General features: G+C 43.4%; 1 protein-coding gene across 2 annotated transcripts; it reads right to left on the reverse strand.

The window, feature by feature from the left end:
• Positions 1-3,773: 3,773 nt before the first annotated feature.
• ANXA5 (annexin A5) lies at positions 3,774-34,704 on the reverse strand. 2 transcript variants are annotated; one of them, XM_040966571.1, is made up of 13 exons: positions 34,586-34,704; positions 34,370-34,411; positions 21,073-21,157; positions 19,777-19,871; positions 18,156-18,269; positions 15,911-16,001; positions 12,809-12,888; positions 12,318-12,374; positions 8,385-8,478; positions 7,461-7,556; positions 5,731-5,789; positions 5,452-5,574; positions 3,774-4,244 (listed from the first exon to the last, which is right to left on the reverse strand). In XM_040966571.1, exons 2-13 carry the CDS (start codon positions 34,376-34,378, stop codon positions 4,182-4,184), a joined length of 966 nt encoding a protein of 321 aa, XP_040822505.1. In that variant the 5' UTR covers positions 34,379-34,411; positions 34,586-34,704; the 3' UTR covers positions 3,774-4,181. The 2 variants fall into 2 exon arrangements, with proteins under 2 accessions (XP_040822505.1, XP_040822504.1); XM_040966570.1 differs by having other exon boundaries at positions 34,580-34,704.
• Between the last annotated feature and the right edge of the window lie 37,385 nt (positions 34,705-72,089).

Raw genomic sequence — 72,089 nt, forward strand, 5'->3', positions numbered from 1 at the left:
ATGGCGCGCTCTCCTTCTCTCTCTCTCTCTCTATCTCTCTCTCTCTCTCTCTCTCTCTCTCTCACACACACACACACACACACACACACACACACACACAACACACACACACACACTGACAGATACCAAATGGCTCCATATTAGAAAATCATTTACCAATTTCTTAAGAAGTTAGTGACTTACAAACTTACTGTAAAAGCCGCAAATCCCATTCTTGCTTAGCCAAGAAAAACAGAAACACTTGAGGCTATTATCAGCCTTCTTCACTAAACTGCTAAATGGAAAATTTTCCGTCACCAGGCAGATATTATTTTGCATTATTCTTATTATCAGACTAGACATCTTTCCATCTTTCCTGTCAACGTGGTGACAAAGCAAGCTAATCTCCACTCGCAGTGCCAGCATCCCACATGAGTGCCAGTTGGAGTCCCAGATGCTCCAATTCCAATCCAGCTCCCTGCTTATGACCTGAGAAAGTAGCAGAGAATGGCTCCCTGGTCCCCTGCATCCACATGGAAGACCCAGAAGAAGCTTCTGGCTCCTAGCCTCAGATTGCCACAGCTCCCACCACCACTGCAACCATTTAGGAAAACAACCTCTCTCCTCTCTGTAAATATGCCTTTTCAATAAAAAATAAATCTTTTTAAAAAATAAGATTCTAGGACCAGCACAGTGGCCTAGTGGCAAAAGTCCTATCCCTGAACACCCCAGGATCCCATATGGGCGCCGGTTCTAATCCCAGCAGCTCCACTTCCCATCCAGCTCCCTGCTTGTGGCCTGAGAAAGCAGTCGAGGACGGCCCAAAGCCATGGGATCCTGCACCCACATGGGAGACATGAAGGAGGTTCCTGGCTCCTGGCTTTGGATCGGCGTAGCACCAGTAATTGCCGTCACTTGGGAAGTGAGTCATCAGATGAAAGATCTTCCTCTCTGTCTCTCCCCCTCTCTGTATATCTGATTTTCCAATAAAAACAAATAAATATTTAAAAATAAATAAATAAATGAATGAATAAATAAAAGTTTTTAAATAAAATTCTAGTTAAAGATAATTGGCATTTTGCTTGATAGCCTCTGGATGTTATCTACGGGAAGTGTTTTAATATGTGTGTGACTTCATCTTTTTTCCATGATAAATCATTGAGCATCATGAGATGGGAGTCACTCACACAGCTCAGTTCTTTGAGAAGCTGTGTAGAACAGGATCCCAGCACCAATTCTATGTTCTTATCTTAACCCCTGTTTCCATATACTAAGCCTGCTTTGGCATTTGTACTCTGTTTATCTATCTTGTATAGTACCATACAAGAACCACATTTCTGAGTATAGTCTTAAATCCTACCTTAATATCTGTTACGTCTAACCCCTAGCTCCCTGATTTTTTAAACAAATTGCCTTAGTATTTTACCTGTTTTCTCTAGTTGTTTCATTAGCACGTTACCAGTTCAGATGAATTTAATGAGAGTCACGTTTTTGTGATGGTGAGACTTTATCCAGTACCATGACATGCCTTTCCTTAGCTCAAGTATCTTTCCCCCTTAGGACACACACTGGGAGGACCTTAAGCACACCTCCAAGTATGGTTTCTTAGGCCTGCTGACATGGACAATGCTGCCCCTGCTGGAAGTTGAGTGTAAAGCACTTTTATAGAGCATACTAAATGATCAACCCCTTGGAAATACATCTAAGCCTATATATGTGCTAAAGAAAAATACACTTCCAAGGCTATGGATTATTTTCTTTCTCATAGAGTGCAGCTGATATGAATGTCCCACCCTCGTTTTTCTACTGAATTCCCTCTTTAGAATACAGGTAATGTATGGCATTTTAAACATGAAAACAATTTCATGATCCTATACATGGATAGTTGTACCATTGCCACATCTGTTGACTCCATTTCCTTAAGTTGCCTGACCAATAATTTGTGACTCCATAATTTATCATGGATAAAACTCTTTTGATCAATAAGTGATGCTACTTACAATTATTCACAATGGCAGGCACAAACAGCTTTGCTTTGGGCATTCTACAATTTATAATCTTCTTACCTATAGCTGTCTACTTTCATCATTGCCCTCACTTTCTTTCTAGTATAACTTCATATAAAAACAGGCTAATAGGAACATATGTCCTTAACCCCTATGTCCACAAACTAGTTAAGAAACTACATGTAAGAGTCACATTGTGGCATATACAGGTTAGGGAGTATCTGCACCCTTGTGGGCATCAGAGTCCCAGCTGCTCCACTTCTGATCCAGCTGCCTGCTGCTGCACCTGGGAGAGCAATGCTTGGGCCCCTGCACCCATGTGGGAGACCTGGAGAAAGCTCTTGGCTCCTGGTTTTTGCCTGGCCCAACCTGGCCTGCCCCCAGCCGTTGCAGCTGTTTGGGGAGTGAACCAGTAGATGGAGTGTCTCTCCCTCTGTCTCTCCCTTTCTCTCTGTAACCTTACCTTTCAAAGAAATAAAATATATTTTTTAAAGAAACTAGATAGACCACCATAGACCTTGCTATTTTCACAAGATGCTTAATTGATCTTTGCTTAAGATATGTAAAGGATAAAGGACTTCTTCATCTGTTCTATGTGGTCATAATATGCCATTATTTATACATATTATAGTTTAATTAGCCAGTTCTCTACTGATGAATACTTGGATTACTTCCAATCTTTTGCTAAACCAGCGTTGTAATATTAGCCTTATGCATACCTCATTTTAGAAGTATTTAGGTGATGGGTACTCCCAGAGTACTAAGCTGGGCAGGAAGACACATGTATTTAAGGTTTTAACAAATATTACTGAACTACCCTCCAGAGTATCATATCCCTGCTCACTCTTACTAGCCATCTTTGGGAGCTCCCAGTTCACCGTGGTTGGCCAAGAGAGGAATGCTGCCCAATCTATGGACTTTTCACAATCTAATTAGTGAAGAAAGAAATATCAGAGTGATTTGAATTAGTTTTCCTTATTAGGAATGAAGCTAATCATCTTTCCATGTTTAAAGATCGCTTGTGCAAATATTAGCGCTCTTCCATTGCTCTCTTAGAGTTTGATTAAAACCTTTCTCAATTCAAAAGGAAATTAAAATCCTCTTGTCTAGTTCCAAAAACTCTTACTGGGATTCAACTTCATATGCGCACACACATGATTCCTACAGTACCCCCGGAATTCTCCAATGAATCTCAAAGGTATAAAAAGGACTTTATCACTGCTTTAAAGTTTTGAAGGGCAAATAGTCCATTTTATAAAAATGCTATTCTTATGACTGCCAAAATTTGCTTTTAAAAAATGTTACCTAAACAGGTGTAAGCACATATAGAAAAACAACACTAAAGAGGCAGCTTGAAAACACAAACCTGAAACCAGTACTACAACAGATGAGGAAACTGCTCCTTTCTAAAATAGATTGCCCATCTTTTTATCTCAAAGAAGGTGGCAGTTGGTAAGCAGGAAAAACAAATTTAGAAAGAGCAAAGAGACAGGTAGTATTTTGAATTTTTAGATTAAGCTTTAAAATTAGCTTCTGTACTAAGCAAGTAACAGCACAAGTATTGTGTTCACTGATACCTAAATATATATTCTGCAGATAAATCAGACACTTTGCCACCTCACCCTTATTGCATGGTAGGAAGGAAATTCATAGTTTGTGCTGTTGCATTTCCAATTATTCAAAAAGACCAACTGTAAATTAAGATCTCAACTAATCAGCTGACTATCCTGAAAAAGGATATTATTAAACAGATACTTAAACGTTATAAATACACATCAGCATATAATATAAGGGGAATGAAATGTTTATTTTCCATTAATCCTTCGAGTACAATCAGTACCAGGCTTACTTTGATCAATAACACTTCCAGGAGTTCACAATTTCAAGGCTAAGTTTCTCATTATGGTTATTAATGTAATATAAATGTAGTATAAATGAAGCTTTTTATTTAAAAAAAAAAAGAGCTAAAAGCAGTCTGCGTTCTTAAAGGAAGCTATAAATGATGAAGACATTAGGCTGAGGAACATAAGTATGCTAATCAAAGAGGCCGATCGGAAGGCAGCATGGCTCTCGAACTGCGGTCCTTAGCACTCTAGTTCGTGTAAGGCAGGAGTCCAGCACTGGCATCTATGTGTGGCTGCATATGCAGAAGGCAGGCGGTGGTGGCATGGCAGGCATGGGCATGGGGGGCGCCCATCAGTCATCTTCTCCCCCACAGAGCAGCAGAAGAGCTTTCTTGTAGTCCCCAGATGTGTCACCCTGAAACCAAATGTACTCCATTAGCTTCCATGACTCATCCAAGCCACAGGCATCAAAGATCCAAGAACAAACTTTATCCCTGTGACTTTTTCCCCAAGTGAGTAATCTTCTGTGTGACTTTCACATCAGGAATGTTCCACAGAGCTTCCAACCAATGTAACTTGGTTTTAACTCCAGTTTTCACCCTTCAGGGCACACTTCTCTCAAAGACAGAAAAGTACATACACTCTGCCTTCTAGTAACATGGAAGTCAGGAGAAGTGTAACCACTGCACTAAAGCCAAGCTTGTTAAACAGACTCAACGTCTCTATCATGTGGTGTGTCTCTGGCTAAGAGATGGCAATAAAGAGGCCATTTACTGCTATGGTTTTGTCTCAAAGACCAAACACCAAAGCACACTTTGTGACTGCCTTTCTCACACACAGACATGCAGAATCTATTAGCATTTCCAATCTGCCTTCATGGCTCCACTTCATGGCTCCACTCTATTGCCCTTCAGCCTAATTACATTACACATAACAGAAATACTTCAAGAATTTTGAAGGAAATTGAATTAAAACACAGGTTGATTTTGGTAGAAATCCATTCACAGCTTCTTCATCATGCATATTTTCTGAAGTCCCCTTACATGATGAACAAATGACTTTGACTCAACTACGTTACTGCACTGTACGTAACCCACACCAGTCTCTACCAACACAGAGTCCAAAGATCTTAAGTCAAATTTAATTATAGGACCCAGAGTACGTTGCTTAAAAAGAACAAAGATGACAGTAATCCTGAGGCAGTTACTGATCCCAGTGATGGCCTGGTTGGCTCTCTTCTGAACTCTGAGCCAAAGCTGGAGCAAGGTGATAACAGACAAAATAAACACTGGCATGAAAGAAAATAAGAAGTAATAAAGACAGCTGGAGCTGATACAAGACAGAAAGAACACATTCATGTCATGGCAAGGGGTGGCATTTGTTGAGTCACCTGTCACCACTACTGAATAATGCTTCTAAATTCAACAACAGCCTCAGACACACCAATTCCCAGGCTTTCACTTGAAAGCCATTATCTCTACTTCAGGAAACACTGCACCAAACATTAATCCTATCACTAACACTCTCAACTTTATACAAGAATTGGGTTCTCCCATCCACATCTTGTACACTTGGTCGTTTTTTTAGATATCTACCCATAATTTAAAGAAGCATTCTACTACCTTAATCATGTCATAAAGAGAGGTGCCAAAATTCTTCCTGAACTCTTTCCTGATGTTATATAGGTCAATCTCACTCCTCGACACCATGACCCTGATGAGGGTATGATCATCGGTCCCAGCTCCCTAAAAAATGGTAAGAGAGAAGCACATTATTTAATAACTTCAAATATAGCTTACATGTTCTAAGAAAGAGAAAAACTCCAGAGGTCTATCATGTAAAACACAATCAGAGCTGCAGGAAGACAATTGTCAGAGAGAAGATTAGAGGGATGCACTGACCTTCATAGCATAGTAGAGGGTTTCCGCAAGGTAGGCGGGTATGCTTCGGATCGACTTCACTAAGAAAGGAAGGCACTGGTCAGATACTATTTTAGCATGAGAATAATCAAGTAACCAAAACTCAGATGCTGCCTCCTCCTCACAACTCTTCAGAAAAACTCACTGAAAAATTCACATTATAAAATATTATGCATAGATTGATTCCAATTTTTCCAAGACTTCCAAGCCCGTATTACAAGACTACTACTCTATCTGATGTTTGAGATAATTGGGACTAGCTTCCTATATTTTCCTCCTAGTTTTCCATATTCACAATTGACACAAGGAAGATGAAACAGACATTTCCATACACTCAGATCAAGTGCAATCAGGAGAGTCCGTCTCTGAACATCTACTTGTGCAATTTAAGTCAAGACTTCTCAGACTTCAGTTGGCTGAGCCTTAGAAAGCCTATCATTTGGAAGGCCCTTAATACACAAAGATAACAGCCCTGGAACTGTAGAGGTTTTTTTTAATTCTCACTTTCCCAATGCTGAAGAAAAACAGCTTCCAGCAAGTATAATTTTCATTCATTTATTCTAATTATGCAGGGAACTGTATAAAAGTTTTCCAGTCAAAGCTCAAATTCACTCTCAAGAGGCCAGTACAGTGGGTTAGCAGGCTAATCTTCAGCCTGTAAGTGCCAGCATCCCATGATTCATGTCCTGGCTGCTCCACTTTTAATCCAGCTGCAACTGGGAAAGCAGCAGCAGATGGTTCAAGGCCTTGAGCCCCTGCTTCTACAATGTGCAAAATCAAGAAGAAGCTCCTGGAGGCCAGCTTCAGATCACCTCAGCTCTCACCACTGCAGCCATCTGGGGACTGAATCAGTGGATGGAAGACCTCTCTGTCTCTCCTCTTCTCTGTGTAAAAGTATGCCTTTCAAATAAAAATGAATGAAAATATTTTAAAAATTAAAATCTATTTTTTAAAAGTTTGTATTTATTTGAAAGGCATCACAACTTCTGTTACACTGAAGGTACTCCTTTTCTAAACCAGATAATAATTTCCTAGTCTGCCTCAAGGCTGTGAGAATGGTGTTCAAAACAATTCTAAAATGTCCTTAACATTTCCAATTCTTTATGAAGCAATCATTTAAAAATTGCTTGATTCAGTTTCAACCTATTTGAAAGACAAACAGAAAGAGAAGGAGACACAGAAAAGTTTTCTAGTTACTGGCTACTCCTCAAACAGCCATAAGACCCAGCCTTGGGCCCAGCAGAAGCCATAAGTCTAGAAGCCAAATTCAGTCTGCCACAGGGATGGCAGGGGCCCAAGTACTTGAGCCCCAGGTACCTACTGCCTACCACAGTATGCATTAGCAGGAAGCTGCATGAGAAGCAGAGCCAGGACTTGAAACAGACACTGAAATATGGGTTTCAGCCCCCACCCCAGGAGCACAGTCAGTACTGAGCCAACCACTCACCCGCCAGAAATAACCCTTTCAACAACACAGCTTCCAAATGACTTTCAACAATTCTTTCCATGTCTCCTTGCAATTAAAGAAACTAAGCATATGAACACATATTTCCAATATCAATATAGATTTTTAAATTGGAAATTCAGCAGTCTGCTCTACTAAAATACTACGCAAGCTCTTCTCATAAAAAAAAAAATAGGTGGTTATTTTCAGGTACAAATCATCTTGATCTTACCACGATAAATACCACATATATTGCAAAAGCACCTACCAACAGCCAAAAGCAGTTGCTCCAAATTGCCAGAAGTCTCTCGGTCAATGGTTTCCTCAACCTGAAATCCCGATATAGTCATGTATTTGTCAAACACTAGGGAGAAAAACGAAAACAATTTCTGAATCCCATATGGATGACTTTTTCCAGAAAGAAGGTATTTACTCTGCACAGGCAATGTTCCTCCCATCAAAGACAGAAATCAGAGCCTGCAAGGACCATACCTCAAGCAACAGACTGCAAAGTGTTCCCAATTCACTGACTTGCCAGCCCTCCTTGCCACTAATAGCCAGTGAAACCTATGCGTATCTCTGCTTGAGGGCACTCTGAGGGATCTGTTTCCTTACAAAAATTAACAGAAAAAAAAAATTTTCTCCAGATATGAAAATGGTTTAGAGCCTCAGCAGCTGTCCTGTGATGACGAGGTAACAGGCATGAAAAAAGAAAACCAAAATGCTGAGAGTAGACTAGAAAACAAAAAAGGTCACAGTGTTGGCACATCAGTCATGCGCTTCTCCTTATAGAAATGATCCGAAGAAGTGCCTGCTAGGGAGATGTTCTGCCAGTTGCCACAGAACTTGTTCCCAACAGATACCACAGGTACTGATGAAAATCCCGAAATGAGGTCTTAACTGAACCACTACACAGTGACTTGTGATTGCCTGTGACTCTGAAAGGAACAATCTAGAGACTTGCCCTCCCTCGTCGCCCTCAGAGAGTGAAGGGTAGATGACAGATCTCTATTTTATATAAGTTCCAATGGTAGCAAAGAGAAGTAAGAGATTTCCCCAGGAAACAGAAAAGAAACACAAAAATGATCCACTCTGTAAGTGCCCATTTTCAGAGCGGGTACTTTAGCAAACAACTCATGTCGCTTCCAGAACAAACCAAAGTACCCCACCCCTGCAGCAATCCTTCACTCACCCCTCCTCAAATGAGACACACTGCGTGTTCCAAAGATGGTGATGAACTTCTCTTCATCCGTCCCCCACTTAAGTTCTCCAGCCTGAAACAAAGTCTGCAAACATTTCCACTTCAGTTAGTAATGTGTTCTTCCCCTCATTTCCGGGGTCTTCACCAAGCCTTGCTTTTTACTCCCTGAATATTCATTTGCCTGATTCATCACCTACACTTTCCATTTCAAATGTTTCCTACTCTGAAACTGACTGGGGCTACTGAGGAGCTTGCCAGTGCACTTTGACATAGAACAATGGGTCAGGGCCACATAACATAGCAAAGGTGCAAGGTTGAATGCTCCCAAAACTGTCTTCTGTCACTTCCAATCATCTCACTGTGATGGATCCACTGACAGAGTAGGATGCAACCAGCAGTTAAGCTGTCTGCAAGTTTTGGTTTTGCATATTCTGTAGCTATTTAGGAACACATGACAAAAAGTCAACTCTCTATTTTCTCTTCACGGTTTAACGAAGTCTAACTATAAAGTGTTGTCGATTTCCAAAGGGCCACAATAATATTTTTTATATGTTTTACTTGGAAGAAAGACCAAGATCTCCCATCTGCTGCCTCACTTAGCAAAACACCTACAACAGCCAGGACTGGATCAGGTTCAATCCAGGTCTCCCACACAGGTGGCAGGAATACCAGTGCATGACCCATCACTTGATGCCCCTCAGAGTATACATTGACAAGCAGCAGGAATGGGGACTGGTGCCTGGTCCCAAACCTAAGCACTGCCACTTGAGATACAAGGTATCTCCACCAGCGGCTTAGCCTGCTGTGCCAAACACCTGCCCCCACAATAATTTTTTTTTCAGAACTGTAGGCAGGTCCCAGTATATAATAAATACTAGTTGAATAGAACACTGAGTGATGTAATTTTTGACATGCAATGTATGCTTTCCATTGTTCATACAATTGCTTAAAAATGCTGGTGTGGAGGTGGGGGGAAAAGGTACCACACTCCACTGTTGGTGGGAGTGTAGCCTAGTGCAGTCACTATAGAAGTCAACATGTTGAGGGCTAAGACAATTGAAAACTTCTCATCCTCATCCTTGTGTCAGGTAAATAATAGCAGGTGTTCAATAAACACTCTCTTCTCCTTCCCTCAACACTTCAACTGTGGAGGGCCAGTGCTGTGGCCCAACAGATTAATCCTCCACCCTGCAGTGCCAGAATCCTACATGGGTGCCCATTCTAGTCCTGGCTACTCTACTTCTAATTCAGCAGCCTGTTATGGTCTGGAAGGCAATGGAGGATGGCCCAAGTCCTTGAGCCCCAACACCCATGTGGGAGACCCAAAGAAAGCTCCTAGTTCCTTACTTCAGATCAGCTCAGCCTCTGGCCAATGCAGCCATTTGAGGAACCAAACAGCAGATGCAAGATTCTCTCTATGTATCTCTCCTTCTATTTATAAGTCTGCCTTTTAAATGAAAAAAAAAAAAAGAATGAAACTTAAAAAAACAGAAGAAAAAGAATTAAGCTCTAGGGCTGCTGCTGTGACAAAGCCTGTAAAGTCACCACTGATAGCCCCAAGGATCCCGTTTGCACAATTAGAGTGCCAGCTTCTCCTCTTCACATCCAGCTCCCTGTGGATGCACCTGAGAAAGCAGTGGAAAACGGCCCAAAGTTTTGGGCCCCTGCACCCATACAGCAGGTCTGGAAGAAGCTCCTGGCTGCTAGTTTCAGGCTGGCCCAGCTCTGGTCATTGTGACTAATTGGGGAGTGAGCCAGAAGAAGGAAGATCTTCCTTGTCTCTCTCTCTCTCCTCTCTCTCTCTTTCCTTCTCTCCCGGTAACTCTTTCAAATTAATTAATTATATGCTTTTACTAAAAGAATTTAACTCTGCCTCCAAAGAAAGCACAATGCAAGGACTTAGCAGGTAAAATCAGTTTTAGCACAGTAAGAATGTTAGGTCAGCTTAACATTTACAATTAAAAAAAAAAAAAGAGTAAATTAGCTTCAAAATGTCCAATTCCCAAGTGAATGACTCACTTGGGTTTATCACCCCCGTGAAACAACAGGAATTCTCCCAATACCAGGTATCAACAGCGAAAAATGTAAAAGCTTACAAAAGGGCCCTCTAGCTGTATGAGCTTACTCCAAGTCAAGAACTCTTACATTCATATGAGTGCTAACAGCCCAGCTGCCCTTAATACCAGATATAAAGAAGTGTTCCTTCTTAGAATATTCCAAGGAGTGTTTTCAAAAGGTCGAATTAGCAACGAGACATTTTACCAAATCAGAAGCCAGTGGCCATTGCAGCTTGTTCTGTGCTGTCCTTGTTCACCAGAGAGGTAACAGAAGCCTGGATGCCCCACAAGGGATACTGTAAAGCAACTATATGTACAAGGTTCTGGTTTGGGAGTTCTGGATGATCACCCCACTACATGACAAAGAACACATGCACACCATCACCTGGGACTGTGTCAAGAAGGCAGACCCCACTCAATCCCAAAGCGTCAGAATCTAAACTGTAGCAGCCTGACAAGGTCCGCAGGCAATTCCCATGTCGGTGAGAGTTGGAGATCCAGGGAGAGCTAGGAGGAGGGACTCAATGCAAAGCAAGCTTTCAAATGCACCGCTTTCCCCTTGGGAGTCTCAGGCTGCAGCCAAGCTCTCATTGCATCACTGATTGTGTTGGGCACTCTGCCCAGGGCTTGTTAATGCAGGCCTCCCTACAGTCACCCGAGACTTGGCTTCTAACGCTGTGACCGCTGAAAAGTTTCCAAAACTCCTGGGAATAAGCGAATTGGCACTGCCTCCTCGCAACTCCACAAATAATTGGTGGTTGGAAAGTAGTAAGGTCATTCTCAGCAGGTAACAAAGTACATCCTTGGCTGCCCTTGCCCCTTTTTCTACAAGCTGGTACAGTTAAACTAGAGTTGAGCTGCCCATCTATATTTAATTAACCATGGAAGGGAGGGAGGAGCCATGAGTCAGGAGCACTGAGACTGGGGTTTGCAGGCAATCAGGCCTGGGTAGGAATTCAGTATGAATTCAGGAGGGGCCATGGGCTTGTTTTCCACCTTATACAAGGGAAACTGCCCCCTCTTCTCTAGAGTCCTGTACTAATTAATTCATCCCACAGTTATTCACTGAGAGAGTATCTACCAGATGCCAGAAGCTGAGGCTATAACTCAGTTGCTGCACGGCATGCTTGGGAAGGCAGACAAGTAAACAGACAGCTTCAATGGGAAGCACCAAGTGCTGGGACAAGAAGCTTGGCTGCTATACTTCTCCCTATATGAGCACCTGACTCACACCTTGAGGGGCAGACAAGCCTATCTTGAAAAGTCCCTGAGCTGAAGACTGAGCTTTGCAGAGAAATGAGTCAGGTGAGTGGGGAGAAGAAAGTGAAAGAGAGGGAGAAAGGATGAGAAGCTGAAAAGTTACATGGGTGAGGCACAGAAAATTAAAGACCTTCCTTACCACAGTTACGAGACTGGGCACGGCCTCAATGGGACCACTGGAGAGGTATAAAAATAGGAGCACAATGCACAGGCTAGCTTTTCTTTCTATTTTTTTTTTTCTTTCTTTGACAGAGTAGCTAACACAGAGAGCTCCATTCCACTGAGTCACTCCCCAGAGATTCATAATAGCTGGCAAAGGCAAGAAACTCAATGCTGGACTCCCATATGAGTTACAGATATTTGCAGATCCATCTCCTGCTGCCCCCTGCCTTTACAGGCCTGCGAAGGCAGGAAGCTGGAGTCGGGAGCCAGAGCCAGGGATCCAGCTCTGGTACTCTACCACGGGGCACAGGCATCATTACCAATCTCCTCACCACTTCACCAAGCACTGGCTCCCAGCTTACAGGCCACACACTACACAGACATTTGTCTGCAAAAGTTCATCTCCAGGTCAAAATAAAGTCACCTTATATTGGGCATCACTCACCTGGGCATCTTGTTCAATTTGAGCTGTATCAATGCCAGCATCAGGGTCTCTATTCGCCTATAAGAGATCATTTACCACGTTACTGAAGTGTAGGACATTTTCACTCAAAGGGAAAGGAATTCCACCGGACAGGATGCCTATGAAGCTTTTTCTCCTGGCAATAATAGGCTTTTGTAAGATGATATTATCCCTACAATACTTCATAGTATCACCCAGCACTGTACAAAACCAATCTGAGCCTCCTGATTTTCAACCCGATGAGAAAACAGAGGCTATGTACTGTTCTTTATGGCAGACTGAGAAAGTAGCTAGGGAAAGTTAGGGATTCGGAAACACAAACAAGCACAGACAACATACACCCAGAATCATCGCAGTTGGAAGCAGCAAATTACTAGACATTATTAAAAGAACTTTAATTGACCTGACTTCACTAAATTCAGGCCAGTCCCAGTTCAAACTTTTTAATCAAACTATTAGTCTCCACCCAATACCTGAAGGAGAACCACCAACATCCTCTGGTAGAACCCTGAGGTATCCCCCACCACGTCATCTTCCAGGCTTGAGCCATATTCTGCAACAGAATTATTTCACACTTATTTATAACTTTGCTCAACTGAAAGAATTTAGCGTGCTCCTTAGTCAAATCAGAGACATAGGGGAAGGAATATTGCATTTTAGTTACACAAATTCTCTTAGTGCACCAATGACTACAGGCAAATGCTGCCGAGAGGCTGTTTAGTGAAATCTTGTGAAAGCATTCAGTGTCAATCCCACAACAGAGGTTCTCTCAACCAACCTAGTTATGAATCTGCAGACACAGGGTGGGCCCAGAAAGCCTCTTAAACGCAATCAAACCCAAGTTGGAACTTTGGTTTGCTTTCTTTCAAATGTCCCACATGATTCATTTTGAATGTCTCCCATCCTTGAATATTCTGAGTTTTCTTCCTGTGTGTATGGCCTTGCCTTCTCTGAATGAGCTATCCCCCTCTCTGCACAAACGTAGTTAACCCTGCCACACAGCAGTGGCACTTCCATGTATGTCCCTTTCCACTCCTATTTCCAGCTGTCCAACCATAGGCCCTGGGAAAGGGGAGAACTGGGCTTGACAGAACTCTGCTCACTCTCTAATTGTCACTCAGCTATTAAATGAAAGGAAATCTTACTCTAAGCTATTTAAATATTGAGTCATTCTTTGAACACAGGCCAACTTTAAAAGTCTTTTGAAACTTCTATTTTACAGACTCAAGAGAGTTATATATTTATCTCAACCAGGAAACCAAATACAAAGCCTTTCAGATATCTTTGATTTCTTCGACACTGAGTGTTTATGCTATCAAATTCTATAAAATACCTCTCTTATTTGTCCGCCCATTAGCCTAAGTTTGGCTATAATTACAAAACTTCTAACTTACCTCCCCATACACAGAAACGTAATTAGCCTCAGAATTCCAACCTCCGCAAATGTTTCTTCAACACTCCAGCACCATTTTAGGATGTGTAATGCCTCTGAATCAAATTCCTCATCTAGTGATGTAAAATCACCTGTGACCATAATTTCACCCAGCTTTGCTTATCTGTGTCACTGCCGATGAAAGATGCATGCATACCCTTCATTATAGCTAGGCTCACACTGTTCTCCCCCTTAGCTCTCCTCAGCCTCGTCTCCATGCCACTGAATACAGTGCACACTGAGGATGGAAACACCAGCTTCACTTCCCCAAAACTCGTCTTTTCCCCCAGGCTTATGGAGTTAAGAGTCATGATTAAAAATTCTATATATTTAACATATACAACAAGATGTTTTGACATGTATATAACACACACACACATACCCTGGGAAATTACCACAATCTAATTAGAACACCATCCCCTCAGAGATGTGTGTACACAAAGAGAATACAAATCAGATGCACTTCCTTAGCAAATGTCAAGTATGCAATATAGTACTGTTAACAGGGTCACTGTGCCATGTACTAGACTTTCAGAACACACTCACCCCGCCTAACATACACTTTATTCCCTGTGACCAGTATTTCTCTATCACCTTCTTCCTTTCCCTTCTCCCCCATTTCCTTGCTGCACCCCTGGCAACTCCCATTCTACTCTCTGCTTCTAAGGAGTCTTGCTTTTTTAGATTCCATGTGTGTGAGATGATGCAGTGCTTGTCTTTCTGCGCCTGGCTTATCTTCCTTAGCATAATGGCTTCTGGGTTCAACCATGTTGTTAAAATTGGCAGACTTTCTTTCTTTCAGGGAGAACATTAGTCCATTGTGTTAGTGTATGTGTGTAGTTGACTATCTCCTACTTTCCTTGGTCATTTATGCATGCATGTACAATTCATAAGCCCATCTAGTCTTGAAATTCTTAGTGCCTCATTTGTGCTACAAAGCCTTCCCTAATAATGAAAACCATGATGGCCTTTCCCTGAGTGCTTTTGCACTAAACATTGTAGATATTTGGCTTCAGTGTAAATTTTACTATTATCCTGAATACAGGTAAACTCCTGGAGGACAGTAGCTGTGCTGTGCAGACCTGTGTGTCATTCATGCCAGTCAGTGGACTGTGGTCACATCGCCAGTGCTAAACAACACGGCTGGGAAGGATGGACTGCACAAAGTTATGATGTCCTCATGGTACAGCAACACAAGTCACACCTTGCTCATCAATGTTGACATCCTGAAAGTGACCTTGAAGTATTACCTCAAATAAAGCTCCACGTAGGATACAGAAATCAAAAAAATAATAATAATAAAGGAATCATGTCTTTCTTTAGTGATGTGATCTATCTGAACTTAAAAACAGAAGCAACAATGAGAGACCCTACACTTCCGAAGATCAGGATTCAGCTGCTTTAAAATGCAGATGGTTCTGATTTACTGGATTAAGACTGCAAAGATTAGAGCCACAGAGATCCACCTGCCTAGCCAAAGGCCCTAGTTTGGAATCTGCTGGCTGGGATGCGCTGGCCCTTCTCGTGCAGGTATGGGAAAGAGTCTTCGATAAGAAAACTAACAAGAACAGGTCTCTCTACCTTTACTTTTTATTTCATTTTCTTGATTCCTTCACAGAACATTCTCAGCCTGATACACAGATTTTGTTTTCAAAAGAAAAGTAAGGCACATCAAAAAGAAAAGTCAAAATGCACAGCGTTTTAGTCAAGCCTAGCCGCCAGCTGAAGCAGCATATGTTTACGCAAATGCTTTTAGCAACACTTATCTGCAAAATAGGTTGGTCTTTTTTTCCTAGGCTCCCAAAATGCCATCGAGGTAACTCCTAACTTCCACTAAGACAGCCGAGTTTATATCAAAGAAGAAAAACCTCTTGTATGCACCAAGACTGTCCAGTTGTGTAAAAATTGGAAAGCAAATATCTTCACAGGCAGCTTCATAAAAACTACAAAAATTGTTGTAAATAAACAGGGCTTTTTTTTCCCTCCCTTAGTGAAGAAAAAATGCTTGAATTGTAGCTCATTCATTCATTCATTCAACAATCATCTACTGCCTGCCTCCCTTGTCTATGATGAATTACATCCATGGTAAAGAAATAAAGATAGTGATGGTGGAAATAAATGAACAATAATTCAAAATATTTACCTTCTTCATATACTTGCTTTATGGCCGTTAGTTCTGCAGGTGTTCTTGAAGCAATAATTTCTGTCAGTACTTTTTCATTTGTCCCAGCACCCTATTTATTTTCAAAAAGGAAAAATTTAATATGATTAAAAGAAAATTACCTACGTAGAGTACTTTGTTACTCAAATTGCATAACATATATATGTATGTATATGTATGCACGTATATATTCATCAGAACAGATTTCTCCATATGGAAGCTCTATCATTTATAAAGGTAAGAAAATTAATTTTTTTAAAGATTTACTTCCTGATATTAAAGAGTTACTTTACGTATTTGGAAGGCAGAGATACAGAGAGGGAGAGAGAGACAGAGAGATATCTCCTGTCCACAAGTTCACTCCGCAAATGGCTGCAATGGCAGGGGCTGAGCCAGACCAAAGCCAGGAGCCAGGATCCCCCACATAGGTGGCAGGGGCCAAGAACTTGGGCCACCTTCCATTGCTTTTCCCACATAGATTGGCAGAGAGCTGGATTTTGTAGCACAGCAAGTTAAATCAGCAACTGACACCTATGTCCTGTATGAGAGCCAGTATGGGTCCCACCTGCTCTACTTCAACCCAGCTCCCTGCTAATGCACCTGGAAAAGCAGGGAAAAGGGATCCAGGTGGTAACATGGGAGATTCAGATGAAGGTTCTTGTTCCTGGCTTCAGACTGGCCCAACTCCATTGTTATAGCCATCTGGAGGGTGAACCGGCAGATGGAAGATTTTGCTCTCTCTCACCCTCTCTTTCTTTCTCTCTCTCTCTCCCTAACTCTGCCTTTCAAATAAATAAATAAATCTTGAGCCTAGCACGATAGCATAGCAGATAAAATCTTTGCCTTGAACGCACTAGGATCCCATATGGTGCCAGTTCTAATCCAAGCAGCCCCACTTCCCACCCAGTTCCTTGCTTGTGGCCTAGGAAGGCAGTCCAAGACGGCCCAAAGCCTTGGGACCCTGCACCTGCATGGGAAACCTGAAGGAGGCTCCAGGCTCCTGGCTTCGGATTGGCTCAGCTCTGACCATTGCAGCCACTTGCAGAGTGAACCATTGGACGGAGGATCTTCCTCTCTGTTTCTCCTCCTCTCTGTATATCTGCCTTTCCAATAAAAAGAAATCAATCTTTAATAAATATATAAATCTTTAAAAAGGAAAAATTTTAATCAATTGCCTCTCCAAAAACAGCCTTAGCCTTTTTTGCCTAATGAAAATTGTTTCCTATATGCACATGTTTTATATGAGCGTGTATATATGTGTGTGGGCACGTACTACAAGAAGATCTCAAAATTTTCACCAAAAAACAGGACTAAAAGACAAGCTGAGTTGGGCATTAAAAAATCTAAAATTCATCATCATGCATAGTTTTTTCAGAATACGGAGTTTCTACAAACTCCTTTAAGATCCTTGTAGGCCACAGGTTATATAAATATATAAATTTGTAATTTGATCAATTCAACGTAAAAGCAAATCATTTTAATGAAACAAAAAAATCACTTTAAATGGCTAAAATAGTAAAACTGAAAACTTCACATAAAAATATATGCAGGAGCACTGATACTTAAAAGAATTTCATCCCCAGTTGTTGGGAGTGAACCAGCAGATAAGATTCCTAGGTGTCTCTCTCCTTTCTCTCTGCCTTTCAAAAAAAATTAAGTCCTTTAAAAACAAACTTTTAAAACCTGCTAATACTGCCTATTCCATGAGCCTAAACAAATATTTTCAATACAATCATATTTATAAAATATTCCAAATACCATTCAAGAGAATACACACTTACTTTTGATTACAGTTCAAATTATAACAAGCCAATTCTAATTTTTACTTTTACGTGTTGTCATTAATCTTATTCATGATAATTTGCTAAAACTCCATTTCTTATCTATTTAATTATTTTATTTAATCGGGCAGCTTTCTGTTTTAACCTCAAAAATATCTCCTCTATGACACTTTTAAATACTTCTCGAAATTAGAAGGCAAACATGAACACAAAACATAAGAAGCTATTAAAAATAAAATTTTAAGTAATCAGTATCACTGAGGTCAAGCAAAGCATACAAAAAGATCAATTGCACACTTGTCATTTTCTCCTTCATTTACTTTTACTCCCTGCCGCCTTCTCATCTTCTAAGTAGCCCTGACTGAAACAAGTCAAAGGAAATGTTCAAACACAACTGGCGAGATAAATAACTATGCAGTGAGAGCTGCCTTGCTCGGCCTCTTTACCTTGAGAGCGTGCTTCAGCTCGTAGGCGTCGTAAAGCCGAGAAGGCTTCATCAGCGCCACAATCAACTTCTCGAATTTTCCAGTCAGTTCTGATTTCAGGTCATCCAGAAGATCCTACTCCACAGAAAACACAAACTTGTTCACCAGCCAGAAAGTGTAAGAGGAGCTTAAACACAAAAGGCAGGTTCTCCTAAATACTACATTGCGCTCTCCAAGTAGAAAGCCCACAGTTAAAAGACCCCAAAGCCCTGAATCATGTAGTTTTATTTAACTTTTTAAATGTTTAACACACATATAAAAATGGTATGCCACGTGATGTGCTGATACACATATAAACTATATGATGTTCAACTATGGTAAATATCTTCTCAAAGTTCAAGTTTTTATGATTTACTTTTGCTTTACATGTAAAGGCAAAGTCACTCATTCGTGAAGGTGTTTCTTTTTAAAAGATAGTTTTCTCAAGTTCAGGAGTCAAAAAAAAAAAAAAAAAAGCCTTGAAAAAAGTGGGTTTAAAATAGTTCATTTAAAAAAATCTTCTCCTGAGCCAGTACCATGACAAATGAGGCTGAGCCTCTCCCACAACACTGGTTCCCATGCAGCTCCCTGTAGCGGCCTGGGAAAGCAGCAGAGCACGGCTCAAGTCCTTGGGTCCTGCACACATGTGGCAACAGACCTGGAAGAAGCTCCTGGCTTCTGCCTTACGCCCGGCTCAGTTCAGGCCACTGTGACCATTTGGGTAACTAACAGCAGATGGTCTCTCCTTCTATCCATAACTCTGCATTTCCAATAAAATTAAATGAATGGTTTTTTTTTAATTTTTAAAATATTCTGAGAAATGTGCATCCATGTATCTTAAAGTCCAAAAAGCCTTCATAAATGCATTTTTACAAAGCATAAGATGTAGTCTGTCATTCCTAAACATGAAAATTCTTTTATCACTCAATGGCTACTCATCAGCTCTAACCTAACAGACATGGTTATTATTATGCTCCTGAATACTGAGAGACGTCTGTTACCAGGGGGACACTATGGATTATGAAATGAAAAGCAGTATTTCCTATCAGCTCAGTTCCCATCAGGCTACTAGAAATGGTGCTTGGCACACTGCCCCTTTTTTCCAGCTGCATTTGTTTCTTAATCAAATAACAGATACACATTTTCAGTTTAACAAGACTACATCTGGGAGTTTTTCATGCAGATACTAGTTCATTCACTAATAAATGTTAATTTTTTTACTTTGAATTATTAATCCAATAAGGGCATCTAAGTCAATCCATTAAAAACTCATCAAAATCCCTACAATAAAACCAGGGCTTTTGACTACCACAAGAGAGCCGACGCAACACAGATGGAGGCAGAGACAGTTGCAAAGAGAAACAACCTCACTGGGAAGCGGAGGGAGAGGGCAGGGGGGCCAGGAGGCCACACGGTGGGTGCAGCGAAAAACAAGCAAAAACAATTACTCCGGAGGCTGAGAGGGTGAGTACAGGACAGACGACAAGCAGCGACATCAGAATCACACAATAAATCCTGTTCACCCCAGAGTAGTAAGTGACTCAGAGAATTGGGAAAATGCAGTTGCTTGAGCATTCGCTCTCCGCTTCCAGGAGAGTCTTACCCTGCCAAAAAGAGTCTTAAAAGCATCGGCAATCTCCTGGCGCTGTGCATTGCTGCGGGCCGTCAGCAGGGTCAGGATGCTCTCCTCATCGGTGCCTGCAATTCACAGTGTGCAGTGAGCCCCCAACTGCCACACCCCCATACTCACACCCCATCCCATTCTCCGTGAACAGCTCAGATACACTTGATGTGTCTTACTGAGTAACGTATGAAGCACAGACACTGTGCAATACATCAGAAATGCTGTACTTCCGACGTGCATTGTGCAGTATGGTGGAAAAAATACTCCTGGATTTGGCAACCTGAACTGCACCTGGCATTTTTCATGTACTCAAATAAATAGCTACTCAAATAAATAGCAATTCACAAGGCACAATGTGCTGGGTTTTAAAGAGGACTGAGAGCAGAGAAAGAGATTCTGGCTTTGGATTACAATTTAAGCCAGGAAATGTCAAAACACACAAGTGACTATGAGCTGAGCCTCAGGAAAAGTCCAGGTCTTCCACAGGGTTCAAGGAGGGTCTCATAGCAGACAGGAAGAAAGGGCTTCCAGGGAAAGCTTGTAGAAGAAAGCAACACTGCACAGTCTTGGCAGGTCCCAAGGCTGAGCAAGGCCAGGTGAGAGGCAGGCAGCCAAGGCCTTCAGAAGGAGCTCAACATGGCAAACATCCAAGGCAGGTCTGCAGAGTTCACAGAGCCACACAGTTCAAAAATGTGGTCCTTTTACTGCAAACCATTTCTGCAACCCAGGCACAGCTTTGTCTTTCATTGTGAAGACCCCTCCCACGGGTCATTTGCGAGTAGAAGAAAACCCACCCCAGTTGCATCAGAGCACGGGTATCAAGCAGTAAGAGAGCTGGGGGCTAGGGATCCTGAGCACGACCCCCAGAAAGCTTAAAAGCACATGGCCAACAGTAAAGCAGAGGTTCAGGGACATGGGGGAGCCCTGGAGATAAGAGGCCAGAAGAGACACCAGTGGAACGCAACATACTGATGGAGGGAGAACTGGTACCCAACAGGGCAGAGGCAACACTGCAGCTCACACACTCCCTTGGCTGCCACATGTGTAAGGGTGACAAGCTCAACAGCACAGAGGCCGAATTCTACTTCCTGTCTTGTTCTAGAAACTGAATATGAGGGATGGCTGCAGTATTTTTTTTGTTTGTTTTCATGTTTGTTTTCTCCCATAACTTTCAGATCCAAATATGCTAAGATTCCTCCTACCCTAATCAAAGACCTTGTGTTTAGGAAAAATCAAATATCACATTTCTTTAGAACAAAAAGCAGGCTGAATTACCCAGGCCTTTCATGGCCTTCCGGAGAGTCTCTGCATCAGCCCGTGCATCGAATCCAGGGAAGGCAGTCACGGTTCCTCGGAGAGCCTGCAGGGGACAGAGCGGTATGACTCACGGCACTGCCAGCAGGACACAACACACAACATAGAAATAGCAAGTCCACTGTTGTGGACCACATTCTGCTTTTAAACATACACGTCACTTGATAACACTCCTGACCCCAATGGAAAGGAGAAGTGAACCCTCTACCATGTGGGCCAGCACATGTTGGCACTGCCACGTCCCACTTGGCAGCACCATTAGTGGGAAGACTGGCTTCCCCTTCCCTCAGGCATCACTCTTGTGATCATGTCCTTGCAACACCTCTCACTTGACACAGGCGCTTCCTTGCAGGTCTGCCTCCTGACTCCAGCCTAGCAGGAATGAACATCTGCAAAGCTGATGCTGCACCCCTGAGCATGCAAGGTCTAAGCAACACCCTCACCGTGCAGATGACCACCTGAGTCCTTGGCTTCTGGATGAGGCCAATTCATGAAGTTCAAGAAAAATGGAAATAAACAGTGAGTGTATCTTGATGCAAAGCAATTTCTGAAATCCAAGCATGTAAAGGGTCTTGAAAAAAGGTCATGAAATAGACCATAAAAAATCATGGATTCCAAAAATGTTCTGCACAAAAATAATCTTATCTTTCAATCACAAAACCACAATCTTTCAATCAGCAAAGTGTGAAAAGAGGTTTGATAGTTTATATGCCATAGGAATCTAAATCTTTTAAGTTAGGACTTCATAAACATATACTGCAAGATTTTTTAAGGCCTCCTGTCACATAGTATTCATTATGTATATAGTCAAAACAGTTTTTTAACACTAAGCCATCATTTTTTTTATCTTGTGAAAGAAGGCTCCCAGTATTTTCTTTTATTAATAAGTTCTTTTTTAATTCTTTCAAAACTCGTGTTAAGATACCATCTAAAACTGAACCAACAGCTTAAAGGATAGATGGGTTTAAAATGTGCAGCTCGCCCTACAGTCACGTGTTTTCTTATGCACCCATACAAACATAATCGCCTCTAAAGAGAAAAGTCACTTTTGGACATTGGCCTTCAATAGCATCATATATCAACCACATCATAACGCCAGTCAGGTTCTAAGAGAGAGAGCCATGGGGAACCATTTCCCCAGGACACAGCACGAAACCTCAGCTCAGTGAGCATCTCTCTGCAGGGGCTTCCTTGCACTCATGACTCCAGGAAAAAGTGACAGACCCCCTTCAGCCAAACTTGGGACAGGCTCCTTGGAACCCTCTTATCAAACAGCTCTCATCCTGGACCTGCTCTGTCAGCCTGGCCCAGTGATAGCAAGAATCCTGCTAGGTCAGTTAAGAGAACACACCACATATGCTTCACAGGGTGTCACACTCTAATACCGATTGAATGTTTGGCCACAATTCATATATTGAAACTCTGCCTCACAATATGACAGTATTAGGAAGTAAGGCCTCTGAGCAATCACTGGGGTAAGATGAGGTCAAGAGAGCAAGGCCCGTGACATAGTATCCTTGTAAGACTATTCAGGGGGTTGATTCTTGCTATTGTCCATCATCAACTGAAGACACCACAAGAAGGTAGCACTCCCAGGGAAGAGGCCCTCACCAGAACACAACTGGGCTGATGTTGTCTCTGTTACTTCTAGTCTGCAAAACTATAAGCAATAAATTTATGTTTTTATTTACATTACCCTTTCTGTTCTGACAGGAGCCCAAATGGCATACAGCCCCCATATGACATGTAACCACTGCCCTTATCCCCCATCCCAGACACATGATCACCATGCTTGCCTTCAGCAGGAATTCTGTTAACTCAGATTAGCAAGCATCATCTGCTCTTGATACTTCCCCTTGGTAATGTTCCCTCACATTAATCATCAGTGATAAATCCCCAGATATCCTGGCTATATTCACAGTCCAGTCTTATCCCTCTCTCCTGTTTGATAACCAGGACTTACAATAGTCACAAATAGGCTAGTAAGTGTCAGAATAGTTTTTTTTTTTTTCTTTAACAGTATCCTCTCTTCTTGCTCAAGGAGTAGAGATACTCTTCTTTCCCCCTCAACAGGCACCTAACAAAGTTAAATCTGACCTAACAAAGTTCCTCATGACCTCAACTAACATAGGTTATGTATTACAGTCATAAGCCAAATGGACACAATCCAAAAGCAGCAATGTTGCCCACATTAATGCCCCTGCCAAGACTATTGACTGGTAGCAACTTTCATTCCCTCTGTCCCTCAACTAAACAAAGAACCATGATCAAAGAAACATGATCAACTAGGGGGAAAAAAGGTGGAGAGGGGAGTATAAGGGCAAAGTAAAGAGCTTCTTCTCTACTTATCTCATGGAGAAATCATGAAATCAAACTGGAGCAGTTTGTTCTACCAAGTGGGAAATGCATCCACAGCCTGGCAAGCCTCTATTTTCACCCTTCTAAAGGAGCATAAAGTCCCTCCTATGAGTTCTAGACCTTGAGTCATATGAAACTGAATGGCTGAATGCTGCTTATTTCTTATGGTTCTCTCCTAGGATTAGGAGAGAAACTGATGATTTACTTTAGAAGAAGGTCCTTTAGACTCAGCATGAGTTAGGAATGTTATTTCTCTCATCCAACTGCAGTTTCTCTTTAGTGGGACTACTTCAAATCTATCATGAAGACAACATTGGAAGTGCCCACTGGAAAAGTGATAAATACCGTAAGTTCACTAAATACGATCACTTAGGAATGACTGTTCTGATAGTTCACCTATGTATTCATCCACTCAAGAACTTTTTCTCAATTTTTGTGTATTTGTGTGCATTTTATTTGGAACAGGGAGGAGAGACATAGACTCTCTGTATTCCATTTGTTGATTCACTCCTCAGGTTGAAGCCAGACTGCAGCCAGGAGCCTGGAACCCCAGCCAGGTCTCCCATATGGCTGACAAGGACCCGAGTACTTATCAAGCATCTGCTCCTTCCCAGGATGTACAATCACAGGAAGCTAGATCAGAAGTGAGGGAGCCAGGGCTTGAAGGGAGCACTCCAATGTGGAATGCAGGTATCCCAAGTGGCAACTTCATCACTGTGCCAAATGCCTGTCTTAACAACTATTTTAGAATGCCTTTCAACATGCCAAGCATTGTACTCAGCATTGGAAAAAATATTTTGATGCTTAAGTCAAAGAGGAAATGACAAGGATGTTCATAATCAAGTACAGTCAATATGCACTCAGGTTGAATCGGGGTCAGGTGAACACACAAAAGGGGTGTTGCGTTGAGAAAGCAATTGGAAAAACTTCCAAAAATCTTTAAAGTTGCCAGCAATTTTTTCAGGTGGTTCAGGAAAGCAGAGCCATGGAGTAGAGTACTGTTTTAGCATGCATAGAAGAACAAAACATGGGAGGGAAAAAAAGATCTGGCAATTTGGATAAAGGGTTAAGTAGTTCAACAAATGGGAAAAAGCAGTCAGGTTAGAAAGACAATTCAACAAGGGGAATCATGGTAAAGTGAGAGAAGGAGTACACAAGCCATGTTATGAAGTACAGACATCATCCAGCAGGCAACAGGAGACCCCTGGGAGGATATTCAGGGATGGAAGAATTGGGGACAACAGAGCAACCCTGCACTACACATGCCCCTGGCTGCAATGGACGGAAGAGGAAACAAGGGGCCTGCACTGTGGCATTGTGGACTAAGCCACCATCTGCAACGCTGGCATCTCATTTACTTCACTTCTGATCCAGCCCCCTGTTAATGTGCCTGGAAAAGTGGCAAAAGATGCCCTAAGAACTCTGGCCCCTACTCCCCACAACGGAGGCCCAGATGAAGTTTCTGACTCCTAGCTTCAACCTGCCTTCAACCTGGCCCAGCCCTGGCCTAGCTATTGCAGCCATGTGGCCACTCATCCAATAGATGAGGGATTGCTCTGTCTCTCCCTCTAACTCTGCCTTCCAACTAAAGTAAATATTTGTTAGAAAAGTGGAGGCAATCAGGGCTATTTAAAAATTACACAATGGAGAGAAAAAAAATACAAAGAAAGGCAGGGCAATCAAAATGGAAAGGCAAAACATGGAACTACCACTGAGGATGATCCCACTGCCAGATGAGGAAGGGGTGGCAGCTTGCACTTCCTCTCCGTCGGTACATGGGAAGAGAAGGCAGCCTGTGAGTTGCAAGCACACATTGGTGGAATCTGGTGTCACAGTAAGAAGCTACCACTCATTGTTAAAATGTTAAAGCAGAAAAGAAGGGAAAGGCCAGGAACTACAGCCACAAGATGGCCAATGTCTACTTAGTGTGGCAGTGAGCCGGATGCTGTGCTCAGAGCTTCCCATAGGTCATCTCAGTGAAACCCATTTTACAGATGAAGAAAATCTCTGGCTTAGAAAGGTTTGGTAAAGCATCTACATGACCATTAAGCAAACTAGCAGCCGAGCTGGGGCTAGGACTCAAGCCACCCAGGGCTATAGCGAATGGGCTCGTAACCATGATACTTCACTTCTTCCCAGGGACAAGAGGAAGATCCAAAGAAGGTGGTGCAGAGTGGGGCCCAGGGAAGAGGGGGGGATGTTTCTAGAAGAAAGGAAAAGGAAGCAACATCTAACATGATAGAGAAGTCCAGTAAGTTATAAGAATAAAAGGATCTCCTGGACACAGATGGAGCAGGTCTCTGGTAACAGTAAGAGCCTGGCTGTGGAATCCTTGAGAGTGACCCGAAAAGCGGGTCATCTCCATGGTACCCCACTTTACAAACAACTATTTGTAAAAACATACTTTTCAAAATCCACTTTAAAGGAGACCTTTACCTAGTTTTTAGGCTACAAAGAAACTGCTGGTATTGCAAAAGGTTAACAGCAGGGGAAGGTTAAAAATACAAAAGACAGGAGGGATCTACTGGAAAGCAAAGTGAATTTTCTGACCCTAAGAGACCAAAGGAAGCTAATAAAAGTTAACAGAACAGGCAAGTGCTGAAAAATTTAAACTCCTAGCTAGGAGGAAGAAATAACTGCTGGCTATACTTTTAGAGAGCTTTGCAGAAATTGTGAAACACTTTTGCTACATTCCCAGTCATCAGTCAGATGCCAAAGCTACGCAAGCCATGGGGCAGTGTCAAGGGACCAAACGAGACACACAGATGTGAGTCATAGGGCAGAACGCTTGCATGGGCGTCCTGCCCAAACCCCCTCTCCACCCACACACACTGTCTGCCCACGGGACTTGAAGTGACTCATTACAGAGGGCTTCCCCTGTTTCCTGAGTCCCCACATTTACTAGGCTAACCACACCCCAAGACACGCTCTGTCCCTTCACTCACCCTCACTCTATCCTCAATTCATCAGTGCTTTCCCAGGAGGATTATCATATATTCTTAGACAACACATGGCCAAGTCATCTAACTCACTCTTTCAACTCACACCCTCGAAAATATCCATTCTTTAATTCCATTGGCTTTTTTCTCCTCTCTATTAAAAAGTTCTTTATAACTAGTCATGCCAAAGCAAAATGAGTAAAATCAACCAAACCACAAGTGAAGGGTTACCGTTCTGGACACAGAATTTAAAGACACAGGACACTAATACATGAATAGCAAGTTCAGGTTTGAATGACAAAATACTCACACACCTGAAATACTTTACACAAAGCTTTCCCTGGAGGCCCAAGTGAGGACTGGACCCTTTTTAAAGTCTGTCTTCCAGTTCTATGTGATCAGTTTTTGCTCACAATCTATCTGACATCCACATGATGCTAAGCAGGAGCCAGAAAACATGGCACAAACTGCTACAGGTGAGCAAGTGCCATGCAGCTGGGTGGTGTTTTGCAAAGATGGTTGCTCAGCAGCTCAGCTTCCCAAAAACTTCAGAGAAGGGTCCCAGTGAATGATGAGCAGAGCAGGAGACCACATGGGCAAAATCTGCCTCCCTCACTAGACAGAGCAGTTCAGGGCTCACACACCTGATGCACACACCTGTTACTATTTCCTGTGATAATGGGTCCCACTAAAAAACTTAAGGACCCATATATGTACTGCTTATGACACCAGCAACCAATATTGGAGTGCTAGTTACAGTTACAACCCCAGCTGCTCAACTTCTGATCCAGCTCCCTGCGAAGGAGCCTAGAAAGGCAACGGAAGATGGCCCATATGTCTGGGCTCCTGCCACCCAGGATGGACTTCCAGGCACCATATTTCCAGCCTGGTCTACAACTGTTTGTCTCTCTGCCTTTCAAAGAAGTCTTTTTAAAAAGAAAAAAAAATTCACTATAGAAAAAGAGATTAAGTCAAGAAAGGGGATAGATTATATTTGTAGCTCCAAATTAAATTAAATATTGGAGAAAAAAAAGAACCACCCTGGAAGATTGAGCGGTACCAGCACATCAGAGCAGAAGATCTCTATGACCATCCCTAACTACCCTTGCTACAATCCCATCAGAAAAGATGAACATTACAGTTTAAAACCTTAATCTCAAATGGGCCTCTTGCTTATTTAAGCACTTTTTGTGCTGCTTCTTGTTTAGTTTTGCTCCCTTCCACTGTGTCTAAATGCAGCATTCCCAGGGCCCGTGCCATGGCTGAACAGGCTAATCCTCCAACCCATAGCACCTGTTCCAGCTGCTCCACTTCCAATCCAGCTCCCTGCTTATGGCTTGGGAAACCATCAGATGATGATCCAAGTCTTTGGGCCCCTGTACCCATATGGGAGATCAGGAAGACGTTCCAGGCTCCTGACTTCAGATGAGCTCAGCCCAACCCATTGCAGCCATTTGGAAAGTGAATCTGAAGGTGAAAGATCTTTCTCTCTGTCTCTTCTTCTCTCCGTAAATGTCCCTTTCAAAAATAAAAATAAATAAATAAATACAGCAATCCCCCTCTTCTAGAGGGATATGTTACAAGGCCCCCACTGGATACCTGAAATCACAGTGCTGAATCCCATACTATGTTTTGCCCTATTTGTACATGCCATAGCAAAGTTTAATCTAAAAATTAGGCACAGTAAGATTAACACTAACAATAAAACAGGACAATTGTAACAATATATTGTAATAACTTACATGAATGTTTTTTCTCTCTCTCTTTCTCAAAATATCTTTATTCCTCACTATACCATCATAATATTTATTGGATCATTGTTGATGTAATGGTAATCAAAACCAAAGAAAGAAAAAACCTTGGATAAGGCAGCAGGGAGACAACAGCAGCCCATTAACAGTAAGATACTTTATTTGCACACTAGTAGAAAGCAAGTAGTTGATAATCAATAAAAATTGGTAAGCATGATTTAAGTATTTGTTGTGTCTTGAATGCTGTGTGTTTAACATGTTGCTTCTTTAGATCTCCCTGCCAGTGTAAAAATGTCTGCTTCCCCAAGGAAACACCAACAAAACAGAAAGCTAAATCTGGGTGCCCTTAGAAGTTGCCCAAAAGCAGGGATGAGAAGGTGACACTGGGTGAGTTAAAGCAATCCACCAAGTAGGGGTGGCCACCCATGAATTCCCACTGAAGTCAAAGGAAAGGGGGCGCTTTGCTAAATGTTCATTGGTGAATTCTGGGAAGCTGTAACAGGCATTGATTCATTCACACAGTGCACCACAGAACAATCCAGTAACAGATTCCTCAAGGCAGAGAATAGTGTACAGAGTCACCACTGCATGTCCTTTTGCACTGGAAACAAGGAACATAAACCTAAGGAACCTGACTGACCCAAAGCCAATACAAGAAAAGTGAGCTTCAGATCCTCTGTGGTTGCAGGAAGAGACAAAGGACGCAGAAACAAATGGACATACAGATGAAAGGAGGACTCCAAGATCATACACTACCCAGCTGGCTACTACACAGTGCTAGCGCCACTGAAACGTTTCATAGAGAATGCAAACTCAGCACATCCTATCTGACTCTTCCCTGCCTCTAACCTGCATCCTCCAGGAAAACAGTCAGGCAAGCCAGTCATCTCAACCGTTGTCTGACCTTTCACCAGCACCACCACCCCATTTGTGCATTCACTTTGCTCGCTCTCTCTGTATTTTTTTTTCTCTTTCTCTCTCTTTTTCTCTCTCTCTCTCTGAAATCTCTCCTATCTATAAGCTCACAGTCATTATCTACTTTGAGCCCTTAGATTCACACTGGGATTACTGTAACACAATACTAATTGCTCTTTCAATATCCAGCTTCCCTCTCCTCATCTCCACAAACCTCCATCCTGCCACTCCTCTGAAGCCTCCAGAAAGGCAACTACCTCCTGGACCACAGGCTAATCTTTAGTCAAGCACAAATGTGAGCATGGCACACACACACACACACACCCCTTGCAACCCTCTGGTAACCACTCTCCATTATCGAGAAAATGACTCACCTTCTTTAGCTCTGGCTCCTGTCTACCCAGCCAGCATCCCTTTCCAAGCCAGGGCTCCATGGTCTCCTTTACCCAGCTTCACTGCAGCACTGCAACACTACCTTCAGGCTTGGACCACGCACCAACACCCCTCACAGTTGACATTTATTGCACCCTCTCAGTAAAATGCCTTCTCTCCTTTCTCCCCCCAACTCATGCCAGCCATCTAACCTCAATTCGATCTTCTAAGAAACAGAAATAGCAACACTTACCTCCAAGACTGTATTGTGTGCACTAAATAATGCATACAAAGGACTGCGCAATACATCTATTATATCAGTGAATACTAGTTCCATTTATTATTTCCTAGATAATGATACCTGACATAGTGCAGGAAGGCAAAATCTTCATCACTTAAGAGGAGCTTAACAAGTTCACAGAAAACAGATATAGAAAGTTGAGGGATGGGCACTTGGTCTAGTGATTTAAACACTCATGTTTTACACCAGGGTGCCTGGGCTCTGGCTCCTGATTCTAGCTTCCTGGTAAAGCAGACCCTGAGAAGTAGCAGAGATAGCCCAGCTAACTGGGATCTAGCCACCACAGGAGACCTGAATTGCATGAATTGTGTTCCCAGCCTCAGGCTCCCTTAGCTCAGTCCCAGTGTCACAGATGTCTGGAGAGTCAAGCAGTGGATGGGATGACTTTCTCTATCTCTCTCTCTCCCAAATAGACAAAAGTTTATAAAAATTAGATTATCTTTGGCAAAATGATTTTCAAATCCATAATATTGTGACAGATTTTCAAAAATATCATGGAAAATGCACATTATGAAAAAAAGTGACGGATTTCAAAATCTTCCACACCAAAACAAGCATTCTTTGATTACACTTTGCCTCCAAGTGCCGGAATTCAATATGGATTCTGGTTTGAGTGCTAACTGCTCCATTTCCCATCAAGCTCCCTGCTTGTAGCCTGAGAAAGCAGTGAAGGATGGCCCAAAGCGTTGGGGACTCTGCACCTGCATGGGAGACCCAGAAGAAACTCCTGACTCCTGATTTGAATCAGCTTAGCTCAGGCCAGAGTGGCCACGTGGGAAATAAGCCAGCGGACAAAAGATCTTTCTCTGTCTCTCCTCTCTATATATCTGCCTTTCCAGTTAAAAAAATTTAAAGTAATGAAACCAACTGGGATTGCATTCCTTCCTATTCATAAACTGCTTCTATGTTTACATGTTATAAAAAGACTAATTCAAAGGGCTGAGGTCTTAAAGCAAAAGTTTTTTGTACACTCATTAAAAAAAATAAAATCAATGGAGGCCTCTGTAAAATACCTGAACACCATAGCGCTTATATGGACAAAATTTACTTCAGAAATGGATCTCTACCTTGCTAAACTTCTAAGTTATTAGAAGAAAACCATAGGCTGCCCATCCCTAACTAGCTTCATTCACCTGTACAGCCTCAGGGCAACAGATACCAGACAGGGCAGCTGGTGTTTGATGAATCCCAAGGAATTGCTCAATGGCTAGCAAAGCAACCAATCAGTCCTGGGTCTGTTTTTATTCTCAGCATCCAACATGAACAGGAGTCAAAATGATTAAGTATCAAAAAAGACTGGGCCAGAGCAGCACAGGCTATGGGCAAACAGGTAATCCTGATTCAATATCCCAACTGTGAAACATTCAGATTTGACCAAGACTTAAAAGTGAAAAAGACGCAATCAATATCCAGTCAGCCCCCAATGAGCCTCATCTCACATTTACTCATGCTTCAATTCTGCTTATGCTACAGAGGGACTCTGTAATTTGCTGAAGCACAATAATTTCAAACTTACCAAAAAATTTCTAAGCATATTATGGACAGTTTAAACACATATTATGGAGATACTTCTGATATTTATGAGACTTTAAAAGTGAACAATTACATAATCCAACTGTTCCTTCATCCCACATCTAATGCCCTGACTATATTAACTTTTCATAAACAACCTGATAAACAAAAGCAATATAAATAAAAATCAGTTCACTTTACCAAAAATTTAATTTTTGAAAATCTCCCTTACAGAGAAACAGAATAAATCCTTAAATTAGATTAAAATGCATTAAAAGGATCATTTATCTATGAAATTCAACCAAGCAAATCAAACACTACACATCTGCATACTTCTAAATACTTAAATAAATACATAATGAAATTAGACTCAGGCTAAATAAGATGAAAAACCCAGCTTAGACATAAGCCAGCTAAGACATAAAAAAATTTTTTGAGAAATCCAATTCAAAATACGGTAAGCATGATTGAAGAAATGACCCAAAAACCTAAAGAAAAATTCACATTCATATGCAGTCAGCAAAATTTACTCATTTTTGCAAAACTGATGCTATCACCAGGGATGTTATTATTTTAAACTATATAAAGCCATTGGAATGAACACAGCAAATAAAAAGAAAGTATTGTCATTTTCATAGTTTCCAAGGATAAGTGATTACAAAACAGGAACAAAATGCAACACTATTTTTTAAACATTGCTTGTAACTTTCATGTGACTAAAAACTGGTTCTGACATAAAAATAGTACTGGTGTTATAGGGTGGTAGACATCAAATACCTAATCTTATAACTCAAGCCACTAATATCCCAGGTTTTGTATCTATACAGGCCTTTATGCTATCATCATTCTTTAAAATTATGAAAGTTGACACCCATAACTGAGAAACATGTTCATTTTTTTGCCATCCTGGGTAATATCTCCACATAATTAAAAGGAATTGACTGAAAAACTTCAGCTCTCACTAGGAAACATGCAAAGAAATCCAAGAAACAACCAAATGAGCAAAGACAAAGGGACTATTCGTTGATACTTGCTAAATCATCATGTACATCAGCACCTCAAGATAAGAAAGATATTCCTCTAGGAAGGAAAGTTAATTCCACACAAAGTATTTTTTCCATGGGAAGAACCTAAACCAAACTTTCCACTTGAAGTAATCTGAGAGCTGGTTTATGCTGACAGGCAAGCGTTAACAAAGGAAGAAAGAATGGGCCCACTGAATAAATATAATAAAGATGGCAAATTTGCTTCAATCGTCCCATTTTTTTCTTGGAAAAGGCCATTCTATTTTCAAAAACCAACCTGATGAAAAAAATGAAGTACAAGTGAGAAAGAGCATTGTTCGGGCAGTTAAAACATTTGTTTAAAAAAAAAAAACTTTGGGGGTGTAGGGTACAGATTGTAACCCAGAAAATTAAGGCCCAACTTGAAAACCCAAATCCCACATGAATGTTTCTGGGTCCACTCCCAGCTTCTTGATACTTCTATTCCAATTTCTGCCAATCCACCTGGGAGACAGCAGAGGATGATCTGCTTATCTGGATTCCTGCGAAATGCTTGGGAGATCCAACTGGAGTTGCTAGCTTCTGGATTCTGCCTAGCAGAGTCCTGGCTTTTGTAGCCATTTGGGGGAGGACAGAAGATAGGAATTCTCTCTCACTTCCACACTCCTGCTCTCTCCTCCACCCCCCCCATAACTTTTTCAAATAAGCAAAATAAAGATTTTTTTTTAATTACAGATAAATAGAGAAACAGAAAAAGATCTTCCATCTACTGGTTCACTACCCAAGTCAGGGCTGCACCAAGCAGAAACTAGAAGCCTGGAATTCCATGAGGATCTCCCAAATGAGTGCCAGGGGCCCAAGCACTAGGACAATCATCTGCTGCCTTCCAGGTGCATTAGCAAGATCAGAGGTGGAGCAGGCTCAGACTCAAGTCTCCCATAGGCGCTCATATGGTATACGGGGTAACAAAAATCGCAGATTAGCCTGCTGCACCACAAGGCTGTGGCTAGTAAAAAGAAAGAGAACGAAAAGAAGGGAGGGAGGGAAAGAGGGGAGGAAGGAAAGGAAAGGAAAGGAAAGGAAAGGAAAGGAAAGGAAAGGAAAGGAAAGGAAAGGAAAGGAAAGGAAAGGAAAGGAAAGGAAAGGAAAGGAAAGGAAAGGAAAGGAAAGGAAAGGAAAGGAAAGGAAAGGAAAGGAAAGAAGGAAGGAAATAAATAAATTAGGAAAGAAAGAAAGAAAATGAAATGTTATCTGCATCTGGCCTTTGACAACTTAGGACAATATGTGAAGTTAGGTTTGGAATGGCATTCTAGGAATTGATGGTCACAAAGGTTGTCTCACATGGTAAACTTTTAAAGACTACTACTTTTCTTTCCTACACCTTGGGTAAACATTAATGACAGGGCTGGGGGATCTGTATTCCTATCATCTGACCAACTCCTGAGAGATAATCTCAAGGCAAATTCAGAACCTGTTCCACAAGTCCACAACTTAAAAACAAAACAAAACAAAACAAAACAAAACAAAAAACAGCCCTTCCAACTTTTTTGCATTAAAAAAATCACTGCCAAACACCAACAGTTGCTTTAAGTAAATATTGGGCTGAGCACACGGAAAAAGAGCTCCACTGAAGCTCAACTGGAATAAATCTAGTGTCCACCCACAGATTAAAATACAGAAAACTTTGTGCGGGGAAGGGGGAGAGGGTGTGGATAGAGGAGCCAAGCAGGGGAGGGTGGGTGCACATCCGTCTCACGTGACCACGATGAGCTGTCCCAGCTCTAACTCTAATTTTAGCGACTCTCCAGATTTTGGGGAAGCTACCCTTTTACACATTCTCTTGCGAACTCAGAGCGCACGGAAATGCGGCCACGTCACGCTTCTCCGCGAAGGGGCAGGTTCCAGGGAGTCCTGGGCAGGAAGGAGAAGGGACAGGGGAAAGTGGCAGGCAGCAGGGGGGATGTCAGAAAGGGATGTGGGGTGGTCCAGGGACAGAGTTTCTTCTCTCTGGAACTTTTCTGGCTTCCAAGGCAAGTGCTAGGACTGTCTCGTTTCAGCTGACGGAGTTGGTAAATCCCAGAGCGGGTCCAGGGCGCACTGCCTTACCTGTGACATGGCGACTGCTCAAGCAAGGAGAAACGGGCGGGACTGCAAGAGAAGAGAGACCTCCAACTTAGCGAGCCATCCGCAAGCCCCCGGCCCTCCCCAGAGCGCACAGCTGTACAGGACTCAAGAACCCGCAATGTCCGCAACTCCAGGGGGTTAGCTGCGCGACCCCTCTCCCTGTAACAACACCCCGATGTGGCGCCCACTCACGCAAACCCAGGGCCTCCAAGTTCCGAGAGAGTTACGAAGCGATATCCGATGGCGGTGGCGTAAGGGCAGGGATACCGCGGCAGAGACGGATCTGGACAGCCGCTCCCAGCCCACTCCAAGCAACGGAAACGCCAGGGGCCCCGCCCCGGCCCTGCCCCACCCCGCCAGCCGACCCGCCCCTGCCGAGGACCCAGCCCCTGCGCCCGGCCCGCCCCGCTGGGGCCTCTGCGCGCTTGCGTCGGGCGCGGCTCGTCCCCGGTCCATTCTCGCGGATGGGTGGGATGCCCGGCGGGGTCCAGGGTCTGGGTGGGGCCCGACTGCGGCTCCTCTGCACCCAAGACCTGGCGCCGATCCGCTGAGGCCCGGAAAGCGCCCTGGGGAAGGGCGTGGGGAGCTATCCAGGACGTAGGGGTTTCAGGTCTTTGGGGCTTCCACCTCCCAGCGGCCGCAGCAGCTGTGGCCTCCCTGGGGTGCCCCGGCAGAGCCGGGCGTGGACGTAGCCGCTAAGTCCAAGGACAGCGTGACCTTGACCGTGGTGTAGAAACAGCGTGAGGTTTTGTGAGCCAAGTTGTTAAGTGTTTTTGAAGTGTTTTTCTTAGGCCATCTTTAAATAGTTAAGTTGGTAGGCTTTGTGAGCTCCTTTAAAGCCTGTGGCTGGAACTGCTTTGTATTTTCAGAACTTTCACATGATTTGGCCCTGTGGCCCTGCATGGTTCGACAGGAAATCCCTGCGCTACAGGGCGAGTTTTCAGCGCTGAGGGCCAGTCTACCGGGAATTGTGTTCCTCTGGTGATGGAAAGGCAGAAGTGTAGGAAGGCGCCCTCAGGCTTGCTGTGGCAGGGAAGGGCAAGCGACGAGATGAGACAAGAAAAGGAGCTTGCAACACTAGGCACCGTGGTCTAGACACAACGAGTCCAGGATGACACGTGCACAGTGCTATGGAGACACGGGATGAGAGATAAGGAGCTAGTCATCTTTTCAGAATGAGGAAGAATAAGTATAAATGTCAAAAGAATGTGGTGCTTTGGCTAGAATGCCACCATCTGCTTCCACATGTTAGCCACATTATTGGGGCCCTGACAAAGCCGCAGCAGAACACCAGCAGTCAGACAAGGGAGCACAAGCTGCAAAGCAACTGGAGCTGGCCACTGGTGCCTGCCGCGGAGGGCGCGGGGGAAACCTCTCCCCTTCCCAGTGGTCCTCTATATCAGCTCCATCTCCACCTAGCCCTGGGCTCCACCTGGCCCCGGGCTCCACCTGGCCCGAGTTCCACCTGGCCCGAGTTCCACCTGGCTCTAGGCTCCTGGTTTCAGCACTTGTCGCAGGTGCTTTTACAGGCCCATGCATCTCACAGCAGCCATTTCTTTGGCATCTTTCTCAGTCCCTCGTACTTTCCCAGCTTCTCTCTTTCACCTACAAACTTCTCCCGCGCCCCGCGCCTCTTATCTGCTTGAACTCCTTTCCTGCCTCTCTACTGCCACAGAAATGGGAAGCGCTATCCTGTGGCGCAAGGGCAGGGCAGGGATACCGCGGCAGGGAAGGACTGCCGCTCCCAGCCCACTGCAAGCAACGGAAACGCCAGCGATCCTATCCTATGAATACGATTGATTTCCTAGGAAAATTATGCCATCAGAGGTGAAACCTTTGCTCCATGGCCTGCAGTTGAATAGTCACAGGACAGATGAATTATTAGATCTTTGTGTTGCTAATAAAGAAACACAAAGCTACAGAATGGCAGACAGGGGAGCTCTGTTTTGCAAAAGCTGTCTGAAGGTATTTCTAGGAAGACTTGAGCAGAAACTAAAGGGATTTGATTCCATTGTATTGACAACTATGTACAGAGTCCCCTATGGAAAAGACATGCAGGAGAACACACACCTTCATGTTACACATCGGGTGTGTATGCATACACGAAAACTGAGGCACAGATGGTAAACGTGTAAGAGTTTGCTCCAGGGATCGACAAATCTGATGTATTCTTCAAATTAGCCTTTGAGGAAAGCTATTTGATAAGGTAACAATGGATAGGAAGTGTGGCCTGGTTAAGCACAGTGCAAAGCAAAAGAAGTGCCTGTTTGTGTATTGTGTGAGCTGACCTTTCCAAAGTGGCTGAGAGGGTACAGGTGCATAAACACAGAACGCCACATGGGGATGCTGTTCTGAATGCTGTCCCTCACTAATGCATTTGAACAACTGATGTTTTTAACTGCTGGGTGGTATAAATAATGGACACTTCGGAAGTCAGCTTTTATACCCGTTAAAAGCAAGTGTCTGATGTTCATCGCCCAAAGAGTCTAGTCAAAGCTAAGGTCACTTTCAGACTTGCACCAGATTCTCCAAGTAATTTTTATCCTCCCAATTCGTCTTTCTCTTCCCATGCATTTAAAATTTAAGGCCTTCTGATTCAGTGTATTGTCCTTCTGTGGATGTATAAATATTATGTACTAACTTGATTTGTTTTACTGATCTTTCATATAAATAATAGTTCCCACCTCTCTTCTATAAGATAACCAAATCATATCAACTCTCCTTTTATTGAGAAAATATCCCACATGTCAGACACACTTTGAAACTGTATTTACTGGTAAATTTGAAATAGCCTCTATTTTACACTCATTTGGCTCACTCAGGAACTAGCCAATTCATTCCAGATAAGCCAATGAACTGCACATGTTGCAATTCCTGCATGTTTCAATTCATTTGTATCTTATTTTCAGCACCATAGTCTCCTTGACTGTATTGATTCATACTGAATAAAATGTTTCCCCAATTTTTTAAGTGTTTGAGGTCTTGTTTTTAGGGGAAAAATGCATATATAGATATAATTTTCAATTAGTCTAATTTTAAATTTCACTATTTCATGAATATGCTTCTTGCAAATATGACAGGAAAATGAGTTGAGGGAGTAGGAGGATAAAGGAGAAAGGAGCTCAGAGTCAGACAGCTGGAAAGTCACCTTTTTGTATCAGAATTAGAGTCAGATCTACTCAGCCAGTTGATTAGTCATGTGACTTGAACAAAGTACATTATTTCTCTTCTTCATTTCTTTATCTGGAGTGATAATTCAAATAAAAAGTGCTCATTCTGGGTCTGGCACAATAGCCTAGTGCCTGGAGTCCTCACATTGCCTGTGCCAGAATCTCATGTGGTGCTGGTTCATTTCCTGGCAACCCTACATCCCATCCAGCTTCCTGTTTGTGACCTGGGAAAGCAGTGGTAGATGACCTAACACCTTGGGACCCTGCACCCACATGGGAGACCCAGAAGAAGCTCCTGGCTCCTGGCTTCGGATTGGCTCAGCTCTGGCCATTGCGGCCACGTGGGTAATAAATCAGCAGACAGGAGATCTTTCCATCTCTCATCCTCTCTGTATCTCTGACTTTTCAATAAAAATAAATAAATCTTAAAAAAAAAAAAGAGCTCATTTCTGAAAATACCTAACTGGCTATACAAAGATTGATCTCATTGCCCTGCCTCTCCTCCCATCTAAAACCTCGCTGCGGCCCTCAGGTTCCATGGGGAAGATTTCCCCTGCACATTCATTAAAAGCAAACTTGACCTCCGCTTCCCTCCCTACCACACTGCAGCACCTACCCTTTCCCATTACTAGCCAACCGCAGGACTGGCAGGCCCAACTCAGGGTGCCAAGCTAATACTTGCTGGTGCCATCCCCTTTCCTGCCCTTCTCTTCTTCCTCAGCCAGTCTTCCATTGATGGCTGCCATCAACACACAACTAGTCCAGACCTCAACCCTCTACACCCCTCTCCAAAGGCATCCCTGCTGGTCCCCACCTGCTGGCAGTAAGGACTCCAAAAGCTTCAGCTGGATTTAATTCAAGTCCTCCAACTGGCCTCGGAGTCCCATCATGAGAAGTGGAGTTCAGGCCGTGGACCTCTACATCCTAGCAGTGACACACGTATTAAGCTTTACTCCAGTGGCTCCCCAACCCTTCCTTTTAGATTTAGTACGGTTACAGTTTCCTATGAAGAAACAGGTGTCTTAGTCCATTCAAATTGTAATAACAAATTATCATGAACTCTGTGGCTTATAAGAAATAGATATTTGTCATAGTTTTGGAGGATTAGCAATCTAAGACCAAGAGTCAGCAAACTAAGGTCTGGTCCTCATATTCTCCCCCATAGAGAGCTGTATTCTCACTATGATATCACATGGCAGAAGGAATGGGTTAAATCTTCAAGATATTATTTTTTAATATTTATTTATTTTTATTGGAAAAGCAAATTTATAGAGAGGAGAGACTGAAAGAAAGATCTTCCATCTGCAGGCCCATTCCCCAGATGGCCTCAACAGCTGGAACTGAGCCAATCTGAAACCAAGAGCCAGGGCCTCCTCCAGGTCTCCCACATGGGTAAAGGGTTCCAATCCTTCACTGCTTTCCCAGGCTACAAAGAGAGAACTGGACTGGAAGTAGAGCAGCTAGGACATGAACCAGTGCCCATACAGAATCACCATGCTTGAAGGAAGAGGATTAGCCAATTGAGCCATTGCACTGAAGCCAACTGTCTCATTTCAAAAAGCATGAATCCCAACCATAAGGCCAAGCCTTCAAAACCCAGTCATCCTGCAAAGGCCCTACTTCATAGATGCATTTTCTTGGAGGATGGGACATGCATGTGGGAGGGACTTATTCAGCCTGCAGCAACAGACCCAGAAATACTTCCAGAAGCTCACCCTGAGCCAACAGTACTAACATCCCTGTTGAGCTCCGTCTACTCACCCAGAAGATGAAAGCACATGTTCCCCTCAGAACACATTTAACTTTAAATTTCCTTCCACTGTTTCTATTCAACATATTTGTATTTGTCTAGGAAGATACAAGTCCACTCTTCCTAATAAAAGTCATAGGTAAACAATTAGTGTATCCCATGGGGATCTTTCAGATAGAATAAATGTCTTACGGTTAGTTAAAAATCGCAAAATTGCTAGTAAAAGAAGCAATAAAAGTGCTGAGCCTGTTTATGAAAGGATAAACATCCTGTGTCATGTTTATTTCTAAACCCCCAACACTTCAGTAAGTGCTCATTAATCATTTTTAATGGGTGAGAGGATGGATAGATAGATGGATAGAGGGATGGATGGATCAATGGATGGTTGGATGGATGGATGGATGGATGGACGGACGGATGGATGGATGGGTGAGCCTGTTGTAGTAGAAGACTGTTTTTGTTTTAAAGATTTGCTATTAACTGCAAACTACTGATGTTTGAAATGACCATGAGATATGAGAAGAAGTTCAACAAAACCATGCAAGAGAGGATTTGGGGGCCTGGCATAATAGCCTAGTGGCTAAAGTCCTCAGCTTGCACACACAGAGATCCCATAGGGCACCGGTTCATATCCCAGCTGCTCCACTTCCCATCCAAGTGCCTGCCTGTGGCCTGGGAAAGCATCAAGGAAGTCCAAAGCTTTGGGACCCTGCACCTCTGCGGGAGACCTGGAAGAAGCCTCTGGCTCCTGGCTTCAGGTCAATTCATCTCCAACCACTGTGACCACTTAGGGAGTGAACCAGTGTAAGGAAGATCTTTGTCTCTCCTTCTCTCTGTATATCTGACTTTCCAATAAAAATAAATAAATCTTTTTAAGAGGGAGAAAGAGAGAGAGAGAGGATTTTGCTGGAGGAATAATTGCATACTTATAGACAATTTCTGAGTTTTGGAAAAGACTCATCCCCAGCTGGATAGCGCTTGGTTTTGTGATCACAATGATTTGATTTTTCCTTATTTGGGATGGCGGTTAGGATTAAGGGAGCTGACTTATTTAATACCTAAAAATAACAGGAAGAGCAGCTTCAATTTATCCCTTGTCTTTCTCTTTCCACAAAGTCTCACCGCAACTCCCCACCCTCTTTTCCATGGTCATGATTCAGCCTCCATCCATCCCACTCAGAAACCAAAATTATGTCCTTCTAAATCCACTCTCCTACTGTTGGAGACCTTGCATATATTCAGAGAGTTCTCAGCACCCCCTCACACACCCTTATAGCCCTCTGCTGCTCCTGCATCAGTTGAGTGTCCTCCTGAGCATCCTTGTTGATGCTGCAGGTTGAACTTCCCAGACCTTCATTCCCCAGCTTTCCTAGCAGTTTCTTAAGCCTCTCATATCTGATATTATAACTTTTCACAGCTGTACTGTACAAAGTGGTTTCTCTTGTGACTGAACCCTAAATTATTTGACTTGGCAAATAATAAGAAGACTACTCCATAAATCTTGGGGTTAGGAAAAAAAACAGTTTGAATGAGACATCATGGGGCTGGCATCATGGCACAGCAAGTTACTACCAATTTACCACACCAAAATCACATATTGGAACGCTGGTTCCAGAACTTGCTGCTCCACTTCCAATTCAGCTTCCTGCTAGTGCATCTGGGAAAGTAAAAGAAGATGACCGAACTCCTTGGGCCCTTGCCACACATGTGGGAGCCCAGAAGTATTTACAAGTTCCTGGCTTCAGCTTGGCTCCAGCTTGGTCATCACAGCCATTTGGGGAATGAAGCAATGAGTGAGATATCTCTTTCTTTCTGTCTCCATCACATTGTCGTCCCTCCCCTACCTATGCTCTACCAAATACACCACTCTATCAAATACATTTTTAAAAAGAGAGAGATCAATTTGGGAGTTGGCAGATGGAATAATTTATACCTACAAGTCGTGCCTCAGCTGGTGGAAATGGTATTCTGTCAATGAAGGGTCAGGTCAAGCAATGTTATTGTGAAACCAGTAACTGCACTATGAACTTCACAAACCTTGTGGATCTAACCTCCAGATCCTAACTATTTCTTTACCCCTCTGCTACTCTCATGAGCCTGTTCCTTTATCCTTTGCTGCCAGATGCACAATTGCTGTGAAATTATATACAATGTTTAGAACTCAGGAGTACAGAGAAAGGCAGGGCCTGGGTCAGCCCTGGCCAGGTTACCATCTCCTCACTGGTTCTGATTGTTGGAACTTCATCACAAGCCATCCCCAGCTCCAAGAAGGCCTGGGAGGTGAATTCTAGCTCGGACTCATAGAAGTAGAATCCTCTTTAGCATATTAAGCTCAAAAAATAAATAAATAAAAATTCCAATATATGGAAAGAATAACTGGTGCCATATTCAGAGCTCTCTTGTCTTGCAGTTCCTTTCTCATATACCAGCTCCCTGAACATGGCCACATCCATTTAATTCCCAAAAGCCTGCCCCAAGCTCCATTTGGAAAAGTTGGATTGGAGCAGCAGTCTCACAATCCCACTAGCACCCCACAAGAGACACCTAATCTGATGGAGCATTTCTTAAAAGAAAGGACCTTCCTGGTAAATCAAGGCTTCTCTACCACAGCACCATTGACACTGGAGTCTGGATAATTCTTTGTCATTGGGGGACCCAGGGAGCTGCCTTGTCCATTGTAGGGTGCTTAGCCACATCTCTGGCTTCTATGCATGACTCACCAGTAGCACCCTCCCTCTCCAGTTGACAAAGCAAATGGGCCTCCAGGCATTGCCAACTATCTTCTTCTGGGAAAAATCACCTGTGTGTGAACCTTGGTGGATACAAAGGACTCCTTTCAGCGCCGTGGTCCTATGATCCATTTCTTCCTGTGTGTGAACCATCCGCTCCTTGCCCAGACTACAGCAGGGCTGACCATAAATCATATTTCTAAATCCTCATCTCTATTTCAGACCTCTGTCCTGAGTTCTAAATTAATGCATTTACCTTTCTGCAATCTGTGTCTCCCATGATATCTCACAGCTAACTAAAAACAAATGTGCCTAAAGCTAACTCATCATTTTCCTCCAAAAGCTACCATTTTCTTCCACATTCCATGTCCTGGCAAAAAATGAACACAGTTGTCACTCAGACCAGAATCCTGGCAATGTTTCTGGGCACTTTACCTTCCTTCACCATCCCTTCCCTCAAATCCTAATAATCCCATTCTGATCTCACATTAGCTCTCAGCTATAGATTTGCTACTGCAAATGGTATGCTGTCAGCCACCTTTTATCTCAAACTTGCCATTCAGATTCTTTAAGATTTCACTTTGTTCTAAATGAAAAACTTACCATGTTACCCCATGATTAAAATTAATCAATTTTCAGCACATTGATATTACTTACGGAAGATAATCAGGGTCAGCCATTTAGAATAGTGGTTGGACACTGTTCGGGACACACATATACCACCACATTGAAGAACCTAGTTAATCCCAGTTCCATTCCTGCTCCCAGATGCCTGTTTATGTGCATTTTGGGAAGCAGCAGGTGATAGCTCAAGTCATTGGGCCCCAGATACCCATGTGAGAATCTGAGTCTGAACCAACCCCAACTGTTGTGAGTAGTGAATAAGTCTGTTCCCAACACTTGCTCACACATGACTTTAATACCCCTGGTTTGCATTTATTATTTTACCAGCCTGCTCAAGCACCTTCCCCTAATTTCTCTCAGTTCACCCAGCAAACTCCTTCTCCTGCTTCAAGAACCACTACAGATACCTTTTTCACTTTTTCTCTTAAGGCTCTTCATGACGATTTGTCCTGACATCTTGACTACAATCTCATGAGAAACCAGGACTCACAGCCACCCAGAATTGCCAAGCCACAGAAATTGCTTTTGGAAACCGCCAAATTTGGGAGCAATTTATTAAAGAGTAATAGATGTGACTAATGGTCATGGGTTACTTTTTCAGAAAAGCATGACTGAAAACACAAAAATTTCAGGTTTAGGAGATTCAGTTTTTCTAACCCAAACTTTTGTTTGTCTATTTTATTTGTGTCTTTGTTTTGAAAGGCTGAGTTGGGGCCAGTTAAATGGCAAGTAAGTAAAGCCACCACCTGTGATGCTGGCATTTAGGAGAGCGGGCTCATGTCCTGGCTGCTCCACTTTGATCTAGCTTTCTGCTAATTGTGTAGAAAAAGTTATCTCTCTCCCTCTCTCTCTCTCTAGCTCATTTTTCCCCTTATGATTTTTTTAAATCATTACAGAGATTCTTCACCCTCTGGTGCACTTCTCAGACGGCCACAACAGCCAGCACCTAATCCAGCAACCAGAAAATGTCATCCAGGCTTCCCATATGGGTGGCTGGGACCCAAGTACTTGAGCCACCTCCTGCTTTCCTGAGCCTTTAGCAGGCAGCTGGATCAGAAGTGGAGCAATCAGGACATAAACAAGTGCCCATATAGGATGCCAGCACTACAGGCAGAAGTTTTACTTGCTATGCTATAACATCAGCTTTTGGGTTTTAGATAATACCCATGACCCCATCTTTTATTTCTCCATATACATATATTCATGTATATACATATACATACATACATACATATGAACACATGTATACTATATACATATCCTTTTTGATGATGTTTACATAGTTGATCAGAATGGGAAGGGTCAAGGGTTAAGGAAAAATGGACGTCATCATTGTCTTCAAATTTTCTATCTCTTCTTCTTGTACCTGGAAGTGCTGGGAGATAAGGGGAGAAGCAACACTCAGCCTCCCAACTGCCCCAGTACCCAGGGATGGGGAACGGCCATGTGACATCAACCTAGGGTCCCCAATGTGGTGGATGCTCCAAGTGTTGTGCTGATGTGGTTTCCATAGTTCCGAAATGCTATTGATCTCTCTGATCCAAGAATGAGGAAACACTTCCAATTTTCACTGGCTGACACAGTCAAATTTACAGTCTCCATTTGCCCAGATATTTGCTGTCCTCATTTGGCAGGGGTAGTTGTCCAATTTGTTCTGTCCGTCTTCCTCTGCTATGGTCCCAGATGTCCTCTACAGGCCCCAGAGGTCTGCTGCATCCTCTATGTCCATCTGGGCTTGCGATCCACTGCTCCACATTTTCCAGTGAGACTCAGCACTGATACATAAAATCCATGGTCAGACTACCAATCCTACATGTGAGACATCAGGTCCTCACATGCCCCAATCTGTGCCACCTCCGCTGAACCCTGGGAAACCCACACACCAAACCCCCACAAACATGCCCCTGAGCTCCCAGTGGGCTTCCCCCAGCACCATGGGCACCCCAGGCTGCCAGACCCAGGCCCCTCCATACCCAGGGCTCACAGACCTGGCACCCGCTACACGGGTAGGCTCAAGGATCCTGCTACATTTTAAAGCAATATAAAATTAACTACATTGAAGCATGCTTGAGTGGATTATCTAATCAAAACACACAAAGTAATATGCAAAAATATATATTCCAATTTCTATTATGATTTTTGATATTTTTTAAAATTTTTTAACATCCCTGCACTGTGCTGTGAAACACTAGAACCTATTACTATGTTTGGTGCCAGTTATCTAAACTCCCTCTACTTCTTCTCCCCAGTTATTGTTTGATGACTTTTAAAAAATATTTACTTCTGAAAAATCTTCCATCCACTTGTTCACTCCCCAAATGGCTGCAAAGGCCAGAGCTGAGCCAATCTGAAGCCAGCAGCTAGGGAACTTCTTTTGGGTCTCCCATACAGGTGAAGTGTCCCAAGATTATGGACCATCGTTCACTGCTTTCCCAGGCGACAAGCAGAAAATTGGATGGGAAGTGGAGCAGTTCAGACAGGAACTGGCATCCATATGGGATACTCACACTTGCAGTTTGAGTATTAGCCTGTTGAGTCATTGACTAGCTCCTTGAAGACTTTAAAGTCTCAGCATGAGAGCTTACTGCCAAGACCTGATCTTTGACATTCAAGTTTCTGACTTTGCAGACTCTAGAATTTATACGATGTGATAAGACTCTAATTCCACTTTTTTTTAGATAAACTACTAGTAAGCTGAACTCAGAAAAGCTCTGAATCTTTCTATACAATTATTTCTCATTTTACAATAAGAAATTTTTTAATTTTAATTTTAAATGAGTAAAATTTAGCTTGTAGGAACAACTGAAGTGTACTATGTAGAATACATAAATACATTATGATTTAGACATACGCTGGAGTGTTAGAAATTTTTAAAAATAGGGCCCTGCGCGGTGGCGCAAGTGGTTAAAGGTCCTCGCCTTGCATGCCCGGGATCCCATATGGGTGCCGGTTCTAATCCCAGCAGCCCCGCTTCCCTTCCAGCTCCCTGCCTGTGGCCCCGGAAAGCAGTCGAGGACGGCCCAAAGCTTTGGGACCCTGCACCCACGTGGGGGACCCAGAAGAGGCTCCTGGCTTGGGACCGGCATAGTATCGGCCTTTGCGCTCACTTGGGGAGTGAATCATCGGACGGAAGATCTTCCTCTCTGTCTCTCCTCTCTGTATATCCGCCTTTCCAATAAAAAAATAATAAAAATACATCTTTAAAAAAAAAAAAAGAAAGAAATTTTTAAAAATAGCATAAAACAATCTCAAAAACATCTGGAATAAAAGAGGAAAGACCCAAGAAAGATGTATTCCACTTGAGTCCACTTATACAAAATTCAGGAACAGGAAAAGTAAGGTGTAAATATCAGAACACATTGTTGGCTTTTTGGATTTTATATTTTGGAAGATGAATCAATCCTCCAAAAAAGAGGAAGTCAGGATCAATGAATCTGATGAATAGCAAAAACATCACCTTTTCTTGGGCCCAGGGAGGTTTAGGCTAGTGGCTAAATCCTCACCTTGTTTACACTAGGATCCTATATAGGCACCGGTTCATATCCCAGCAGCTCCACTTCCTTTCCAGCTCCCTGCTTGTGGCCTGGAAAAGCAGTAGAAGATGGGCCAAAGCCTTGGAACCCTGCACCCACATGGGAGACCTAAAAGAAGCTGCTGGCTTCAGATCAGCTCAGCTCCGGCTGTTGTGGCCATCTGGGGAGTGAATCGGCAGATGGAAGATTTTCCTGTCTCTCCTTCTCTCTGTAAATCTGACTCTTCAATAAAAATTAATAAATTTTTAAAAAAAATTTTCTGATGGTGATAAAAAGTGTAAAATCTTGAGCCAAATATATACTGTATTTTACAGAATACAGTAATCAGTACATTTATGTTCATTTCACTTTAGTTAAATTTTATCTCAATCTAAAAGAAATTACATTTAGAAAATAGTCTATCACTCCAAAAGGAGAATCATTCTTCTAAAAGACAGTATTCAGAATGCCAATAGAACTTCTGTATCACACAAATGAACAAAGTTGTTTCCAAATATTTTTCAGGTATTAACATCCAGAAAAGGAAAGCTCAGTTGCCAGAATCATGAAATACACTCAGTGATTCTTAATTATCAGCCCCTCTCTGTCCAAGCAGAGTTGACTGAACCCATCACCAGGCCACGCCCCTGGCTTCTGAGTCTGTGTACCCGGTGAGCCCTCACTGCACAGGAAGGGAGCCTTCCAGGCTGTGGAAAGGCGGAAGGGGAGGAGCCTGCTGGAACCAACTATGTGACTCAGAGCCCAGGAATCTCACGAGTCCAAAGGAGGAGGAGGATTTTGGCACTGAAGGGAGGCTCAAGGAGAAACAAAATATTGACAAGACCTTTCCCGTTGCCATCTGGGGCTGCCTGAGTGACTGATGTGAAATGCATCTGTAACAGAAAAGCAGCAATTGGTTGGTGCTCTTAGCCAAGACAGGGGAGGGGCAGGGACTTCATAGCTGAAGAGAAAAGCAGTTGGGAAATGGCACTCCAGTCAGCAAAGAGGAAGTCAGAGAAAGCAAAAGCAGTTGGCTCTGGGAAGCAGAAAGGCTTCAAGTAAGGGAAAGTCACTTTGTGCAGGATTTGAGCATCTAGCCATTAAATATGAGGGAACTGGAAAGAGTTTGCAGAAAAATCTGTGTTTATTTGGGTGCACAATGTTTTGGTGGAAAACTGTTCTCCATGATACATGGAAAACAAATGTCATGAAAAAAACTGCTTGGGTTTCAAAAACATTTGTTACTAACATACACTCATACTTTCAATGCATTCTTTTCTACAAACTTCTGAAAGGGCTCTGCTTGTGTGTGTGTGTGTGTGTGTGTGTGTGTGTAAACATATGCACTTTCCCCAGTTACTATCCTCATTTGAAGACTCAGAGTCTTAAATCTGGCAACCTGTCAGGGCCGGCAAACCAAGACTACCACTCAACTTGCCTGGCCAGTCTCTCCCTCTCCCAGATCCTCTGCTATCTTCATTTACTTCCCTGATTTGTGCAACCCATTCTCCAGTATTCATTTTTAAAAGAATGAAAGAGCAATAAAATTTGCAAGTCTGGTCTGACTTTATCCCACTTTTATTTATATTGGTTAGTGAATGGGGCAGGGAAAAAAAAATGAAGATCTGCAACAACTTTCCCTCTTAATTTTCAAAGGATGTTTCCACAAACTTCCAGCTTTCCCACTTGGCAGGTGGAAAGTCTGGCACCTCCATGACTGGGTCTTTCTCATCCCTAGAGGCTGGTAGATTTTCTTTATCTCTAATATTCTATAATTTCAAAGCAGCATGCCCAAGGGTGAGTTCGTGGAATTTTTTTCATATATTGTTTAAGATGCTGCATGCGCTCTCTCAATGTATACAGTCATTTTTTTCTGTTCTGGAAAATTATTTATTCCTATTTCCTTAAGACTATCTTAGCTTATCATTCTGTATTCTCATTCTAGAATATTTTCCTTCTAGAACTCCACTATTTCCATTTCCATCGTCTTTGTTTTTATTTTTGGTTGACTATTAAGAATTCCTCACATCTATCTCCAATCTTTCTTCTAAAATGTTTTATTATGTCAACCTTTAAAGACTGTTTTTTTGCTCCCTGAAGACTTTCTTTGTGGCTTCTCTTGTGGCTTCCAGTTATAGTATCTTTTCTTGCTCACATGAGAAATTTAACAGGGTTTCTTGGCTTGTTTTTTAAGTTGTCTTCTGCTTCAGGCCGGACATGGTTCTTTCTGCAGCAACATAAGCTTCTCTTGAGCATCTGAAGATCCTTGGCTCCCTATCCAACCTTAAAACTGACTGGCACAGACTGCTACACCTCCATGTATGGGGATGTGGCTACTCAACAGTTGTTTGTTTCCTTGTTTTTCGTTTGCTTCCAGTTAACTTCCCAAAGAGCACCCAACTGCATTCCCACCAAGGCAGCAAAGGTTTGGCCAGTTCCTGTCTCTCACAGACTTGCAGCTTAATCCTCCCACCATCCTGAACATTTCTGAAAACCTATGGTTGAGTCACTCTCCCTTGGCTTTCCTTACTCCAGCTATGGTGTCAACTTTCTTTGGCTTCAATCAGTTTTACCACTAGTCCATCTGCTTTCCAGATTGAAAATTCCACTTCTGCCATCCACTCTGCTTGGAAGTACCCCCTGCCAGTATTTTGTTTTTGTCTCATAGGTACATTTTGGCAGAGAGAGCTTGCTCAACCATGTGTTCACTCAGCCATGTTCAGCCAGTAGTCTTAAAGTTGCCGCTTTTCTTATATGCATATATTTCCTATTCCATCTGAACCTAACTGAGGTGAAATTTTTAACATTCATCATTAGATGTGTCTAGGGCAATGCCTGACACATAGTAGGGGCTCAACAAGCAAGGGCTTGTGGATTGATACATATAGAACACTGATACTTATTAAACATGAAGCAGTGTTTGAGTTTGCTATTCTCTCTGGTATTTCATTTTCTCCCTTTTCAATTTGGCTAATCTGATATTATTACTCTAAGGAATATGCAGGACAAGAAAAAATAACACTATTCCTGAATTTTAAATTTTAAAGGTTAAACCTTTAGGAATGCTGGAAGGACCTGTAATATAAACTAAATATTGGGGGCCAAACATGATGTTAACATTGTGACGCAAACCTACGTTCTTCCTGTAGAACCAGAAGGCAAAGCTGACAGAGTAAAAGCTGAGCTGCAGGAAAGCAGCAAAGTCTCACAGAAAAACAAATTGATTGTTTCTCCACAGATGGGACAATTTCCTTCCTCTCCCCTCCCCAAAATTAGCTCAGGAGCCACATAAAATTTTTTTTGCACTCTGGAAAAAAAAATACAATAAACAGAGTAAGGCAGGGTAGCTAAAGGGACCTTATAGCTAAGAATGAAAGTCAGGAAATGCCAGAATGACCCATTTGAGGGGAAGACAGGGATGGTGCCCATGTCAATGGCTGCATCACAGACAAATGACTTGCAGTAGCAGGTCCTTCCCCAGCCTTGACACTCTGGCACTGTACAACCCCTTGGTGCTTGAATACAGTCCTAGGATAATCTCCAAATTGACTGAAGTTAAGTTTCTCTCACCCAAATAAAGTGGAAACTCAAACAGATATCAAGAGCTGACATTATGGCTCCCAGGGTAAGAACCAGCATCCCAGTTCCGATTCTGGCTACTCTGCTTCTCATCCAACTCCCTTTCATGTGCCTGGGAAAGCGGTAGAAGACAGCAAATGCTCGGACTACGGCTATCCACTTGGGAAACCCAGGTGGAGTTCCTGCTCCTTACAGTCTGAAAGCCATCACAGCCATTTAGGGAGTAAACTAGTGGACGGAAAATATTTCTTTCTTTTTTGCTCTTTCCTTCTCTGTTACTCTGCCTTCCAAACAAATAAAATAAACCCTTTTAAAATATAAAATCAAATGTTTCTAAAATATATTATTTTATCCCAAAATCTATATCGGTTAGTTAGTTCAATTCCATACACTCTACACAATTTGGGAATTGATACAAAAATTTTTACTTAACAAATGATCAATAAGTTAATACATCAACCTGCTAAATTGAAGTACAGATTTATACCTGCAAATGATGGATCATACCTAAAAGCAAACATGTGGTACACGTGGTTAGCGGAGCAGGTAGATTTGGGGGCTAAAATTTTTCTACTATTTATTCATCTTGGTAGGCTAAGTACAGAAATACACAAACATCAGAGGGCCTCGGCTTTCAGCTGAGGAGAGACCATCACTCAAACGAGATGACAAGAGGACCAGTAACAGACGAAACATCATGCCTGTCTGAAGGTCCCGGTTGCTGCTAAGGACTCTCAGACTTGGGCAGCAAGATTCTGGAGAAGGAAGAAACTTGTAGATAAAAGTCGACATTTTGCAATGGAGTTTTCCTTTGGGGCGTTGGCTAATGAAGGAGTGGGTAAGAGGTCAGAACTGCAAGCAGGAGACTACTTTAGGTCTTATACAAAATTGGGCAGGGGACCTCTAAGGGGGAAAAAAGGCAGTCTAGGCTTTGGGAAGTTGGAAGAAACAGTGGATTCTAGAGATCAGGATCTCAGTGAGAAGGGCGAGCAGAAGGCTAAGGTTGACTCTTGACCTGGTCCACCCTGAAGACATTTGCCAAAATCTGATGTATCTATTTCAGTAGTTTTCATCTTAGTTTTAGTCATGTGGACAGGATAATAGTAAGCTGAGTATTTAGTAACAAGATATTAAGGGGTAACAAGAATGGCACTGGAAAGCAGAGGACAAAGGTCACAGTTTCCAAAGACACACCAGTAGGAAAGGGTTCCAGGGAACACCCAAGGACTCAGATGGAACCAGAAAAACAGGGATGAACCAGAGGCAGAAGAAAGCAACTGAAAAACAAGAGTGCTCCATAGGAAATTCTGGAAATGGCAAAATCAGAGACAAAGGACCAGTAGTTGCCTGCAGCTTGAGCTAGAAAAGTTTCAAAACTACTGAGAGGCAGTCTCCAGAGCCAAGCAAGCTTATGCAGGAAGAGCTTTGTAGCACGTGTGCCATCCTAAACTTTGGGTGTATTCCAAGAGGCTGGGCAAGGAGACTTCTTTAAGACAAAAATGAGAAGCCTTATTAAGCTTTTTGGATCCATTCTCCTCGTCTATGAGGATTAACAGCAGTAGTGGCATAAGTCCCAGGACAGATGGGCAATTTTTAAGCAGGCATCCTTCAGAAAAGCATTTTCTGGATTAGCATATGGCAGCCTTGGAGCAAGGCCGTGATTCTGGCAGACTCTTTTCTGATCATTCTTGTCACTCTGCATCTCATGCATGAGAGCCCCCCACCCCTGAATGGCCTCCCTGGCTTCCCAGCTCAACTTGGTCAGGGCTTGACCACAGTGACCACATTCTGGAAGGCAGCTATGCTCACCACTATACCACCAACGCCACTTGTGACCACATTCTGAATCTGGTAAGTTACACAGAGGGATGAATAGATTGGACACATCAGGTTTGGGGGCAACATAAGCTCTTATGAGACTATAATGGTGGGTACACATCCACACACACAAAACCCTCAGAGGGAACAAGGACAAAAGTGACCCCTGATGGACCCTGTAGACTCTTGGTGATAAGCATGTGTCACCTCAGATTCATCAGTCGTCATATCTATGCACCTCTGCTGCAGAATGTTGATAGTGGGGCAGGGGTGGCCATGGGGGCAGGGATGCATAAGAATTCTCTGCACTTTCTCTACTTTCTCCTCAGTTTTGCTATAAGCTTAAACCTTTCCTGAAAACAAGCTTAAACCTTTCCTGAAAACAAGGCCTCGGTGCCCCCTCCAAAAAAAAAAAAAAAGAAGAAGAAGCAGGGGAAAAAAAAGAAAGAAAGAAAATCCTGGAATGGAGCCTGGAATGGTTGTGTCTCTGATTGGCTTAAGGCAACCTGCTCCCTGAGAGAGAAAGGTGGCACTGCAAAGCTGCTATCATTTTTCAACTAAAGCTCTCTCGGGAAAAATTTGACAGGAATTCCAACAGAGACAATTACTAAAACCAAGAGGAAAATATCAAAATGTACACATTTTTCCAGGATATTTTTGTTAAAAAAAAAAAAAACATGATGGGTGAATGTTTAGTGAAGATACTCTTTGAGATACCTGCATCTCACACCAGTACCTGGGATCAATCCCTGCATCTGGCAGCTCAGCCCTGCTTTCTGTGTATGCAGACACTGGGAAGTAACAGTGATAGGCAAGGACTTGGGTTTCTGCCAACCCAAGGTTTCTCCACATGGATGGAGTTCCCAGATCCAGACTCTGGCCCTGACCCCAGATACTGCCAGCAGTTGAGGAGTGAACCAGTGGATAGAAGATTGCTCTGTCTCTGAGTCTTTCTGCTTCTTAAACAAATAAAGATAAATTAAGTATATGCAGGTAATTAATGTGTTCAGGAAAATAGATGAAAAGGATTAATATCATCCTCTAAACTAACAGTGATTATGAAGTGCCAAAGTACAACATAGACCAAAACATTGGAGCAGGCATCGTGGCACAATGGGCTAAGCCACCTGGGCGTGTCTGGGATTAAGTTGCACCTCCACTTATGATCCAGCCCCCTGCTAATGCACATCCTGAGAAGTAACAGATGATGGCTCAAGTACTTGGGTCCCTGCCACCAACGAGGGAGACCTCAACAGAATTCCTTGCTGCTGACTTGGCTGTTGTAGGCATTTGAGGAGTGGAATTGAGCATAGGAAATATCTCCCATGCTGTGATTGCACCTTTCAAATAAACGTTAAAAATAAGTAAACTCAGAAAAAGATTGATACATTTTTATGCTTCAATTTTTTAAAAAGTAATGAAATGTTTATTGACTGCTTATTTTACACCAGGAACTGTGCTAAATGAATCTTCAAATACTCATAACAATCCTATAAATAATAACCTGAGATGCAAGATAGCTAAGTAAGTATTAATGATCAAATGATTGATAAAGGAAAGAACTAGGATTTAAATTCCAACCTCACTTTAATTTAATTACAATGATACATAACATTTCAAAAATCACAGATATACACTCTTTTGGTTAAAGAGACATAGAAATACTGACAACTAAAATGTTCGTTCTCTCATGATCCCAAAACCCAAGAATGGGAAAGAAATACAAGTTAGCCTCAATTGCAAGATGTATTTTATAATTTATGCTGTCCAATAATGTTTGTCAAGGAATATGAAAGACTAAGAAGAAACATCTAATTTTAAGTAGACTTTTTTAAAAAAGATATAAAAACAAATATGTGGAAATAACCAAAAATAGTGCTCAGGATTAATCACCACGTATGTTACATGTGCAAACTGTCTTAGACGCTCTCTAATTATTATAATTGCCACTATGGAATCTGAGCTGCACAAACTACAGTTAGTCCATTTATCCTACCCACAGGGTAGGGAACTTAGAGAATTCCAGCACACATGCAGGTCGCTGCTATCCCTGGTAAGACTCTGTGAATAAACAATCTTCCTCTGAAACACACAGTTCTTGTTGACAGACTCACATACCTGGTCTGCCATGTCCCTGGGTAAACATTCCAGAAATGTGCTTGAAAGGACAGCGGACTCCATGTTCCCCCACCTCGGTCCCTCAACTCCCTGTTCCCAACAACGTATTTCCATTGCCAGAAAAATCTACCACTGGGTTTGATTCCTCTTTTATATAAATCATAAATCAATCCTTTGTCATCATTCTTGCACTAGTAGAAACCAACGAGTCTACTGGATCTCATGGTCAGAGACTCTACCTGTGGTAAGAGACATAAGAAGCTGGACTTCTGGCTGGGATGAAGTAATTAAAAGCCAATGCAGTATTTGAATACAAGTTTCAGGGTTTCTGGGGTATTTAAAAGGAACATATTATTTATTTGAAAGATGAAGTTACAGACATTAGGAGAAACAAAACCAAAAAGATCTTCAATTTACCATTTCATGCTCCAATTGGCCACAGTGGCCAGAGCTGAGCCAAGCTGAAGCCACAAGTTTAGAACTCCATCCAGATCTGTCATATAGGTGATAAAATAAATGGGCCATATTCAGCTCAATGTTTTCACAGGAGCATTAGCAAGAAGCCGACTAGAAAGTGAAGCTGTCAGGCATCCCAAGAGGCAGCTTTAATCACAATGCTGGCACCTTGTTTTGTTTTTAATCACAACAAAACAAAAATAATAGAAGTTGCCTTGAAAGACTACTGTGAGGATTGCTTGAGAGTAATGACTATTGAAAAAAAAATACTTAGGAAAGGCACTGTAGCCTAATGGCTAAAGTCCTCACCTTGCATGAACCAGGATCCCATACGGGCAATGGTTCTAATCCCAGCGGCCCCACTTCCCATCCAGCTCCCTGCTTTTAGCCTGAAAAGCAGTCGAGGACAGCCCAAAGCCTTGGGACCCTGCACCTACATGGGAGACCCAGAAGAAGCTCCTGGCTCCTGCCTTCCGATCGGCACAGTTCCGGCCGTTGCAGTCACTTGTGGAGTGAATCAACAGATGGAAGATCTTCCTCTCTGCTCTCCTCCTCTATATCTCTGACTTTGCAATAAAATAAATCTTTTTAAAAGTGCTTAGGAAAGTATTTAAGCACATTTATTTGGTCAATAATTTATGGCTTTTGTAATTCATTATAGTGACCTGGACAATGATAGAAAAATTATGTATATGTGTGTGTTTGTCAAAATTACACATATACATATATATTATGTATGTGTCAAAAGTATATATATATATATATTTTCTATATATCAAAAGAATCAGTAAGATGATATGGCATTAGTTCCAAATAAAAGAAAAATAATTCTTCAACTCAAAGTTGTTATTGTCCAATATTATTTTTGCTGATGTAAAACATCTTCCAAAAGACTTGGAAAACATCTAGTGATTCAGTTGGTTAGCACTCAATCCTAAAGAGTCATAGACATGCAAATCTGTTCAAGAAACATTGTGAAATCAGAATGCCAGGTTTCTCCATTCGTTGAGTGATCCATTCTCTCATCGTATCTCCTTACTTGTGAAAACAGCAATGCTGTCGCCTATGTTAAGACTCCCACACACAGGCGCAGTGTTGTTTTTCTGACATGAGAATTATCTGCTTGACACAGTAGTGACAGGATTTTGTCACTGATCTATTCTTCCAATCACAGAGTGGATTGTATATACTCAGACACCCCCAGTGTTTTCCCACTAAGTTCCTTTTGTGACTGGATGTAAGCCTTTCTAAGTTTGTAAAGAGATTTTATAATTGCAGTTTGACTACCAATCTAAAACAATTTGTCTCCTGAGATGCAAGAACTTGGAAGTTTGTTTCATGAACACTGTACTCCAACCAACCTAGAGAATGATTTCTCGGGGTTAGTTTTCTAGTTAGCTTGGTGAGTCAAACCAGTTTTTCTTGACATCCAAGAAGACTGTGCATCAATGAAATAGTGAAGCTGGAAAGAGAGATCCGAAAAGGTGGAACCCTGGCTTAACTGGATTATAGGGTGCCAGTCCTGGCTGTAGTCCTGAGCCACGATTTGACCTTGAATATCTCATTCATCAGCATCTCATTGTTTCTCACGAAATAAGCACTATTGTTCAAGTTCTCTTCCTCACCTTAATACGTTACTAATATTACCTCTGGAAGAGTATATAGAAGCTGAAGGTTTCTGTTTGTTTTATTAAGAGATAATAGTTCAAAGGCTAAGATGACAGCTCTATGCGTACAAGAAAAAAAAAGGCTTTAATACAATTAAATTGCACAAAAAAATGGCAATAAAATAAAACTTCATTAATCTCAGCAATCACCTTCAAAATCAAACGAAACAATCCCACACAGACTGCCAACTGATTTTTGACAAAGGCAATTCAACAAAGAGTATTCTTCCCAACAATAAAATTGGAACAATTGGAATACACAAAAAGAAACTAAACTAGCCTATATAATTTCACAGGATTTGATTCAAAACTGATCATACAAGATAAAACCTAACCCCTTATTCTGTAAGTGCAGGTTATATATAGTGATTTCCTTCTGAAGGATCCAGAGCAGATGGAAAGTTTCTCTATCAGGTCTCCTCCCAGTGGCAGATCTCACACACACTAGTAGATCCTTGGCTCACACTGACTTAGTCCACCTCCTGTCCTGACAGGAACACTGGCCTTGCCCAACAAGCCCACACTCATTCCAGTTCCCAGCCACACCTAGTCCATAGCAAGACCCAGCTCTCACTTGGTTCAGTGGGTGCCAAGACCTAGCCCAGCCTATCCTACACCTACCCTGACTCTCATGAACACCAATGGGTGCTGGAGTCTAACCCAGTCTGGCACACCCCAGACCCAGTCCATACCCATGCCAAGGGATACTGCAGTCATGCCCAGGCCAGATCACTGCCCCCATTCTCACACTCACCAGTGGGAACTACAACCTAACTGGAGCATCCCCTTAGCTCCCCAACCAGGCTGGCTCCCAGCCACAGATCTTGTACATGCCAGTGTTTGCTCTGACCCAGCCCAACATTTTCCATCACCAGCTTGGCCTCTGCCATCCATAAGATGCTGCAGCCTGGCTCGGCCCAGCCTAACCCCATCCCTAGCTTATGCAAACCAGTAGGTATGATAGCCCAGCCCAGCATGGTCCACATTCTAGCCTGGCTCCTGCACATGCCAGCGTATTAAGGCTTGGCCTGACCCTGCCCAATCCATCCTCATGTCTCTCTCCACCTTCCCCCATCCCACCTTCCCCCACCCCACCCTCCCCTGCAGAACCAACTCACACATTTGCTGATGTGTGGAGGTGCCTTGCCTGGCCTGGCCAACACCCAATACTGACTCACATGCTCACCAATAGGAGCCATGGTCCACCAGGAGAGTTTTCCAAGTTTCCCCACCAAGACTACTCCCAGACCCAGATCTCACATGTGCCAGCAGTTGCTAGGCCCTTACCCAGCATAGTCTGGCACCTGTCTTGGCTTCTGTGTGCGCTGGTGGATATTGTGGGCCAGCCCAACCTACACCCAATTCTTGGGTGCACCAGCAGGTATTACAGCCTGGACAGCCTGGCCTGTTCCCAATCCCAGTACCCATGAGTGTCAGAGATTTCCGCAGTCATGCCTAGTTCAGCCCTTCACTGCCCCAGCTCTGGAGCATACCAGCAGAAACTACAGTTCCATAGAGTTGAGCCCACAATCCCTCACAGAATCTTCCCCCAGACCTGGTTCTCTCATATACTGGTTAGTGTCATGGTACAGCCTAACATTACCCATCCCCTGATAAAACACTCACTGGCAGGTACTGTGACCTAGCTTTACCAGGCAGGTCCCCCAGCCCTAGCTTTAGAGTGCACTGGGTGGGTGGTGACTGGCAGTGATTGATGCTTGGCAGCAGTCTTTGCTAACTAACCCAGCTCAGGTCTCCCACATGGGTGGGTGTATCAATCTGACCCATAAAAGTCCTCCAGCTTCCCTACTCTAAACCACTCATTCTCAGCCCCCTCACTTTCCAATAAGCACAGTAACGTTGATGCAAGTCTCTCAGAAATCACTTCTTACCTGCAGCATACTCCCTCAGCTATCCGCCCTCCTTTATATCCCTTCAACCCCTCATCTGAGCAATCCACAGTCGCTGTGCCCAGGAGTGCATGGGTTCCACAGCTCAGTCTTGGGAAGCCCAGTCTTTCAGTACCCGCCTGGCGCTGGTCTGGAGCTCTGCCCATCCACCAGGTTTCCAAGCTCCTGGCATGTCTGCTAGCCTGGAACCTTACCCTTCCACACACCCAAGATCCAAGCCCATTCAAAATTCCTCACTCCTGACCCACTGGCACACCATGCCAGCATGCTAACCTGGGGCTCCACTCCCCCTATCTCACCCAGGACCAAGTACATGAGGAAATCCCCAGATTTATTGTGCCCAGGCCCCCACACACCCCTGCAGGGATACCACAAGCTCTCTGCAAGCCTACAACCCCAGGTCCCCACAAGCCCACTCTCTGCACTGGCACAAAGGCCACAGGCATTTACGCTCTCTTTTCTTTCTTTATAAATTATATTATGCACACCTATAAAAGTATGACATTCAATCTCCAATCTTTCCTCCAGATAGAAATGAGAAATGTACCAAGTTGGATGGAATTTCTTCCTGTTTCCTGGATGTAGACAGAGTAGCTTTTTCGCCACTTATTGAGACCATAATGTTGCAGGGAAATAGTAAAATGTGTCCAGGTTCAAGTCCTAATGACCATGACCATTGGTGAGAGCAGACAGAACAGTGCGAGTAGAAGAAACAAAGTTTTATTTAAGTAAGGAACAGAAAGGCTCCCCACAAAGAGGAGAGGCTTCTGGAAAAGAGACCAAACTGCTGAGGTCTCACAGTACAGGGGTAGTCATATGTCTTCAACATGTTAGCTCAAAAGAGCAATTGCAGTGTAATACATTAACAACAGTGAAGGCAGAGGCAGTCTTAGTGGGTTTTTTTTTAACTTAATTCTGTCAAAACCTAAAGTTTGTTGTTGGTTGGCAAATATAACAAGGAACTCCCATTCTATTCTGTTTAGTGTGTATGTGCTGGCAAGAGGCTGTGGAATGGTGTTAGTCTGACCTGAATCTAGTTTCGGCCCCCTTTTTCCCTCCTCCATTTATGGAAACCCTGCTGCTAACAGGAGTTAGGGCAATGACCACTCTAGCTTTTTCAGACCCCACACGGGCAAAGTAGAGGTCTGCACTCCAGCCAGGGTTCCAGCAGGAAGCAATGTTTGCAGGGACTGCAGTGCCCAGCTAGCAGAAACTCCATCTGAGTTTTTATGTGCACACCCATCTAGATTTTCACTTCAAGTCTGAAGAAACAGACTTAAGCATATTAAACACAGAGATCCAAAACAAAGGACAGGGACACTATTAGAAAACCCTGGAAAGACAGGCTCCAGGGCCCAGCACAGCAGGCTGGTGATTTATGTCCTTGCCTTGCACGCATCAGGATTCCATATGGACACAGGTTCATGTGCCCGCAGCCCCGCTTCCCATGCAGCTCCCTGCTTGTGGCCTAACTCCTGACTCCTGGCTTCAGATCAGCTCAGCTCTGGCCATTGAGGTCACTTTGGGAGTGAATCAGTAGATGGAAGATCTTCTCTTTCTCTCTGTCTCTCCTCCTCCTTGTATTTGATTTTCCAATCAAAATAAATAAATCTTTAAAAACAAAGCAAAAAAAGAGAGCGTCCAAACCAGGAGAAGGCCTTCCCATTGGGAAACAAATAGAAATGGACAGGAGGGGCTTGCTAGCAATCAGGTGGATGTTAAGACCTGGTCAGATACATGTGTGGTCCAGACCTGTCCATCTCTTCACACACAGTACTGCAAAGGACTAGCAAAGGCATCTCATTGCCTCTCCACTACCTGGAAGGCCTAAGAAAAGAGCTAGCCTGAAAAGGAGGTTAGAATAGGTGCATCTTTAAAAGGAAATGTGCAGTCCCGCCTAGAATGTTAGCGAGCTAGGCCATCCTTCACCAGTGGCACTTACTATGGAAGCTGGGCAGAATTAAGGGCTTTTAGGCTTAGAGCCAACTGGACATGCAATTCTGACCTGGGAGTCTTTCAATCTCGGGGCAGTTCTGTTTCCAGCAAGACGTGGCTCTTACAGGGCACACAGGGCTCTTTGAAATTTTGCTTCTGTCGTGATAGCTGTTGGCCCCGAGCCTTGGCTTTCACATTTGTGGGTGGTCTGGCCATGCAGGGTCTCACTGATGGCAGATCACTGTGTAAGGCTCATATTAACCAGCCTGCCACCTATCTTTCCTTACTCCTATTGTTTTGTTTGCTCTTTTTCTCCTGATCTTTGGTAAGCTAGACCATGGAGGCAGCCTTTAGGATGTCAGCCATAGGAGTGCTTAGTCCCATGCCCAATCTCTGATGGCCTGAACTAGAAATCTGTAGTAATAGGACTGGTGCTGTAGCAAAGGGAGTTAAGCCACTGTCTGTAGTGCTGGCATTTCATGTGAATACTAGTTCTTGCCCAGGCTGCTCCACTTCTGATCCAGCTTCCTGTTAATTCACCTCAAAAAAACAGCAAAAGGTGGCCCAAGTGTCTGGGCCCTTGCCCCTGATGTGGAAGAGTTGAATAAAGTTCAGCTATGGCTATGAAAGTCCATTTGCAGAGTAAACCAGCAGTTGGAAGATCTCTCTGTCTCTCCCTCTTTCTTTGTAATTCTTCCCAAAAAATGAATATTTTTTAACAAAATTAACCTATAATAACAGACATCTTCTGATTAAAAAAAAAAGAAATCTACAATCACTGGCATGTTTTGAAAATTTCTTTTCCCCGTGAGCTAAGACAATGCCCATGAGGAAAGCTATGCCCTTCTGAGTACGGTCAAACACAACGATCACATTTGCCCAATCTGCTTTTAAATTTTGAAGTTACCAGGAAAACTCTTTATCTTTCCTGTTTAGTCTGCAAAATAAACTCTTTGCGTTCTCCTTCATTAAATTCTCATGATTTCAAAACAACTGAATTTTAAAAAGATCCATGATTTGTTTACATAGACACTTGGAAGGTTTTTTTACTTTTTATTTTTATTGGAAAGTCAGATATACAGAGAGAAGAGACAGAGAGGAAGATCTTTTGTCCATTGATTCACTCGACAAGAAGTTGCAACAGCTGGAGCTGAGCCAAACCAAAGCCAAGAGCCCAGAGCTTCCTCCCATTCTCCCACACAGGCACAGGATCCCAAGGCTTTTGGGATGTCCTCAACTGCTTTCCCAGACCACAAGCAAGGAGCTGGATGGGAAACGGGCTGCCAGAAATAGAACTGGCGCCCATATGGGATTCTGGTGCATTCAAGGCAAGGACTTTAGCCACGAGGCTATTGCATTGGACCCGTATATACCTGTTTTAATGACCTTGATCTAAAGATCAACCCTGGGAGACACCAGGAGAATTGAATCTTAATGAAATTACCTCTACGGACCAGAGGTGTGGCCTAGTGGCTAAAATCCTCACCTTGAATGTGCCGGGATCCCATATGGGCACCGGTTCTTATCCCGGCAGCTCCACTTCCCTTCCAGCTCCCTGCTTGTGGCCTGGGAAAACAGTCGAGGACGGCTGAAGGACTTGGGACCCTGCACCCGTGTGGGAGGCCTGGAAGAAGTTCCTGGGTCCCTGGCTTCGGATTGGCACAGTACCAGCGTTGCTGTCACTTGTGGAGTGAACCATCAGACGGAAGATTTTGCTCTCTGTCTCTCCTCCTCTCTGTATATCTGACTTTGTAATAAAAATAAATAAATCTTAAAAAAAATTACCTCTAAAATGTTACAAGGACAATTTTATTTCTGAAACAAGTTTCTGACCTTGGGACTTCCAGCTGGATCCATGAAACTTTTCAAACAACAAGCCTCAAAGGTGGCATGGAATTGGTACCATTTTCTTAACCAAAAATCCATCTTAAAAATTAGAACAAGTCAAAAAAGAACAACTGAAGTTTAATCTAGGGAAAAGAAGCCTTAGGAGGGTCCTGTCTCCAAATATTTGAAAGACTTTCCTATGAGAAGGCATAAGATATTCCAGAAACAAACCCAAGGCCAACAGCACACAGGGCAGACTTTAACCTGAACCAGCAACCACCCTCATCCTTCTCAGGGTGGTTGACATCAATCAGGAGACAGAGACCGGCTCATTGGGCCAACGACTCTATGGCAGAGAAGGTTGACCGCCACCCCCCAAATTTATCAATTCTTCCTCCTCTTCCTGCAACACAGCTCCTCTCCCAGCATCCTGTAAGTAAGTTTCCAATACTGTGCCCTGCAATTGGCTTCAGTAAGATTATATGGTTTCTCTCAGGTGTTTTGGGCAGAAGGAGGAAAAGTTGGTAAGCACTGACCTGCATCATGTGACAGCCCCACACCATGCTAGGGACCAGTGGGCACAACAGACACTGCAGGAAGCCTCAGTCCTGATAGCCCCACCCCTCATCACACACACACACACACACACACACACACACACACAAACACACACACACACACACACACACACACACACACACACACACACACTCCATGGTCACATCCCTCTTTTCAGAGGACCAGAAGTTGATTCATAAAGAAGGAAATTTCACCAGACTTGAAATTAGCTCTTTTTGGCTCTGGAACAACTTTTTTTAAATGCTGAAAAGTCTTTGTACACATTTTCATCCTAATTTTTACTGAAGATCTACGGAAGAAATCTCTGTAAACCCACAGCACTTTGTGAAGGAGGAAGGCCTGTTTTACCACAATGCAACAGGAGGTGACTCTCCTTGACTCTGTACAGAAACCACAGGCACTACGCCTTAAGTGCTTGAAAGCCATAATGCATTACAGATGGGCGTTCCTGGAAAAGCTTGCTGAGCCGTCAGGTCTCTGCCATCAGTAGAAATGAGAAATGCACAAAGCCAAGCCTGGTGAGCAGCCGAGGAGAAGCCCTACCATGCTACACTTCCCCTAATGACTAGGAAAATAAGCCTCACAGGGGAAAGGCATCATCTAAAACATTCTTTCTAATATTTTCCTGCTCAGGACAAGCTTCAAGAACACCATCTTGAAGTCCAATCCTGCAAACACATTCTCACCACAGAATATAAATGTTCCTTATTTTTGCAACACAAATTGAGTATCTGCCTCCCAGTTTATTGCGTGTGTTGATGCAACACAGCAACCACCTAGCTCCTAAGTCACACAATATTTTGTTGTCTTTTTCTCCCAGATAGAAAAGGTAAGCCAGATACTAGGAGAATGGGCCAAGCGAGCAAGAAAACATAGGCGGCCTTCAGACTAAGTTCAGCAGCAGTTATTGCATCTGACCTGGGTCTTCATTCCTGTAGTAGGGCCATATACATCTTTTCCACTCATTCAAGGGGTCCCTGCATCTCTCAAAGCAAGAGAATCAAGTACCTCTGTGTGGGTACTTCCACTGCCTCTAACACCCACCTCCATTGCTGTTCTCATCACATTACATGCAAGCCATTTATTTCCATGGCTGTCTCACCTGCTAGATGGTGAACTCTTTGAAGACTGGAAATCTATCTTATCCATCTTAGGAGCTTTAGTGCCTAAAGTGTAACAGCTGCTCAAATGTTTGTGGAAATGCAAAAGATGAACAAACAAGCATGAATTTCAAATGCTTTTGCCCCTAAAAAAAACTTAATTCTGTTTTCCAACCTGAAAGTGGCATTATATGCCTTTATTGAATAAAGCCAGTAGTCACCTGAATTACTAGTTAAGATGCACTCTGGTGGCAATGTTTGGAACTCCCCAGCTGAGTGACCCTGGAAAGTTACATAACCACATGTGGCACAGTCAATAAGAGGTATGCATGACAGGACTCCCTTCATGGAGTTTTTAGCTTACTGTGTAGAAAGTACAACAGAAACTATGGGCATGCTAATGCTCACTAAGTTATTATTAACGTGATTAGCATTACTTGGTAATATTAAACCCCAATTAGTAATAATGGAAGAATTTCTACATAAATTCACAGTTCTTTGTTCCAGAACATATGAGAGTCAGGAGGCAAATCCAGATATCTACCAAATGGTGGAAGGATAGCAGAATGCATGTAAAATGCACCTGCTGCCTAGAAGATGTTTTGGATGCTTTCACCAAAGAAATGTTAAATTCTTGAAAGGATAAATATATTTACCCAAACTGGATGTTACACAAAATGTATAGATATGAAACACTACATAGTACCCCATAAATATGCACAATTTCTGTGTTAAAATGTTTAAGTCAAATAAAAAGTAAATTAATTAATTTTTTAAAAATGCATCATCATCCCTGAATAATGTATAATTAATACTGAGCAAGTACCCACCATGTGCCAGACAGGTGCTTGATGTTTTATCTACATACATAAATTTCATTTTCAAAACAATAGTTAAAGAATTTTTAACTCCCTATCTTTTTAAAGATAAAGAAAATGAGGCACGAATAGTTTAAACAAAGATTACACACTAACAGGTGATTATCTGGCTGGTCCCAGAACTCAAGATCTTCCTGTTTCAAGTTGCCTCCAATACAGCATGCACAATAGCGACTCATCCTAGGTGACAAGCAGCTAGAGTTCTGCCCAATTTATGAGGGTGTGAGCCAGTGTCTCCCGGTGCCCTCAGTCTCTGGTGCTAGTGAGTCAATGGAAGTAGTAAATTCCAAATGATGGTAGCTCCTATGCCTTCCTCCAACCCTAATGAAAGCCATCTAGGTACATTTCTGGGAACTGAAGTACACAGTTTATTTAAAACAAGTCATGACTAAGCAGTTTATATTAGTCTGTTTTCTATTACTTTAATGAAATATCTGAGACTGAATACTTTGTAAAGAAAATAGTTTCCTTTCACTAACAGTTTTTGAACTGAAAGAGCAAACAGCATGGTGCCAAGTTTGGTGAGGACCCTGTAGCCACTGCACATCATGGTGGTGCTCTTGTGACAGGAGGCGATCATGTGGCAAGAAAGGAAGCCAAAGGCAGGGACTTCCATATAAGAGCACCCCCTAACAACCCAAGGACCACCCACTACTCTGTATTCCTTAGAGATTCCATCCAATTTAATAAGATCATACTACTATAGAACATCCCCAAAACTCATGGAAGGAGTTGTTAGAGGACCCTCAAAGCTGAATCTGCTCATACTAACCTGAAGTAACCCAACTATTGACAACAGGTTGATAGAAGGTGTTTTTCAAGACACAAAGCAAAGATTTAGGCAGTTATTGCTCAATTCCTGAACTCAACCAAGGGATTAAAAGCAGAGAATCTTACAGATTAAGTGAGTCAAGCAGAGCGTGTTCAGCTCATGTAGTGATCTACCTGTTCCATAGTGCTGGCCTGCCTTTGATTAGACAATGACAGGAGACTAGCATGTTTCTTTTGTAATAGCAAATGCCCTCTGGGTCTCTGGATGGATTAGGTTATATTACTTTGTTTGATCAGGACCTGTGAGCTCTTGAGAAATTCTCAGAAAGGAGTCCAGTCTGGATGTTAACAACTGAATTCTGAATGTCTATGATTGAAATATATAGGGCTGTACTTATCCTTGCACCACTCCCATAATTTAGTAAGTTATCTTTAGCATTTTTAGACAGGGGTTGATTTGTCATAGTCAAAGGAAAGACTGGGAAACTGCAAACTGAACAAGGGACCCTGGGGCCTAATAAAGTCCATTTCAAAAGCGTTAGAGACAGGGACTCAGTGTAAACACTAGGAACAAAGTACAAGAAGGCTTAGGAAACACACTGAGATCATGTTCAAGCCATAGATCTCCACCTCAAGCTCTCAAAGTCCATGCATGTCTTACAATGAAAAATGCACTCATTCTATCCCCAGTGGTCCCAAAGGTTTTCTTTGTGCCAGCATCACTTAAAAGTTTACATCCAAGATCTTATTTGTGACTCAAGACAAACTCCTTCAGTTGCAAGCCTCTGTGTACACACACTCACATACATATGCATACATATGTATTATGTATATGTACATAAATATATATGTAATATACTTCCAGGATACAATGGTGGGACAGGTATAAACTAAAAATTTTCTATTCCTAACGGGAGAACTAGTAAAGCACAAAGGAACAATCAGCCCAAAGCAAAATCAAACCCCAGCAGGGCAGACATGAAATCTTCAAGCCCTGAGTCCAGCTTTCCACACACACTGAAGAGCTGTGGCGTAAGGTGGGCCCTCAAGGCCTCAGGGAGCTTGGCCCAGGGCCTTTGCTGGCCATGGGCCACAGGGATGCTTTGCGGCTGCTGCCTGCCTGCCTGTTGATGAATCTGCCTTTCTGGGGCTCCTGCTGCACTCGTAGGCCGCCTCTAGGGCCTTCTCCCCATGAAGCACTCTGTTGGGGCTCCAGACTGCTGCAAATTTTCCCCTGGCTCCAGGGCTTTTCTTTGCAATCTCCATGGAAACATCCATGGCCCCACAATTTGTGTATCCTGTGGGTCTGCAAAATAAACAGTAGGTGAACAGGAAGACCTACCACCAACACGAGCTGCACTTGGGCCTGCTTGAATCCTAGCTGCAGCTGCAGAGAGCACAGCTCTAGAAAACCAGATTCCAACAAGACCCTGGACAGACCCAATCAGAGCGCCCTGAAACCACTGTGCCGTTCTGAGCTGCCCTCTGGACCTCTTTCTCACAGCACCAATGCAAGGCAACTGGCTCCCTTCTAAGGGGCCATACCGTCACATATTCCATTCTTTCCTCTTGCTTTCCTCATACGCTGAAAGTAGTAAAACACTCATGAACCCCTCCCATATTTTTGTTTTAGAAATGGCATTGGCAGGCCTGGTGCCATTGCCTAGTGGCTAAGTTCTCACCTTGAACGCGCCAGGATCCCATATGGGTGCTGCTTCTAATCCCAGAAGCCCCACTTCCCATCCAGCTCCCTGCTTGTAGCCTGGGAAAACAGTCAAGGATGTCCCAAAGCCTTGGGATGCTGCACCTGTGTGGGAGACCCAAAAGAGCTCCCGGCTCCTGGCTTCGGATTAGCACAAAAAGGCATTTGTGGTCACTTGGGGAGTGAATCATCGGATGGAAGATCTTTCTCATATCTCTTCTCCTCCTCTCTCTCTCTCTCTCTATATATATATATGATTTTGCAATAAAATAAATAAATCTTTAAAAAAAAAAAACAGAAATGGCATTGGCCAGATAGACTGATCCATCATTCTTAAACCCAGTTTCCCATAATGCTTCAGAAGCATGGACACAGTCCAGCCAAGTTCTCCACAACAATGAGGCAAAGCCTTTACTCCAAGTTCCAACTGGGGCCTTACTTTTTAAAAAAGATTTATTTGTTGGAAGAGCAGAGTACAGAGAGGGACAGATAGGAAGAAAAAGAGAGAAACACAGAGGCACAGAATATTCCATCTACTGGTTCATTCCCCCAGATGGCTACAAGGAGTCTGGGTCCATCCAGGACTAGACTTAATGACTGATGGGTTCCCAAACAGCTGGGCTGTCTGGTGCTGTTTTTGCAGGCACATTATCAGAGAGCTGAATTGGGAATGGAGCAGCCAGGGCAAGAACAAATGCCCATATGTAATGCTGGCATTACCGATCACCACTTGATAGGCCACAGTATTAACATCTGGGTCTTCATTTTTATCTGAGACCAATTCCCTAGGCTCCCTGTCTCCTGGGTCTTCAAGAGAATCACCATGTTTATAACATTCCAGGCTCTTCAGAGCCTACTCTTACAAGTTCTTCCAACCTCTTCCCATTACCCAATGCCAAAGCTGCTTCCATATTTTCAGGTGTACTTGTAAGTGACCCCACTCCTTGGTACCAATTTCTGCACTAGTCCTATTTTTCATGGTTGTAACCAAAACTCACAAGGTTGGACACTTCACAAAGCAAACAGGTTTATTTAACTCATGGTTTTGGAGGTTGAGAGTCCCAACAGGATGAAGGCCCACTTGACTGCATCACATCATGGCAGATGGCATCCAGCTGAAGTATCGGCAGGAGGAGAGAACACCTAGCATGACAGGAAGCCAAGCAAGAGCCTGGAGCACTAGCAGAACACATTTAACCCCTTGCTAAGGCATCCCCAGGGGCCTAGGGACCTCCACCAGCTCCAAATCATAAAGGTGCCACTGATGTGCTGTGAACAAAGAGCTAGTTTAGGACTGAGTGAGCAAGAAGTTCAGCAAGCTTCAAAATGTCCCTTCGGGGCCCTGCGCGGTGGCGCAGTGGTTAAGGTCCTCGCTTTGCATGCCCGGAATCCCATATGGGCGCCGATTCTATCCCTGCAGCCCCGCTTCCCTTCCAGCTCCCTGCCTGTGGCCTGGGAAAGCAGTCGAGGACGGCCCAAGGCTTTGGGACCCTGCACCCGCGTGGGAGACCCTGAAGAGGCTCCTGGCTTCGGATCGGCATAGCATCGGCCGTTGCGCTCACTTGGGGAGTGAATCATCGGACGGAAGATCTTCCTCTCTGTCTCTCCTCTCTGTATATCCGCCTTTCCAATAAAAAATAATAATAAAAATAAATCTTTTTTAAAAAAAATGTTCCTTCACCAATCACTAAACCCTCTCTCCCAGGACACAGCTCTTTCATTCAGGACTTAGAAAAGGAGGAGAGGGGGGAAATACCGTGAACATAGGAAAATGAAACTACTCCAGGAAATTTATGCATGTGTCATAAAATTCCCAGGGAGCCACATACACACAAATCCACCCTTTGTCCTCATAAAAGAGGCTGAGACTGGTAAGGGAGCCCTGTTTCAACACGGGGCCCAGTTGGAACAGATACTCAGGTTTCTCTCTTGCTCCTTCAAGAGTAGACCTCTGGCCTGGACTCTGTTTTACAGCAGGAGACATTGAATCCCTGAGGTGTTAGATGCATTGCATATGGTCTTACAGGAGCAGAGGAGGACTGAAACCCAGATGTTCAAATTCCACACTGCCTCTGGCAAGCAGCCCTTGGACGGTTTTTGCGGAAAATCTTTGTGCCTTAGCACTGTGCTAAGAGCAGAAAGTGGAAAAGTAAGACATAGTTGCTAGCCTTGGTGGGGACCGAGATGTATAGCTCATTACAATAAAATACAAATATGGATATTACATAAATACAAAGCTCTTGAATAGGACGGACCAGGCTGAAACAGTTCACATCAGCCACTGGCGAATCTAAGCACCAGAACAATGTGAGTCGGGTCAGGTATGGTCACAATACTTACCAGTACACATAACAGCTGGGATAGGGTACACGCTGGGCTGGGCTAGACTGTAACCCTTACCAGCTGGAACTGGGGGTGGGTCGGTCCAGGCCAGGCTACAGCACCCACTAGCAAATGCCGAGGTGAGGTGGACCATGCCAGACTGGGCCGAAGCACTAGTAGGAATCAGGGAGGGAGGGGGTAAAGCTGGTAGGGAGAATGTGGAGGGCCCCCCTGCTGGAACACCTTGCCCACTGCATGAGAGCATGAGTTGGGATTGGGGCAGACCAGATCAGGCAGGGCTACAACACCTGTGGGCCTCATGCAAGCCAGATCAAGTTTGGTTGACTGTCCCTACTGGTGCAAACATAAAGCAGAATGAGTGAGGGCTTGTTGGGCTTTGCTGCAGCATCAGATAGCAGATGCCGGCACTGGTGACTAATCTGTCAAGTTAAACTACAGAACCATCTGGAAAGTGCATGATCCAGGAGTGGGAGTGCCCTAGGAGGGAAATAGTGGGCAACTCCCTCTTGGGTTACCACTCCCACTGGAAAACATGAAAACTAGGATTGGGACAGGGGTGGCTGGACAGAATGGCACTCACCAGCATGTGTGTGGGCTGGATAGTGGAGCTGGTTGGGTTGAACTAGGCTCTAATGCCCATTGACATGTATGAGAGCTGAATGGGATGTGGGACAGACTGGACTAGTATGCTGTATATACTGGCAAGCACAGGAACCAGGGCAGTGAGCAGGGCGGGGGGGGGGGGGGTTATGGTGGGTCGCTCTGAATAGGCTGCAATTCCCACTGGTTTATGTGAGGGCCGAGTGTGTGCTGGGCAGAATCGGGCCAGACTGCAATATCCTTTGGTTCCAGTGGAATACAGGGCTAGAAACAGAACTGACCCAGCAACTGCAACCACTAGCTGATTGGGGCAATGGGCTGTGCCGGGTTCTATACTTGCAAGTACACACAAGAATCATGTCTGGGATCACCTCAGACAAAGTTTCTTTGGGGATCTCCCCAATCGAACTGCCCTACTCAGAACCCTAACCATGAAGAGAAGTACAGGTTCCATGGTCTGACCATGTAATGCAAGTGCCAGAGCTGACCCTCCTGAGAGGCTCAGACAGAGCTGTGGAGAGCATAACCAGGTGTGCATGGAGGATATGGCAGACTATCAGAACCTGTAGAGGATACCTGGCACCACAACAGAGGACAGAACAAATCCATCAACTACCCAAGCCATATGCTGGCAGTGAAGAACTGGGCAAACAGAAGCTCTACGGTGCACTATGTCAATCAGTGGATTCTGCAGTGACTTCATCATGCTTGGATTGGCGAGATTGGCAGCAATTCAGAACTGCTGAACTATCAAAGCCACTTGAGCAAGACCCTGGGAGCATCTCCCACATCAGGGACCTGGGATGGGTGGGAGGCTGGGTGGGGCTTCTCCCTTTATCTCCTCCCTATTCCCCAAATACAGGGGAAAAAAATGTGGAAGTAATAGTTCTTACCCACTTTCCTGTAGAAGGAAATAAAAAAGACTGGGCCTCCTCAGTTGCTGCTACCTGTCCGTGCAATGGGCTGCATGCCCACGTGGGACATGACAACCAACTCATCTAGCCTAGCAGTAGATAGACATCAATCACCTCGTCAGAGGATGTAAAGCACAATAGATTGAACAGTTCCCTGATCAAGCTAGCAGCATGTTCCTGGGTCTGTGGATGCACTAAGGTGGACTATGTCAACAGCTAGAACTTTGAAAGATTTTTCTCAACCATGGAACAACAAAACCAACAACTTCTCAGATGTATCAAAACCACTCAGATAACACCCTCAGGACACTCTTCCCCACATCAGGTTGTCTAAGCCATCATCAATGGACCACTCCCCATCCCCGGGTGCTGATGTAGTTTGAGAACAAACAGTGACCCCCCTCTCCTTTCTCTTCTAGACACACAGGAGAGAATTTAAAAAAAAAATAACTGAAACATTTGTCCCACTACCTTCCTCCATATCTGACCCTCTCTACTCAAACTGGAGGCCCACATGGGACTGTATCCTTCTCAACTATGAGAACAACATTAAAAAGAAAATGTTAAAAATTTTCTTTAATGAAAGCATACTCTAAGCAGAAGGCCATGTCTTCACAGAGTACACAGGAAACGTGGGATAGTGATTGCTTCATTCTGGCTATAGTTATAGTCATTTAAATTATACGACTCATGGTACAACAGTAATAAACCCGGCATGAAACTTATCTGTTTGACAAGTTTTCAGCACTAAAGTAACTTACAGCTGTTGCAGTTGAGGAGGATCCTCTGGACTTTTGGTCTTTGATCTAGCCCAGTGTCTTCTGACTGGGGACCACTGGATTCCAGGGCACACCTGACAAGGTCTGAGAAATCTTGTGGAAGAAAGGTGCTCCCAGCACCTGGTGAGCAGGAACCAGGAATGCCAGCAGCATCCCACAAGGAATGCCCAAGAAGTCTCCAGGCCAACGTGCCAGCCCTTGCTCCCCTGCATGGGAGGCCTGGAATCTCCAGCAGACCACTAGCCAAGTCCAGAGAAAGCCCCCACCCCGACACCCACCCAACCAGACACGGACGCTGCCATTGCACAGGACCCAGGGCTGGGCTGGGTGACCTCACTCTTGCTTCACCATTCAGTGACAGCAGACTCTCTTTTATCTGGGAAGGAGATACCCCAGGGATGACACAAAAAGCAAGAAGTTCAGGGGTCTGCGAACTGACAGCATCACTTGTGCTTTGCCTACCACCAAGCTGAACATGAAAGGCATGCCTTCCACAAAGTGACCCAGGGCCAAGATTCCATAGGTGAGTTTACTCAACAGAAACAACACCAGCCTGGAGGGAGGTAGTTACCGAGTACTGACTGAACACACAATGGGCTCACTGCTTTACAGGAACAGTTCACCCAGCCTCCCCATTACAACAGAATTCCCATGGTGTACATTTTCTCCTGCAGCCTGATGTTTCCTATGATAGGAAACCCTGAAGCAGCTACAATGACGGTGGATTTGGGCCCGGCACAGTGGTGCAGTGGTTAAGGTCCTCGCCTTGAATGCCCGGGATCCCATATTGGCGCCGGTTCTATCCCTGCAGCCCCGCTTCCCTTCCAGCTCCCTGCCTGTGGCCTGGGAAGGCAGCAGAGGATGGCCCGGGGCCTTGGGACCCTGCACCCGCGTGGGAGACCCGGAAGAGGCTCCTGGCTTCGGATCAGCATAGCATCGGC

Source organism: Ochotona curzoniae, unplaced genomic scaffold (assembly GCF_017591425.1).
Source record: "Ochotona curzoniae isolate NIBS_2020 unplaced genomic scaffold, NIBS_Ocur_1.0 scaffold_4506, whole genome shotgun sequence".
NCBI lineage: Eukaryota > Metazoa > Chordata > Mammalia > Lagomorpha > Ochotonidae > Ochotona > Ochotona curzoniae.

Excerpts from the sequence above, each read along its gene's own strand:
- ANXA5 (XM_040966571.1), bottom strand. Across the intron at positions 19,872-21,072 it reads GAAGGCCATGAAAGGCCTGG|GCACCGATGAGGAGAGCATC; the intron begins GTAATTCAGCCT and ends TGTGAATTGCAG. Across the intron at positions 7,557-8,384 it reads TGTGTCTCATTTGAGGAGGG|TGTTTGACAAATACATGACT; the intron begins GTGAGTGAAGGA and ends TTTTCTCCCTAG.